Source organism: Sorex fumeus, unplaced genomic scaffold, assembly GCF_029834395.1.
Source record: "Sorex fumeus unplaced genomic scaffold, SorFum_2.1 ptg000008l, whole genome shotgun sequence".
NCBI classification, from domain to species: domain Eukaryota; kingdom Metazoa; phylum Chordata; class Mammalia; order Eulipotyphla; family Soricidae; genus Sorex; species Sorex fumeus.
In genome coordinates, this window is record NW_026606065.1 from 4,474,313 (window position 1) to 4,546,401 (window position 72,089).

Below are 72,089 nucleotides of genomic sequence, written 5' to 3' on the forward strand. Positions count from 1 at the left end.
AGTCATGTCTGTCGTGGAGGCAAGGGGAGGGTGGGAAAAGGGGGTATACGGGGGATATTACCTTATGGAAATCTGTAAACAACAGAGGTGCCCTAGAATAGATGACTGGTTAAAGAAATTTTGGTACATCTACATAATGGAATACTATGCAGCTGTCAGGAGAGATGAAGTCATGAACTTTGCTCATAAATGGATAGACATAGAAAGTATCATGCTAAGTCAAATGAGTCAGAAAGAGAGGGACAGACATAGAAAAACTGCACTCATTTGTGGAGTTTCAAACAACATAACATGAGACTGACACCTAAGGATAGTAGATACATGGGACAGATAAATTGCTCCATAGCGGGAAGCCTGCCTCAGGAGAAAAGGGGAGAAGGCAGCTGGAATAGAGAAGAAATCACTAAGAAAATGATGGCCGGAGGAATCGGTCGGGATGGGGTATGTGTGCAGGAAGTAGATAAAGGACCAAACATGATAACCTCTCAGGGTCCGTATTGCAAACCATAATGCCCAAAAGTAGAGGGAAATTATGCAGAATCATGTCTGCCATAGAGGCAGGGGAAGGGTGGGAAATTGGGGGTATATTGGGGATATTGTGGTGGGGAATGTGCACTGGTGGAGGGAAGGGTGTTTGATCATTGCGTAATTGTAACCCAAACATGAAAGCTTGTGACTATCTTACGGTGATTCGATAAAACTTAAAAAAATCCAATCACATAAAACTAATCATGAAACAGCTGTGAGGATATTATGACAAAAATGTCAGATAGAGAAAGCCAAATACTATGTATGGTCTCACTTGCATGTGGATCCTAAATATCTTGAACTCAAAGAAAACTACTTGAAGATTGAAGATTCCCCTCTGACAATGGGAAAAAGTGGTCAAATATTATAAGATAAATAAGCCCTGAAGATGCATTGCAAAACATCAGGCATACAGTGTAATCAATTAAGTACAATTGAATATTGCTAAAGGAATGTATTTTAAAGACTTATCAGAATAAAAATGTAACTAAGTGTGAAGATCAGTTTCTAAGGAATTATTGTGGTAAATATTTTGCAATATACATAAAATCAAATCATTTTATGCAAAATACACAGAATTATTTAAACTGTATCTTTAAAAACATTCAAGCTTATTTTATCAATTTAAAGTTGTAAGGTAAAGGTAAAGGTAAAGGCCCTCCTGTTGTTCATCGATTTGCTCGAGCGGGCCTAGTAACGTCTCCATTGGAGACTTTGTTGTTACTGTGTCTGGCATATCGAATACACCACGGGGAGCTTGCCAGGCTCTGCCTGCGGGCGAGATACTCTCGGTAGCTTGCCGGGCTCTCCGAGAGGGGCGGAGGAATCGAACTCGGGTCGGCCATGTTGGCTGCGTGCAAGGCAAACGCCCTACCACTGTGCTATCGCTCCAGTTGTAATATATTTTTTAAAAAAACATATATTTTAAAAAGATACATTGGGAATGATGAAAACGTAAAACTTCTAAAAATGCAGGGGCTGGAGAGATAGTTTAGTATGTAGAATGCTTGTTTGGCACGTGACTGACTCTGGCTCAGTACCAGGTACCCCATAGAAACTGCCAGAAGTGATCCTGAGTGATCACTTCTCTGCTCCAGGAATGATCCCTGAGTGGTCACTGTGCCCAAACCCAGTCATTTCCCCACTCCCCCATCCTTCCATCCCCCCCTCAAAAAAAAAAGAAGACTATTTTCTCATAGAAGTCATAAATCTGAAATCAGTTTTGCTAGGCTATGTCTGGGTCTCGACAAGGCTGCGTTTCCTCTTAAATTTACAGGGATGGCTCCATTCCTGAGAGATCAGGTTCTGGTGGTTATCAACATTCCTTATCTTGTGGCTGCATGATTCCAACCTCCAGGGTCGTTGTTCTGTGGGAAATCTTTTTGCTTCATTGTACGAAGATAGCATTGATTGCTTTATAAAAGGTTTTACTTGGATCACTTACAATATCTTAAAATACTTAATAATCACATCCACAAATCTCTCTAAACATGAACAGATTTTAGTCATTGGTACATGGATATCTTTGGGGACAGGTTTTCAGTATACCACAGGCATTTCATTCTCCCAACTATGCTGATTATTTCTGAACTGCTACTCTCTCTTCATCACATAACTGACTAAAATAAAGCCTTACAGTTTAATAATCTTACATGCACATGTTACCTATTAAATATTACAAAATGAGGGGTTTTTTTCCTTCAAAATTTCAATTATATATAGACTTTGGAATCTGGATGATAACTGCCTGTTTTCCAAATTGGGCTCCTGGAGTCATAGTGATAGTATAACAGGCAAGGCATTTTCCTTGTATTTGGCAAACCTGGGTGTAAGCCCCCAAATTCCATATGGTCCCTGGAGCACTTCCAGGGGTAGTTCCTGAGTGCAAAACCAGGAGAAAGCCCTGAGCCGGGCTGCACGTGGCCTCCCCACCCCAAAATCAGGCTCCTTCCTAAGTATATGTGTGATTTAGAGAGATTTGTTTAAGCTCTCTTTGCCACGTTTTCCTAATTTACAAATAAAAATTATTTTTGAGATTTTAATTACGTATGAAATTAATGCTACTTTAATTAATGCTATTTCCACTACCCAGCCATCACCACACTCCAGGACGCTTTCTGGACCCGCGCGGCAGCTCCAGCCAAGACCCACGCACAACTGAAGACCCACAGAACAAGATAAGCAGAACTCTCTGAGACCTTGGACTCCAGGTTCCCAGGATCGGCGGACCCAGGGACAGAGCTTCTCTGCTTGCTCCCACCACCACAGGTGACAAAGGGATTCCAATCAGGAGCCCCACCCTACCCTGCCCTGTCTGCTTCCATCAACCACCCAGGGATCGAATTGTGCACAGGAGACCCACCCTACCCAGATAAATACCCCACTGGCAGACTTCCACTCTCGAAACTACTTCCACTACCCAGCCGTCGCAACACTCCAGGACGCTTTCCGGACACATCATAAGACACTAAATACCCATCTTCTGGAATTGTTGTACCATATTTGATAGGGTTCAAAAATGGTAACACCTACAAGGGTGATTAGAGGTCACCCCAAAAGCCTCTATCCCTCTCGGAAAGACTGGTAAGCTACCGAGAGTATTCCGCCCGCACGGAAGAGCCTGGCAAGCTATCCGCGGTGTATTTGATATGCCAAAACCAGTAACTACAACTGGTCTCATTCACCTGACCCTGAAGGCTTCACCGACATGGCAGCACTGAGAAGGATGAGAAAGGAGAGGCCGACAAAATCTCAAGGAGGACCTTGGCTGCCACAACGAAGAAAGACAAAAATGATCGTCTGTACTTTCAATGCACGTACGCTAGCATCAGATGCATCCATCGAGGACCTGATGGTACAAGCGCAAATGATCAAGTACGACATCATTGGTCTGACGGAGACAAGAAGGCACGAATCTCACCATGCCGTTTTCGACACTGGAGAAGAATTGTTCCTCGGAACATGCGATAAAAGAGGTGTTGGAGGCGTCGGTGTCCTTGTCAACACAAACTTGGCCAAGAGCATTGATTCATTCGAATGCCTAAAAACCCAAATCAGACGTTTACATTTGAATAGATGTGGCTCACTGCCTGCAGTTTCTATCTTCGTTGTCTACGCACCAACATTTCATTATGATGAAAGAGAAATCGAGAAGTTCTACATGTAGCTAGAGAAGTTCTATAAAGAAGAACACACCTTCTACAAGATCATTGTGGGTGATTTTAATGCCAAGATAGGACCGAGAAGATCAGCTGAAGAACTTCACATCGGGACCCATGGCCTAGAATGGAACGAACAGGGTGAGAGACTGTCTGAGTTCATCATGTCGACCAAGACCATTCATGGTAACTCACAGTTCCAGAAGGCAGAATCTAAACGATGGACATGGGAGTCTCCCGGTGGACGATTCCACAACGAAATAGACCACATCATATTCAATCGACGGTTTTGCCTGACTGATGTCGCTGTTGTCCCAAAATTTCGAACGGGATCGGACCACCGTCTCCGTCGTGCAAAATTCTACTTCACAGAGCGGGGAGAAAGGGCTGCAAAGTTCAAAAAGAGAACTCGCAGAATGACCACCAACTGGGAACTCTTTGGTACTATTGCGGCAACATGGGAAGATGCCATTGTTGACAACATTGACGAGGAATGCGATCGACTGGTTTAGCACCTCCATGAATGTGCGAGGAACGCCAAGAGAGAGATAGCCACAAAAAGTCGCCTATCTTCGAAAACTCTTGAGTTAATTCGCCAGAGTGGTTTGGCGCATGCCTCAGGCAACTGCAAGCTAACGTCCGAGCTTGCAAAGCAGTGCAGAGATGCGATCAAGGAAGACCTCAAAGAGAGAAGAGCAGAAGTACTGGTAGATGCAGCAGAAGCCGGGAAAAGTATTCGTAACGCCCGCCTGTCCTTCGCCAACTATAAGACCAAGATGACTGCCCTCCGACGTCCTGATGGATCCATCACATCCTCCAGAACGGCAATGGAGAAGATTATCCATGACTTCTACTCAAATCTCTTCGATAGCCATGTCCACTTGCCAACATACCAAATTCCACAGGATGTGTATGTCATTCCCAACGTTCTCCCTTCTGAAATCCGACATGCCATTTCGTCGGTAAAGAAACAAACAGCACCCGGCCCAGACAAGGTCAGACCTGAACACCTGAAGAACCTGCCATCAGTACTCATCAATACACTGGCTCGGCTCTTCACTCGCTACCTGTCTGAATGCAAGGTTCCGTCCCAATGGAAAACCAGCAGGACCGTACTACTGTTAAAGAAGGGAGACATCCATTACATTGGCAACTATCGCCCTATCTGCCTATTATCTGTCATCTACAAGTTGTTCACTCGAGTCATCCTAAATAGGATTGGCAGAACACTAGATGAAGGACAACCATGCAAGCAAGTCGGGTTCCGCAAAGGATTCAGCACCATCGACCATATCCACACGATAACCAAGCTCATTGAGGTTTCTCGGGAGTTCAAGATGCCGCTCTGTTTAACGTTCATTGATTTAAAGAAGGCTTTTGATTCTGTTGAGACGGAAGCGGTCATTGAAGCCCTAGCCAATCAGGGCATTCAAGCCCAATACATCAGGATCCTCCATGAGCTGTATTGCGGATTCACTACCAGGATCTCACCATTCTACAAAGAAGTGATCGTTGATGTCAAGAGAGGGGTGCGGCAGGGTGATACCATTTCACCAAAACTCTTCAGTGCCACCCTCGAGAACATCATGCGGCGACTGGAATGGGAAGGAATGGGAGTGAAGATAGATGGTCGGCAACTACACCACCTCCGCTTTGCTGATCACATTGTTTTAATAACACCAAACATCAGCCAAGCGGCACAAATGCTGGCCGACTTTGACCGTGAGTGTGGAAAGGTAGGACTACAGCTGAATCTTACGAAGACAATGTTTATGAGAAACAGCCTCGTTCCTGACGCCCCATTCGCTTCTGCTGGGAGAGGTACCATGTGATATGGAGATCCAGCTGGGGTCTGCTGATGCAAGTCAAGTTCCTTAACATCTCCACTGTGGCGGGCTAGTGTTTCTGCTGTGAAACATTGGTTTCTCTCTGCTATTCCAGTTGAAAAATATTTATTAATTTAAATTTAACCACACTGATTATTTTTATGTTAACCATCATATGGCATATTTTATGTTAATTATCATATGGTATATTTTGTTTTAGTTAATTCACATTATAGATTATTATTTCAAATTTTTTTGTTTTTATATTTTGGTTATCTATTATACTTATATTTTATCAGTAAACATTAAATTAGTTTCACTGCATTTTTTTTAATGTAGGAGTATTGCTATTTATTCAGTCATTTATTTGGCTGATTGAATTAGGCATGAACTCCATCTTACATTTTTTTTTCCTTTTTTATAATTTTATTTATTGAATCACCATGAGAGCAGTTACAAAGCTTTCGGGTTTAAGTCTCGGTCATACAATGAAACACCAGTTCCCTTCACCAGTGCCCATTTTCCACCCCCAAAAACCCCAGTATACACCCATCCACACCCTCCCCCTACCTGTGGGGCAGAGGATTTCCACATTACTCTCTCTCTACTTTGATCATATTCAATATTTTGACACCAGACCCACCATTAATATTTGGGATTTTCCCCAACACTTAGATCTGCCAAGAAGGCAACAGTATATAGTTTGTTTTCTATTTCTGGTTATGAATAACATATGATGTTGCATGGCCACAGTAATGACCATGAGATTTTGGAATTCTGAAATTTTAACAATTAAATTTGGAGGGATTTCTGCCAAAACATGCTGGGTTCCGAGATTTGTTTCTGAGTCTCTTGGATCATAGCCGTTAAACAGCTTGATCAGGAGCTAGAGAGGCTGTTTGTGGGCAGCAACTCAGGATCTCGTTGGGGCAGGGAGGAAAGGGCCGGCTCCATCCCATCCTGCAAGGTGCCATGTGTCTCATCACTGTGGGCCCAATTCTGACTGTTCAATGGCCTCTGGAGAATGGTGGCCATCGAGGCATCAAGGGGGAGCAGGTGGAGGGACAACACCCTTTCCCCACTGGGGTGGTCTGGCACCGGTAACCCATTGAACCCATTGCTGGGACTGGATGCATCTCTGCCCAAAAAACTCTGGTTTCTGATATTTGTCTCTGAGTCTCTGAGATCATGGCCACTAAGTAGTTCAATCAGGAACGAAAGAGGTCTTGCCTTCAATCATATAGCTGAGTTGGAGGTGGTTTTTCGGTGTGTCTCCCACATACCTAACTTTCGGCTGTTTACTTTCTTGGTAAACTTTGCCCCATGTTGTTCGGGTCTGGTCAAAGGCACAGCAGCAATTTGGGGGTATCTGGAAGTCTGAAGGCACCATCAGGCTGCTGATGAACTCGCCTCACAGGTACAGACTGACCTGCTGGCGGCACCATACCCCTGATCACTCTATAATTTTTAATAACAGAGCAGTATTTTATTTCACTTCAAAGATGATGTATTTTTTTTTTGCTATATATAATGTTTATCTATTCCAACTCAGTTTCTGAGAACTGCGTTTTTATTTAAAAAAGAAATTGGCTCATGTGTTCTTTGTTGGTCATTGCAAAAATTATGTTTTGAAAAATTTGGGCTCTGAACCTTTTTTTTTCTACTATTAGCTATTGACCTTATTTGTTATAATAGCCAATGAACTAGCAATATTTAAACTGAGAAAACTTTATCCCTTCTGGAAGATATCTATTCACGATTATAGATGGTTTTTTTCTTTCACCAGGTGTTTTTAGCTGAGGTACTGGGTGTTTCTCTTGACCATGTAGCTTAGAATTCAATCAAGAATCAAGCAAAATTTACATTTATATATAGTTTTTAAGGTTTTACCTCTTTGATGTTTTTCTGCTTTTTCCCGTCCCACAAATGAACCTCAAATTTGGCACACACACTTCCCAAACTGCTTTATGGAAACACACAAAGTACAATGGAAATGCAAATTTTTACCATAGGAAATATTTTCTCTTTTGAAGTATTTTACCCTAATTTCTGTCTACTTTTGCACTGGTTTCCTGATGTCTCCCACATGCACTATGCTTTCCATCTTCTCTGGCATATAGAACTCTTTTGTATGTTCCTTATTTTGCAGGGAGGAGGCCAAACTGATGGCACTCAGAGTTTTCCCCTGGATTTAAGGTAAGGGATCACTTCCTCAGGTATTTGGAGGCCTATATGCAGTGTTGACGACATAATAGCACTGTTACGTATTCTCTGCAAGACAAGTGCCTAACAACTATATTATCTCAACTTCTATCATACACACCTTGAACTGAAAATGCTGAAAATGATTGCTTCTTTATATTGCTGACATCAGAATTACAGGTCAGTTCAAGCTATTGCTCAGAAGTAAACATTTTATATTGTATCTGATTAATTATTACATTTTAGTTCCCTTTCAGTAGTTATTTTTAAACATTTTACTTTTTTTAATATAAATTTTTTATATGTCGTAATTCTCAGCTTCTTTGCACAATCATAATTAAAAGACACAACTATGTGCACTTTAACTAGCTACATTTTGTGTTTCAGTAAAATATAAAACCGTTGAATAGCATGTAGCTAAAGAAGACATTGTGTAATTGGTAATTATAAACCCGACTTCATAGAAATCATTTAAATATGAACTCATTTTTATAGGCATTATGCAATCTGAGTTTCTTAATAAGAGTATTTAAAACCAGGACAAAGCTTCGCTGAAGGTTACTCTTCAGAAGTGGAATAAACTTGAATTGACTCAACACAGATTGTTTCTGAAAGGGTGCTGTAGTAGAAGCCCAAAATGTTCAGAGGAAGTTTATTCTTCCAAGACCCATTTCATGGTTCACTGGATAAATTGCATTTCTTTGTTCCATTATTTAAACAAACCAAAAAAATAAAAACCCTGTAGAAAATTAATTGTCCTTTGAGAATATTGAAAACCCCTTTAAAAATAGGAAAAGAGGGAAAGAAGGTTAAGGAAAAAGAAGATGAAAAGCCTTGCATTTTCAAACTTCTTAGCGTTTACCAGCAATTTAAATTAAATTTCACTTTCTATTTTTCTATTTTATGTTTCTAATATTTTATTGATAAGATTTTACCCTAATGTTAGAAAAAGTTATTCAATTTGGAAAGCAGTTCCTTTTTTGCTTTGTGATAACTTTTAAGAATTGATGATTATTGCAATACTTTAAGTTCTGTGACAGAATTGCGTTATCAAGGTGTGTAAAATAGAATGTCATTCACTTATTCTTCTGCTGATTGTTTCATTAAAATGTTAATATAGGTAGGAAAAAAGTAAATTAAAGGAATGAGAGAAAGAATGGGAGTTTTGCACAATTCTTGGTGGGCAGAAGAGAAGAGGGAGTATTTCAGCTACACCCAAATGGTGCTCAAGGCTTACTCCTGGCACTGTCCCCAAGTATCATTCCTGGCAATGCTTGGAAGCTCAAACATAAAGCCTGAGATAAAAATGGAGTCACCTGAATGCAGCTAGTGCTCTATTCACTATACTAAATTAAAGTTTTCCCATTTCCCACTACTCCACACTGGATTTGAAGTGATTTTAGTTAGCGTTTTAATTTTTTGGTTTGGGGCCATACCCAGCGGTGCTCAAGGCTTACTCCTGGATCAGTGCCCACCCAGGGATCACTTCTGGTATGGCTAGGCGGGCTACATGTGGTCCCAGGGACTGAATCTAAAAGGAGAATCAGGGTGGAGAATGATGTGGTGAGCTGGAGATCACGATCACGTTCACAATCATCCTGTTGTTCGTCGATTTCCTCGAGCAGGCACCAGTAACATCTCCTTCTTCCTAGCCCTGAGATTTTAAAAGAGCCATTTCGTGCATACATCTTTATAAGAGTTAATACATCTTGAGCTACTGTTCCTTTAACCAATGACTATTCTCTATTCCTGTCTATGGCTTTCCCAGTTAATTGTTTCCTATCAGTAATTTATATGATTATTTTTTTCATCACTTAACTCAGTGTATATTTAGTCTGTGAATTTAGGGGTGCTTCCTGCAATCAGGAAATATGTGGATTTTGTTTCCTGAGTCATCCAGCTTTTTGAGGGGAGAGTTTAGTCCAATGACATTCAGAAGGTTATTGTTATAATGGGCTGTATTATCATTTTCCTTTATGGTATTTGTTTGGTTTTAATTTTTGGTTATTTGCTTTTTTATGGGGTCTTTAAATAATTTTTGTAAGGTTGATTTAGTTATAAGTGTCACCACCTGTGGTATCTGAAAAGGGTTTTACTCCTTTTGCATGAAGCATTGACTTGAGGCCCTCCTCTAGAAGGCTCAGTGATTTAGTTGAGCTGGACATGTTGGTCAAAAATTGCCTAAAATTTTAAAATAAATAAATAAAATTTTAAAAATTATTTTCTGCATGATATGATAAAATATAGAGCAATTGCAATGTATCAATAAAATAGGTGAATTTTCTGAAGAAAAAATAGAATCTACTTGAAAGCAGAAAAGGGAAGAAGAATAGGGAAAGAGTTGGAAGATGTGGCTAGGAAAAATGACCAGAGAGATGCATTGTTGCTAATTCCAAGGTGAAGGATAAAAGCCAAAAAACAAGCTGTGTTGTTTAACTCTAGAGTTGGAAAAAGCAGGGATGCGTATTTTCCTCTGAACATTTATAAAAGATCATACCCCTACCATGATTTTGTTTACAAGCTCTGTGTCATACTTTGAAATTGGGAAAGCATTTTTTAAAGCATCTAAATTTGTACATTAACAAGAATAAAACTAATTTAAATACGTTGCAAATATTTCTTCAAGATCTTCTCCAAAATTTGTGAAAGTATTTATCTAGGGTGACTACGAATGTTACAAGAGTAACAGGAGGCTGTCACTACACTAATGACAGTTTGAGGGAGTAAAGGTAAAGGTAAAGGCCCTCCCGTTGATCGTCGATTTGCTCGAGCGGGCCCAGTAACGTCTCCATTGGAGACTTTGTTGTTACTGTGTCTGGCATATCGAATACTCTCGGTAGCTTGCCGGGCTCTCCAAGAGGGGCGGAGGAATCGAACTCGGGTCGGCCATGTTGGCCGCTTGTAAGGCGAACGCCCTACCCGCTGTGCTATCGCTCCAACCCCAAAATACTTTAATTGATATAAACATTAAACTAATGGTAAAATAGAGTTTTAGTTTAAATCTGTTTACAAGATGAACACACCACAATGATATCCCCACCTTAATTCTTGGATTTGGGATGAAATAACTACTTCACAAATGGAAAAATAACTTCCAAATGGTTCACTGGCTCATGTACTAAGGGCTAATATGGTAGGAACACCAAATATAAATCCCAAAATTTGCTTTTCCCTTTAAAATCTACACAGTCACAATACCACATTTCTGAGTATATATTACAGAGTACTTTATCCATCAATGAATGATATGAAAGCTAAATGAGTGATGCATAATTACATAGACTTATTAAAATTTACCATTTGATTAATGCAAAAGTTGGATAGGTCTTCGACTATAGTTATTATTACATAAGAATTATTTAAAGAGTATATTTCCTCTCAATCTCTGTCTTTACTGAAACAAATCAACAGAACCAGTAGTATATGGTGTGGAGTAGAACAACGGGCAATGGAGCAGGAAAAACCTTACCTTGCAAAACCACAATGACGTGAAGTCTCGCAAGGGGAGTAACTGGAAAGAGATAGCAAGACAGAGAGCCTGCATCTGTGTCCAGGCTTGAGCCTCACTGGATCCCTCTAGTCACTTAAACCCGAAACAAAGAATCCTTCACATACACCTTAATCAAGTCATTCTAACCGCGGTATACAGCCAGGAAGGGGACTGGACAAAGCAGAGACAATAGTGGTAAGCTCTATGTGACTGGGCCTCCTGTAAGTCAAGACTCTCTATAAGAATGTGTATATTTGGCAATAAAGTGATCACTGAATCAGTTCCTGAAGGGGTTTCTTCGCATGCCCACCCTGCTTCACTCCACGAACAGGTCCCTGCCCAGACCCGGTGCGCAACTTGTTTGGGCGTTTTGTACTGTAAATAAGTTTTCCATGTGACCCTTACAACCCAACACAGTGGCTACAGCAGATAAAGTTGTATCAGTGAAGCCTCTAATGCAGCTCTAATAGGAAGATAGGGGCAAACCTCGGACGTTTTAGAGAAAAATTAGCCTTTATTTGGAGGAATAGCTACTGATTACTGCTAAGCTTTGTAGTAATTGAAAATAGAACTATAAATTTGTTTGTCTTAAGTCATATTAATTACATTTATTTTTTACTAAAGGGAATCTTCATAAAAACAAGCACAATAAAAAATTTGAAAATCCATGTCAACTATTAAGATGTTTATATTTTCTACATTTTTACTTGAAATTCTCATCATAGTGTGAAAGTATTTCAATGTACCAGTAAAATAAACCAAAATGTAGTATATGATCTTGTATAAGATAATTTATAATTGATTGTATAGAGTGGAAAACAAAATCAGTGTGCCCTGCTAGTCACCAATAAATGTGTGCAATTTAATATATATGGAAAGTCATATGTAATAGAGAATCTATTTGAATATGAAGGAAATTTATCAGTTTTAAAAAAACAAGTTCTGATAAAATAATTGTATAAGCTGAAAAATATATCCTCAAGTCCCAACATCTACTCAAATTCTTCAAGTCTTCTAAAAACAGGGAGGAAAGCTACTTTTATGAAATTCAGTTATTACTATTATCACATAATTATTAACACCATGATCACTTTCTTTGTATGATAATTACTCTTAGTTTAGGTTTAGTTTTTAGATTTAGGTTTTAGGCTTAGAAAATTTCAAACTCTTAAACCTAAAGTTACTGTGTTCATTCCAGCATTGTTTACTATAACCAAGCTCTGGAAACAACCGAAGTTCACAGTAACACATGAGTAGATATGAATGTGGCACGCACACAAAACAAAATAAAATATCAGCTATCAAAAGAGATAAAATCATGACTTTTTCTAAAATATACATGAAAGTTAAGTGTCTTTCAACAAATGAAGTTTGTTAGAAGGAGAAAGACAAACATCAGTTTATCTCACTCACAGGTAGGAAAAAAAGGAAACCATGCCCAAGGAAAAAGAACCCTTAAAGACTAAAGATGGAACTGAACTTATCAAAACACTGGAAGGCAGAGAGGAAGAAAACCGGTCCTGTAGAGACTGTTGGAGGATATTTGCACCTTTGATGGATTTGCTGTGCTTCTATTTTTCAGCTGAAACATATCGCCAGTGGCACTGGCACTTTCTTTTAACATGACCACAATAGCTGCAACCCTGGTTCAAATCTCAGGCACCATCTACATGTAGTACAGCCAAGAGTGACCTCTGAGCACAGAGTCAGGAGTAAGCCCTGAACAAAACCTAGTGTGGCCCAAAACCCAAACAAATAATGTTTTCTGTAATAATTCATTCTTGGTACAATTTAATTTTACATTGACTAATTTTACAGTGGCAAAAATATTTTTTCAAGACTATTAATTGTATTTAAATAATATATAAATAACTAAATCACTTGATCACTTGATATCCCGTTACTCATCGATTTGCTCGAGCAGGTGCCGGTAATGTCTCCATTCATCCCTGTTGCATGCTAGCATAGCCCAATGGCATCTGCTCATTCTAAGAACACGAAGAGCCTCAAACCGATCGTTCATGGTCTTGATGAAGAAGTCTGACCATCTGGTAGGTGGGCAGCCACACAATCTCTTGATGTCCCGTGGAATCCAGTCGGTAATGGCTCTAGTCCAGCGGTCATCACCAAATCTCATTGTGTGTCCAGCGCATCTGATTTTTGATGCCTTGACAAATGAGACAGCGTCCCTGATTCTTGATTGTCGATGGAGGTCAGAACTCCAGATTCTTTCTCTCATTTGAGTGAAGCGTGATACTCCAAGCATAGCTCTTTTGATTCCTCTTTGGGAGACACAAATAGCGTTCTCATCCTGTTTTCATAGGGTCCAGGTCTCTGAGGCATATGTTAATGCAGGAAGAACAGTGGAATCGAAGAGATGTGCTTGGAGCTGGAGGGTCTTCGTCCTCTTAGTTATTTCTTCGATGCTCTTGAAGGTGTTCCAAGATGCTCTCTTCCTCTTGCACAACTCAGGTGCCAGGTCATTCATCATGTTGACTTCTCGACCAAGGTACACATAACTGTTGCATTCGGAGATGGTCGTTCCATTGAGAGTGAATGGAATGTCAGGAACAAGACTGTTTCTCATGAACATTGGCTTCGTGAGATTCAGCTGCAGTCCAACCTTTCCATACTCATAGTTGAAGTTGGCCAGCATTTGTGCTGCTTGGCTAATGTTTGGTGTTATTAGAACGATGTCATCAGCAAAGAAGTGGTATAGTTGCCGACCATCTATCTTCACTCCCAATCCTTCCCATTCCAGTCATGGCATGACGTTCTCGAGGGTGGCACTAAAGAGTTTAACTAAATGATAAGTTAATTTTTGAATTATATAGATACAGTAGATTGTGAGAAACTGTAATGGGGTGTAGAGTTCATTATTGCTATAAGTACATGACTAAGGAAATGGAAGTAGCTATTGGTAATGAGGAGAAGCTAGTAAGGGTAATTCTAAGAGTAAACTTAATATGAAGTTAAGGTAAGGGACAGTAAAAACAGTGATGACACAGACTGCAAGATACCTATGGGAAATAACTTTTTGACATTCTTTTCCTGAAACACCCAGCTTCCAGAGCCCCTACTTTTTATAAGTTGTCCCCTCTGCTCAATTATACTATCAAATTCAGGTCTGAAAATTCCCATAAGTTTCTCCGGATGAAAATTATTGCTTCCCTGCCAGTTTTAAGTAGTGCCACCAAATCTCGGAGCTGAAAGTCTCTTCAGCTATCAATTACATGATTTTCCAAGGTGTAGATGAGAATGCAGAAAGAAATTAATTAGCATATTCAAAACTAATTATTGCCAACTCTTTTTTTTATTGTTGTCAACTCTTATGAAAACTACCCCACCTTACTAATGTGCCCTGCCTATAGCTTGCGCCTTGGTTTGTTCTGCACCTGGATTTATCAAGAGACTGATAGAGGAACTATATTCAGAAAGGTAATGCCTATAGAGAAAGTGCTTGTGTAACAGTAATCAGCATGCAGCTAACATGTAGTACTGTAGCACTGTCCTCCCATTGGTCACCGATTTGCTCGAGCGGGCACCAGTACCGTCTCCATTGTGAGACTTGTTGTTACTGTTTTTTGGCATATTGAATACATCACAGGGAGCTTGCCTGGCTTTGCCATGTGGGTGGGATACTCTCGGTAGCTTGCAGAGATCTCTGAGAGGGGTGGAGGAATTGAACCTGCGTCGGCCAGGGTTGGCTGCATGCAGGGCAAACACCCTACCCACTGTGCTATTGCTCCAGCCCACAGAGAGGGATGGAGGAATAAATTCCAAACTTAGAAATATATAGTTAATTATTTCTTCTTCTGTATGAGAATCTGAACTCTGATTAACTTTCTAGTTCATTTCTTCTAGAAATCAGAAAAGATACATCACCTATGTTACAGGCAAACTATGTTATGGGAGAAGAAAATCTGGTTAGTTACATTTAAATTGGGAAGAACTATAAATGGATTATAAATGCCTGATGGAGATTCATGGATTTAGGTTTCCCTGAGAGCTTGCCAGGCTTTCTGAGAGTGACAGAGGAATCGAAGCCGGGTTGGTCACATGCAAGGTAAATGTCCTACCCACTGTGCTATCACTCCAGCTAACATATTAATTGGGGGACTAATATGGAGCATCAACCAGCTACGAAATTGATATAAAACATTGGAAAACTGTCTTTATTTATAAATTATGCTTTTGAAAAAACTATAATGGTGGCAAAAAATTGTTTAATAATGTTTAAGGGCCTTCCACAGGCCCTTGACAAGACTCCCTAAATCATTCTTTAACAAAACCAGCTGGAGAACAGTGATCAATTTCCATCAATTTTCACTCCGTATCTACAAAGAGCCCCAGACAGAGAACAATTCTCTGGATGACAATTGTTGTTTCCCTGCAACAGGGAAGCAACAATTGTTGTTTGAGTTGTAAGTGTCAGCACAAAACTGTCTTAATTCTTAAGTACAGGGGTCCTTGAGTAATGTTTGAAGTATTTGTATATAAAATTCCAGATGTTTATGAGCATTCTAAGGAGATGGTTCTAGGTCTGTCCCTGATATCCCAATCTCGATTTTAAACTATGCAAAAAGACACTCATGCTGTCCCTTTTCTATCCTCAACTCCGTGTATGATGACCCAGTCCTGTCCCATTGCTGTTCACTTGCCTCCATGTATGAAGAACAGGTTCTGTCTTACTCTGGCTCTGCATTCAGGGATCAATCCTGGCAGATCAGGACACCATATGGAATGCTGCAGGATCAAACCCAGGTCAGCTGCCTGCAAGGCAAGTACACTTATTTGGTCTTCCTTATAAGACCATCTTATCCTATGCAGGATTTAAAAATCGATATATGTGGTCAGAACCCTGTAATCTATGTCTCTTTTCTGGTGCTTGCTGCTCTGTCATTAGGGCTTTGGGCTACCGTGGCTAGTGGCTTTTCATCTCTTTCTCTTTCCTATGTTCTTACTCTTCTACTTTCTTGCGATCTGCCCAGGCACAAGAGGAGGACTCAAAGATGCAGGCACAAGGCCAGAGAAAAAGAATTGCTGTCCCATATTTCCCTATGAGTGATGCTATCTCTCACCACAACCAATTTCCGTTATCTTCTTTGACTGGCAACCTCTGAGTGTAGGTCATGTTTAAAAGGATCAATTAAATTAACTTTCCCTCTAGGGAAGTTCCTGTTCTCCCTTGGACATGTCGCTCCCTCTCTCTTTTCCTCCCTTTATTTCCCAAATACACTTGCTTTACTTTAAAAATATAGGTCTAGAGATAGTACAGTGGGCAAGGTATGTGCCTTGTATGCAGCTGACCTGGGTTTGATCCCTCAGCACTCCACATGGTGTCCAAAGCTGCCAGGACTGATCCCTGAGTGCAGAACCAGGAGTAAGTCCTGAACACTGCTAGGTACCATCCCAGATCCCAGTCATATCTTTCTTTCTTTCTATCTATCTATCTATCTATCTATCTATCTATCTATCTATCTATCTTTATAGCTATAAATAAATGTAAATATAGGTATAGATAATATGTGTATGTCTATATATGCAAGTATGTATTAAATGGCAATCTACCGGTGATGTATTCAATATGCCAAACACAGTAACAACAAGTCTCAAAATGGAGACGTTACTGGGCCCCCTCGAGCAAAATCGATGAACAATGGGAGGACAGTGAAAGAGTGATACACTTAGCAAAATCGTCACCATGCAACTTCCATTAAAAAAAAAATAGGTAAGAACAGAATATTCACAGTTTAGCTTAAATTATAGCCAACAACAAAAATGTTTTTATATAAACTTAAATGAGGATTAGATGTAATGGAAGCATAGTGATCTCTGGGTTTCCCAGAATTATTTGGCCTTTCTTATTAGGCGAAATTCAAGTTAAATTTCATGTATTACATAGGTAGCCTCTTCTATGCGTCGTACAAAGAGGTTGCGTGCTGCCAGAGAACCACAGGTAAAAGGCCTAATTTAAGGGAGGGATGATTTAGTCATCTGTGCCCAGATACTTTCTGTACTTGCCCAGTTTGCACACCTACTATATCACTACACAGCTCACTCAGTAAGACTTTGTGGCCAGTGGTATTTACAGATACCACTTTACTCAGAATTCACCAAGGTGTTCATTGAAAGAGGGCTCTGTATAAATCCAAAATTAGTAGCAAATGAATAGTTTCTTTCAACTCACACACCCCATATCTCAAACTTAACATATCTTTTCGCAAAAATATAAAATACCTAGGTCATATCAGAATACATCAAAAGTATGACCACCCAGAATTTAAAATCTTATTTCTAATACATACATACTTTTCTCCCACAATGCAGTGCAGGGAACACCACTTGGCTTAATTTTCTTCTGAGTTTGAAAGGGTTATAAGAAAGGATCTGTAATATTTTATATAAAGATTGCATGTAAAATGTCTAACAAAAATTTCAATACACAGGAGACACTCAGAAAATTATAGGAAATTATTTTTGCTTTTATCACTCAGAATTTTATTGCAGTATTGTCTTAGGCTCTCAAATAATTTTGGTCTCCGTTAATATAATCTACATATCATCAATTTGAATGAGTCACAAATATGAAAATAATAATAAAACAGCTTCTTATTTTATTGCCTTCCTACTAGGAGGTAAACATTGCTAAATTACTGGAATTAAATCAGTGTTCACAGTTACCACAATTTTTTGCTTTGTAATTTGAAAAAAGATAGATGAGCTCAGATATTAAAAAATAAAAACAAAGCATACTGTGGAAATTTGACATCAAGTTATTCAGATTTACAGATTTATTTAATCTACTTTTTAAAATTGGAAATACGTCAATAATAAACCCTATTTCTTGCCTTTAGTAAGTCATAGTTTAGTCAGGAGAAAAGAATGTTAGAAAGAAGTCTGTGTGTGTTTGTGTGTGTGCGTGTGTGTGTGTAGTTGTGTATGAGAGAGAGAGAAAGAGAGAGAAAGAAAGTGAGAGGGAAAAGTTACTAAGCTTCCAGGTTTTTCCCACAGTGATTCAATAAATAAATATAAGAAATAAAATAAATAAAATCATGAAAAAAAAAGTAAGGTGGAGTTCATGCCCAATTCAATCAGTTAATCAGTGGCTGAATAAATAGCAGTACTTCTACATTAAAAAAGAAAAAAAGAAAGTGAGAGGGGTGAGGAAAAGAAATAAAAACAAAGTAGTTGTCCAAGTTTTTGGTGAAAACTGTTAAAGTAGAAAATATTTCTTTTCAGGCACAAATTCCACATATAATCTTAGCTAGTACACTATTTTTGCCTTAAATTGCCTTTCCTTATACCAAAATACTATAGAGATCTCCAAATAATCTACATTCATCCAAATTCAGCAATTTTTGTTTTATAAATGTTAAATTTATTCTTATCTGAGAAATCCAAGAAAAATTGAGGTAAATAATTGAAAATAATCCCCACACCATTCTTGGTTAACTACGTATAGATTTATTAAACAGTTTCTATATTAGCAGTTTAGTAGCCTGTGTCCTGCACAACGAAAGGTAAATTTGTTCACTGTCCTTTCAGCAGTTGGGTGTAAGGGTGTCCTTTCATTCTAATATATTTACTCTAATCGAACCTTTCTTGACTTAGGATCTTGGCCCTCTTTGCCTGAACTTCTGGGACACTAGTAGTTCTCAACATAACTAAAGAACCTCAGAGTTTTGTCTTTTCTTGCACCATGTTTATGTTACTGACCCAATGGCTACTAATCAAAAATATTCACCCATTTTACCTAACCTTAGATGCTGTAGAGGAGTTTTTAGTCTCTTGCCAACCCTCTAACAAGTCTATTTGTCTTTTTCTCAAAAAGAAAGACTCTTTTAGGCTTTCTTTTTTCCAGAAAAATCCTAAGAAAGTATTTTAAAACCTGATCCCAGGAATCTGTTCTCAGTGGTCTTTTACACCACTTCAAAAATTTCTACAGACTATCAAAAGAATTTCTTACCTTAAATTATATTTTACAACCAGATGTTAATTAAATACTTTGCTGCCACTAAAGATGGTCTACAAACTCTAAAATACAGAAGTTTCTATATATATATATATTAATGTCATTTGTAAGTGGGCTGAAAACTATAAAAAAATTTTCAGAAAAATATTAGAATAATACATTAAAAACATAAAGATGCTTTCTACTTTTAAAAAATGATTCAAATTAAATGGCACTAAGTTTATTTTATGTTCAGTTATTCAAGATACAATTAAATCCATTCTACTCCTTAGAATAGAGAAAGCAAAAATAGTGACACGAAGCATTAAAACTCTAAATGACACATTCCTCATTTTGTTTGACTTTACAACATAATTACAGAAAGAACAAAACTACATTTTCATCACTCTCCTCAAAATCTTCTGTTAATAACTTTCCAATCAAATAAACATCTTCAGAAACATCTTTTTTTCTAATTGAATGAGATACACTTACAAAACTTTCATGATCAAGTTTCAGTCATAAAATGTTCCAACACCTATCCCTTCACCTTGTACATTTCCCACCACCAATATCCCCTATATCCTTCCATCCCTCCTGCCACAACCCCAGCCCCACTCCATCCCACCTGCCTCTACTTACTTTTAACAATCAGTTCCTGTCCAGCATGATCATTTCCTGTTATTATTGTCATCTGTGTCCCTTCTCTATTCTTTTTTACTTACACTCTACCCCTCACACACTTGTGGTTGATTCCAACCATTGACCAGTCCTCCTAGACCCCATTTTCCCTGGTTATGGCTAAATCTTCTAATATATATATATATATACACATTTATATGCATATATGTATAGATGTGTGTATACCACAAATGAATGCAGTAATTCTTTCTTTCATTTCACTCAGCATGAAACTTTCCAAGTTCATCTATTTATAGGCAAATTTCATGACCTTATTCTTCCTAACAACTGAGTAGTAGATGTGCCATAGTTTCTTTATCCATTCATCTATTTTCAGGCACTCAGTTTTTTCCAGATTCTGGCTATTGAGAACAGTGCTATAATGAACAAACAATTGCAGATGTCATTTCTGTTGTGTTTTTTTGCATCTCCAGGGTATATTCCGAGAAGTTGTATTGCTGTGTAATATGGAAGCCCAATTCCTAGTTTTTTGAGGAATGCCCATATTGTTTTCCAAAATGGCTGGACCAGTCAGCATTCCAACCAACAATGAATGGGAGTCCCTTTCTCAAGTATCTGAAACATACCTTTTCATTACATTTGTTAATTTCTTTTAGTCATTTTAACTTTGTTCAACTATGTCAATTTCTCATTGTCTTTTTCTGTTATTTGATCAGCTCTCCAATAGAGTGTTATAAAATCAGCATTTTAATTGTAACTGACTTCATTTTTTTTTGCATTGTGATACTTATCATAAACATATGATATCTAAAAATAAGTTATTGTCAATAGGGCTAGTTTTATGGTTTTCAACCAGAGAATTTATTTTATAGAGTTCATTTGTGAAGATGTTTCTACTAAGATTCTCTTGTGCAACTTATTAAAAAATTGAACTATTGTGAGATAAAAGCCATTCATGATAATGTTTCAGTCATACAATGTTCAAGGATCCCTCCTTAACTAGAGTCCACTTCTGTCCACCCATGTCCCCAAGTTCTACTTCACACCCTCCTATCCTAAGTCTGCTTCTATGACAAATGCTTTTATTTTTATTTTTCCCTTTTAGGCACAAAGTTTTAAAATACTACTACTGAAAATTTATTCACTTAATGACTTAACTTCCCGTTAGTCGTCGATTTGCTCGAGCGGGCGCCAGTAATGTCTCCATTTGTCCCTGTCGTGTGCTAGTGTAGCCCAATGGCATCTGTTTGCTCTGGGAACATGAAGAGCCTCAGACCGATCATTCATGATCTTCATGAAGAAGTCTGACCATCTGGTAGGTGGGCGGCCACGTGGTTTTTGACATCCTGTGGAATCCAGTCAGTAACAGCTCTAGTCCAAGGGTCGTCTTTAAATCTCATTACGTGACCAGCCCATCTGATTTTTGACACCTTGGCAAATGAGACAGCGTTCCTGATTCTTGATCTTCGACGGATGTCGGAACTCCAGAATTTTTTCTCTCATTTGAGTGAAACGTGATATTCCAAGCATAGCTCTTTCTATTCTTCTTTGGGAGACCTGAATGACGTTCTCATCCTGTTTGCGTAGGGCCCAGGTCTCTGAGGCATATGTTAATGCAGGAAGAACAGTGGAATCAAAGAGATGTGCCCGGAGCTGGAGGTTCTTCATTCTCTTAGCTATTTGTTCGACGTTCTTGAAGGCGTTTCAAGCCGCTCTCTTCCTCCTGCACAGCTCGGGTGCCAGGTCATTTGTCATGTTGACTTCTCGACCTAGGTACACATAGCTGTTGCATTCGGAGATGGTCGTTCCATTGAGAGCGAATGGGGCTTCAGGAACGAGGCTGTTTCTCATAAACATTGTCTTCGTAAGATTCAGCTGTAGTCCTACCTTTCCACACTCACGGTCAAAGTCAGCCAGCATTTGTGCCTCTTGGCTGATGTTTGGTGTTACTAAAATAATGTCATCAGCAAAGCGGAGGTGGTGTAGTTGCCGACCATCTATCTTCACTCCCATTCCTTCCCATTCCAGTCGTCGCATGATGTTCTCGAGGGTGGCACTGAAGAGTTTCGGTGAAATGGTATCACCCTGCCGCACCCCTCTCTTGACATCAACGATCACTTCTTTGTAGAATGGTGAGATCCTGGTAGTGAATCCGCAATACAGCTCACGGAGGATCCTGATGTATTGGGCTTGAATGCCCTGATTGGCTAGGGCTGCAATGACCGCTTCCGTCTCAACAGAATCAAAGGCCTTCTTTAAATCAATGAACGTTAAACAGAGCGGCATCTTGAACTTCCGAGAAACCTCAGTGAGCTTGGTTATCGTGTGGATATGGTCGATGGTGCTGAATCCTTTGCGGAACCCGGCTTGCTCGCATGCTTGTCCTTCGTCTAGTGTTCTGCCAATCCTATTCAGGATGACTCGAGTGAACAACTTGTAGATGACAGACAATAGGCAGATCGGGCGATAGTTGCCAATGTCATGGATGTCTCCCTTCTTGAACAGTAGTACGGTCCTGCTGGTTTTCCATTGGGACGGAACCTTGCATTCAGACAGGTAGTGAGTGAAGAGCCGAGCCAGTGTATTGATTAGTACTGATGGCAGGTTCTTCAGGTGTTCAGGTCTGACCTTGTCTGGGCCGGGTGCTGTTTGTTTCTTTACCGACTTAATGGCGTGTCGGATTTCAGAAGGGAGAACGTTAAACCAGTAACCACAACTGGTCTCATTCACCTGAAAATTTATTATACAAAACATTTTACCTGCTTTCAGCACCCAGTTCTTGTCCAGAGTGTGGTCATTTCTCACTATCATTGTTATAGTGGTCTTTTCTCTGACCTAACCATCTTTCTCCAATTTTGGCAAGCTTTCTACCAAGAACCAGTCCTCCTGGCTTATCATGTTTCTTTTTTCTCACAAATGTGTGTGAGACTAGTACAGCTTTTCTACTTTGTAGGATGCACTGTCTCTCACTGTCCTCCCTTTGTTCATCAATTTTGCTTGAGCAGGCACCAGTAACATCTCCATTGTGAAACTTGTTGTTACTGTTTTTGGCACGTCGAATATGCCACGGGTCACTTGCCAAGCTCTGCTGTGCTGATGGGATACTCTCCGTAGCTTGTCTGGCTCTCCAAGAGAGATGGAAGAATCGAACCTGGGTCGGCTGTGTGCAAGGCAAACACCCTACCCGCTGTGCTATCACTCCAAGCCCTCCCAATAAAATATTTTAAATATTTGAATATTTGAATTATATGTTTATACAAAGTTCTTAGTAATTTTCAGTCCAACATATATGTCACTTTAAAAATAAAAGTTGTTTTGTTGCTCAGATAAAGAAGCTTTGTTGTTAAGGTAGCTTGCCACCAGTGAGAAATTACAATCATGTCATTTAATGACACAATTCCTATCTAAGACAAGAAAATTATTAACAATGTAATTGTCTCTATAGTGGAGGTGCTCAGTTCAAACCAACTACCACTGGAGAGATAACGAGCATGGGTTTTGGCATGGGTTTTTTTTTTTTTAATTTTTATTAGTGAAACACCATGAGGTACAGTTGTAGATTTACAAATTTTTGTGCTTGGGTTTCAGTTATACATCCCTCCACCAGTGCCCGTTCTCCACCACCACTAATCCCAGTATCCCTCCCATCCCCATCCCCCCCATCCCACCCTGCCTCTGTGGCAGGGCATTCCCTCTTGTTCTCTCTCTCCTTTTGGGTGCTGTGGTTTGCAAAAGAGGAATTGAGTGGCAATCATGTTCGGTTTATAGTCTACTTTCAGCATGCATCTCTCATCCTGGGTGGATCTTCCCAACACGCTTTATTTGGTGCTCTCTTCTCTATCTGAGCTGCCTTTACCCCTAGAGTGTGCGGCTGGCCTCCAAGCCATGGAGTAAACCTCCTGGTATTTATCAGCCACAACTTCTGGGTCTATCCTGTATAAAAATATACTCATAATACCTTCAGGGCACAGTACCTGTTCAAAGACCTCCACTTAGAACAGGGAGAATTCTTACAGTATTAGAGTCCAAAACTCAGAATACTAGCTAAGGTTAGGATGTTATAAAAGTTTCAAAACTCATACCATTTTAGTGTTTCCTTAAAATAATAGCCTATTCCACAATATTCTAATGAAGGTGAAATAATGACACTCTGACGTCCATGTCTTAATTTTCTAGAGCCTAGAGTCTCCAAATGTCACAAAGCCCTGTTGACATTTTAATTTTAGACTACTGATGCCTGGCTCTCATCTTTTAAGAGGAAATTAATTTGTGCATTCATGTTGCTGTAAGCCACCAAGTCTTTGGTAATTTGCACAGTAGCAATTGGAAATTTAGTTGATATTCAAACTAATAATATCAATGAAATATTTTATAATGTGGATTCTAAGGAAATCCTAAAGAAATCTTTCAAAACAAAGGCCTGGGAGCTAGTATAGGCCTTAATGTGCCTGTCTTACATATAGCTAACCCCAGTTTAATCCATGTTACTACAGTTTAATCCATGTTACTATATAATTCCCCCGAAGCATCATCAGATGTTATCCTGAAGGTCCCAAGCACCCTCGGGTATGGCCCAGGAGCTCTGACCCCACAGATTCACTGTTGTGGCCCAGATAACCTCTAATCTGTAGGTCCCCAAAATACCTTGGACCCTCACCCTGAATACTGGTCCAGTTGGCCAAGAATCACAAGGGCTCCAGGCCTTTTGAGCACCACTTGAGCCTCTTCTTAATGGGGGAAAAAAACAAAAGAAATCTTTCGAATTGAGATAATGGCATGAACACTAGCCAAAGATTATTGGCAAAAAATGCATAATATTCTAAACACATATGGAGTAGGAATCATTTTCTTACTCTTTGTATGCATTTAAACAAGTGGAAAAAGCACAGATAGAGGTGATGTGGTATGTCTGAGTTCTCTTGCTCATGTCACAAGTTTCCTCTTGATGCATACTATTTCATTTCACTTTAAGCTTTCAATTATCATCTGTGTTAACTGTGTTGTTCCATTAGACTCTGTCATTTCCTTTTCTCCCTTCTTTACTCTCACACTTTCTTATTTCTATTACACACACACACACACACATACACACACATCAAAAGATAACTTGAAGTTGTAACATCTAAGTGCTGTAAAGGCAATTTTTCTAGCACAAATAAGAAATCAGGCTCACAACTATGAAGACTGGGGTAAGAGGGTGAGAGCAAAGGCTAACTTGGAATATAGATATTTATATTTTAACTTGAGGGTACATAAAATAAATGAGTCTCTCACATTAACCCTTCCAAAACAAAATTTGTTTCCGATAAAGAGACTTTTCTAAAACCAATCATAATAATGTTTAAAAAGTTCAAGTGTGACATCTTTGAAGACACGATTAGCTTCTACGTCATGGAGGATTTTGCCAACTTTTTCCTCAATGTACCTTATGGATTCCTGTCTGATGTTGAGGTCTTTAATCCACTTAGATCTTACTTTTGTACATGGAGTTAGGCAGAGATCTGAGCCCATTTTTTTGCATGTAGCCGTGCAGTTTTGCCAGCACAATTTGTTAAAGAGGCTTTCCCTGCTCCACTTCACTTTTCTTGTCCCCTTATCAAAGATTAGATGCTCACATGCTTGCTGGAGAGATGTCAGTATATTCAACCCTGTTCCATTGGTCTGCAGCTCTGCCTTTGTTCCAGTACCATGCCATTTTAATTATTACTGCCTTGTAGTAGAGTTTGAAGTTAGGGAGGTTGATTCCTCCCATTTTCTTTTTCCCAAGAATTGCTTTAGCTATTCGTGGGGGCTTATTGTTCCATATAAATTTCAGGAGTGTTTGCTCCACTTCTTTGAAGAATGTCATGGGTATCCTAATAGGGATTGCGTTGAATTTATACAGTGCTTTGGGAAGCATTGCCATTTTGACGATGTTAATTCTCCCGATCCATGAACAGGGGATATTTTTCCATTTCCTCGTATCCTCTTTTATTTCCTGAAGTAGTGTTTTGTAGTTTTCTTTGTACAGGTTCTTTACTTCCTAAGTTAAGCTGATTCCCAGGTACTTGATTTTCTGGGGCACAATTGTAAACGGGATTGTTTTCTTTATGTCACTTTCTTCTCTTTCACTATTTGCATATAGGAAAGCCATGGATTTTTGGGTATTGATTTTATAGCCCACCACTGTACTATACAAGCCTATTGTTTCTAGAAGTTTCTTGGTAGAGGTTTTAGGATTCTCTAAGTATAGTATCATATCATCTGTGAATAGTGAGAGCTTGATTTCTTCCTTTCCTACTAGGATGCCCCTAATATCTTTTTCTTGCCTAATCGCTATTGCAAGTACTTCCATTACTATATTGAACAGCAGTGGAGAGAGTAGGCATCCTTATCTCGTCCCTGATCTTAGAGGGAAGGCTCTCAGTTTTTCCCCATTGAGGACGATGCTTGCTGTAGGCTTGTGGTAGATGGCTCAACTATATTGGGGAAAGTCCCATCTATCCCCATTTTGGCTCGGGTTTTCATCATAAATGGGAGCTGGATCTTGTCAAATGCTTTCTCTGCATCTATTGATATGATCATATGATTTTTATCTTTTCTTTTGTTGATATTGTGAATTATGTTGATAGATTTCCGAGTGTTAAACAAGCCTTGAATCCCCAGGATGAATCCTACTTGGTCAAAGATGTCATTCTGCTGGCCAAGCAAGTGAAAACAGAGTTAGACAAATGGGACTATCTTAAACTAAGAAGCTTCTGCATCTTAATAGAAACAGTAACCAAAATACAAAGACAGTCTACAGAATGGAAAAGGATATTAGCCAAATACACATCCAATAAGGGGTAATGTCAAGGATATACAAAGTACTGGTTGAACTCCACAAAAAGAAAACATTCAACCCCATCAAAAAATGGGGAGATGAAATGAATAGAAAATTTCACAAAGAAGAAATCCAAATGGCTAAAAGGCACATGAGAAAACGCTCCACATCATTAATCATCAGGGAGTTGCAGATCAAAAACACAATGAGATATCATTTCACACCACAGAGACTGGACCATATCCACAAGAACAAAAGCAACTGGTGCTGGCATGGATGTAGTGAGAAGGGGACACTCCTTCACTGTTCATGGGGATGCTGACTGGTTCAGCCTTTTTGGAAAACAGTATGGACTATTCTCAAAAAATTAAAAATTGAGCTCCCATTTGATCCAACAATACCACTCCTGGGAATATACCCCAGAGAGGCAAAAAAGTGTAGTCGAAGTGACATCTGCAATTGTCTGTTCATTGCAGCACTCTTTACAATAGCCAGAATCTGGAAAAAAACTGAGTGCCCAAAAACAGATGACTGGTTAAAGAAACTTTGGTACATTTACACAATGGAGTACTATGTAGCTGTTAGAAAAGACGAAGTCACGAAATTTACATACAAGTGGTACTACATGGAAAGTATCATGTTAAGCGAAATGACTCAGAAAGAAAGGGATACACATAGAAAGATTGCATTCATCTGGGAAACATAAAGTAACAAAATAGGAGACTAACACACAAGAATGGCCAAGATTAGTACCACGAATTTTACTCCATGGTTTGGAGACCAACCATACATACTAGGGGAAAAGGGAGCTCAGATAGAGAAGGGAACACCAAATAAAGGTGTTGGGAGGATCCTCCCAGGATGGGAGAAGCATGCAGAAGATAGACTATAGACTAAACATGATTGTCACCCATTGCCTCTTTTGCAAACCACAACACCCAATAAGAGAGAGAGAGAGAGAACAGAGGGGATTGCCCTGCCACAGAGGCAAGGTGGGATGGGGGGAGGGATGGGGGTGGGAGGGATACTGGGATCCGTGGTAGTGGGAAATGGGCACTGGTGGAGGGATGGGTACTCAATCATTGTACAACGGAAACCCAAGCACAAAAACTTGTAAGTCTGCAACTGTACCTCATGATATCTCACTATTAAAAAAATTTTTTTAAAAAGTTCAAGTGTGAAAATCACAGGGACAGAATGATTATTTTGTTTATATGTAGCAGCCAGACTAAGATTAATATTTTTGATTTATATTATGCCCTGACACAGAGCTTCTAAAATCAGTACATTTTAGACCACAGAAGAAATCAGATACCTGTTATTTGTTAATTAGGTGGCATTTAGAAAACCTTTAGGTAACTTTAAGGATGTTAAACCAAATTGTGATACAAGTGTTGAATTTCAGTCTAACTTAACCTTCTGAGAAGGGAATGGGACTTCAGAATTTTCAATCATAACTAATGAGAGGCTGGAGAGATAATGTCGAGGAATTAAGGCAAATTCTTTGTAGGCAGCTAGCTAACCCTGGCACTGTATGTGACTCTGTGAGCAGTGTCAGGAGCAAGCCCCGAACACCAGAGATTTAGCCCCTCAAAATTGCAAATTATTTCATTCATCTTGCCGATATGAGGAAACATTTATGTAAACCCCCAAATTTGAGGAGTTATTTGAATTACATTGGAACCAAAGAATTTTTTTCTGTATCTGAGTTTTGTCATCTGTCATAACAAATAATCAAATGCAAAGGGGGAATTTACGGAAACCTCTGATTTGCAGCTAAATCATACAGAAGTTTTGGGCAACTTGAAATTTTAGTACTTGCCCTCGGTGGGATCCAAAGTGGGGTCTCATGAGCCTGAGATTTTAAGCTGTGTATCAGGTGCTGTCACTAGGTAGAAGTGTTGGAATTGAGTTGAGTTGTAGGAAACTCAGCTGAAGTGGCAGAATTGCTTCATGTGGGAAACAAACAAACAAAAGAAACAGAACACACATGTGGTATCAGGACAGTTGAGAGAGAAAAGATGAAAAAAACAAAAATAGGATTTCCACATACCAAATGCCTCTTTTTTATTTTTAATATTTATTGATGAATTAATCGACACTACCTCCATTACCCAGCCGCTTCCACACTCCAGGACGCTTTCCAGACCCGCGCGACACATCATAAGACAGTAAATACCCATCTTCCGGAATTGTCGTACCATATTTGATAGGGTTCAAATATGGTAACACCTACAAGGGTGATTAGAGGTCGCCCCAAAAGCCTCTTTACCTCTCAGAAAGACTGGCAAGCTACCGAGAGTATTCCGCCCGCACGGAAGAGCCTGGCAAGCTATCCATTGTGTATTCGATATGCCAAAACCTGTAACTACAACTGGTCTCATTCACCTGACCCTGAAGGCTTCACCGACATGGCAGCACTGAGAAGGATGAGAAAGGAGAGGCCGACAAAATCTGAAGGCCGAACTAGGCTGCCACAATGAAGGAAGACAAAAATGATCGCCTGTACTTTCAATGCACGTACGCTAACATCAGATGCATCCATCGAGGACCTGATGGTACAAGCGCGAATGATCAAGTACGACATCATGGGTCTGACCGAGACAAGAAGGCATGAATCTCACCATGCCGTTTTCGACACTGGAGAAGAAATTTTTCCTTGGAACATGCAATAAAAGAGGTGTTGGAGGCGTCGGTGTCCTTGTCAACACAAACTTGGCCATGAGCATTGATTCATTCGAATGCCTAACAACCCGAATCGGAAGTTTACATTTGAATAGATATGGCTCACTGCCTGCAGTTTCTATCTTTGTTGTCTATGCACCAACATCTCATTATGATGAAAGAGAAATCGAGAAGTTCTACATGGAGCTGGAGAAGTTCTATAAAGAAGACCACACATTCTACAAGATCATCGTGGGTGATTTTAATGCCAAGATAGGACCGAGAAGATCAGCTGAAGAACTTCACATCGGGACCCATGGCCTAGAATGGAACGAACAGGGTGAGAGACTGTCTGAGTTCATCATGTCGACCAAGACCATCCATGGTAACTCACAGTTCCAGAAGGCAGAATCTAAACGTTGGACATGGGAGTCTCCCGGTGGACGATTCCACAACGAAATAGACCACATCATATTCAATCGAAGGTTTTGCCTGATCGATGTCGCTGTTGTCCCAAAATTTCGAACGGGATCGGACCACCGTCTCCTTCGTGCAAAATTCTACTTCACAGAGTGGGGAGAAAGGGCTGCAAAGTTCAAAAAGAGAACTCCCAGAACGACCATCAAGTGGGAACTCTTTGGCACTATTGAGGCAACATGGGAAGATGCCATTGTTGACAACATTGACGAGGAATACGATCGACTGGTTCAGCACCTCCATGAATGTGCGAGGAACGCCAAGAGAGAGATAGCCACAAAAAAACGCCTGTCTTCAGAATCTCTTGAGCTAATTCACCAGCGTAGCTTGGCACATGCCTCAGGCAACCACAAGCTAACATCCAAGCTCGCAAAGCAGTGTAGAGATGCGATCAAGGAAGACCTCAAAGAGAGAAGAGCAGAAGTGCTGCTAGACACGGCAGAAGCTGGGAAAAGTATTTGTAATGCCCGCCTGTCCTTCGCCAACTACAAGACCAAGATGACTGCCCTCCAACGTCCTGATGGATCCATCACATCCTCCAGAATGGCAATGGAGAAGATTATCCATGACTTCTACTCAAATCTCTTCGATAGTCATACCCACTTGCCGACATACCAAAATCCCCAGGATGGATATGTCATTCCCAATGTTCTCCCTTCCGAAATCTGACACGCCATTTCCTCGGTAAAGAAACAAACAGCACCTGGCCCAGACAAGGTCAGACCTGAACACCTGAAGAACCTGCCATCAGTACTCACCAATACACTGGCTCGGCTCTTCACTCGCTACCTGTCTGAATGCAAGGTTCCGTCCCAATGGAAAACCAGCAGGACCGTACTACTGTTCAAGAAGGGAGACATCCATGACATTGGCAACTATCGCCCGAACTGCCTATTGTCTGTCATCTACAAGTTGTTCACTCGAGTCATCCTAAATAGGATTGGCAGAACACTAGAAGAAGGACAACCATGCGAGCAAGCCGGGTTCCGCAAAGGATTCAGCACCATCGACCATATCCACACGATAACCAAGCTCATTGAGGTTTCTCAGGAGTTCAAGATGCCGCTCTGTTTAATGTTCATTGATTTAAAGAAGGCCTTTTTATACTGTTCAGACAGAAGCGCTCATTGAAGCCCTAGCCAATCAGGGCATTCAAGCCCAATACATCAGGATCCTCCGTGAGCTGTATTGCGGATTCACTACCAGGATCTCACCATTCTACAAAGAAGTGATCGTTGATGTCAAGAGAGGGGTGCAGCAGGGTGATACCATTTCACCGAAACTCTTCAGTGCCACCCTCGAGAACATCATGCGACAACTGGAATGGGAAGGAATGGGAGTGAAGATAGATGGTCAGCAATTACACCACCTCCGCTTTGCTGATGACATTGTTTTAATAACACCACACATCAGCCAAGCAGCACAAATGCTGGCCGACTTTGACCGTGAGTGTGGAAAGGTAGGACTACAGCTGAATCTTACGAAGACAATGTTTATGAGAAACAGCCTCGTTCCTGATGCCCCATTCGCTCTCAACGGAACGACCATCTCTGAATGCAACAGCTATGTGTGCCTAGGTCGAGAAATCAACATGTCCTGGCACCCGAGCTGCGCAGGAGGAAGAGAGCACCTTGGAACGCCTTCAAGAACGTCGAAGAAATAGCTAAGAGGACGAAGAACCTCCGGCTCTAGGCACATGTCTTTGATTCCACTGTTCTTCCTGCATTAACATATGCCTCAGAGACCTGGGCCCTACGCAAACAGGATGAGAACGCCATTCAGGTCTCCCAAAGAAGAATAGAAAGAGCTATGCTTGGAATATCACGTTTCACTCAAATGAGAGAACGAATCCGGAGTTCTGACATCCGTCGACGATCAAGGATCAGGGACACTGTCTCATTTGCCAAGGTGTCGAAAATCAGATGGGCTGGTCACGTAATGAGATTTAAAGACGACCGCTGGACTAGAGCTGTTACTGACTGGATTCCACGGGATGTCAAAAACCGCGTGGCCGCCCACCTACCAGATGGTCAGACTTCTTCGTGAAGATCATGAACGATCGGTTTGAGGCTCTTCATGTTCCCAGAGCGAATAGATGCCATTGGGCTACACTAGCACGTGACAGGGACAAATGGAGATGTTACTGGTGCCCGCTTGAGCAAATCGACGACTAACGGGAAGTTAAGTGATTAAGTGTGATTGATTAATTGTGATATACAGTGATGCTAATAATTGAGTTTGATGCATAAAATTTTGCAACAAAACTCCCCACTTCTGTCTGCTCTCCTCCACCAATGTCCCTAATATCCCTTCCACCTCCTTACTAAGCTCAGTTCTGTAGACTGTCAATTTAGTTTATTTTGTTTTTTTGCCTTTGGCCATTTCTTATTCCCTTACTGTGTATCTTCATATAGAATATTGGAGAAAGATCATTTAGTGTCTGTCCTTCTGACTGACTTCCGTTAGTCCAAAACCTCAAGTTCATGATTCATGATTTTAACTTTTTTGCAGGGGTCAGGGAATGGCACACCCAGTGTTGCTAAGGGTTTATACCTGGGCCTGAACTAAGATATCACTCTTGGAGGGCTCAGGAGACCATATAGGGTGACAGGGATCAAACTCGGGCCAGTCACATGCAAGGCAAACACCTTATCCATTGTACTATCTCTCTACCCCCTCCCCCAAATTTATTTTTTCTTATAGCTGTCATGTATTTATACCACAATTTCTTTATGTAGTCATCTGTGCTTACTGGAGCCTCCTTATCTGGAATCTTCATTTAGAAAGCTCAACTCAACGTTAATCCCTTAGATTATGTACTTAGATTTAAAACATTTAGGCATAATGTAACCATGATGAAAGCCAACAAATGAAAATGAGTATTTATATTTGTGTTTGTATTCTTCTTATATCCCTTAATTTTATTAAAGATAGTTTTAACAATGCTATTTGAGAAAATGAAATGTCAACTGATAATTATTATCATAAGTATACTTTAAGATATTTATGTTATCAGATGTTCTGTTTTTAGTGAAAGTCAAACAAAGTATGAGAAAATAGTAGCTAATTAACATGTAATAGATGATTTCTGAATAAGTTTTTGAAATTATTCAAAATAAAATCAATTACTCCAGACATTTTATATGGCAAAATATCAAGTATATTACATATGATAAAGAAATTAATGCACAGTTCTGTATGCTGTTGTTTTGAAATAATATTTTTATTTACAAAATATTAAGATAAGTAAAAATTGATTATAAATTTTCAACTTTGTAGCCTATTATTCTAAGTGTAGGACAAAGCATATAAGACATATCTTTAGCACTGGTTGATAGGAGTGCAAATGTTTATATATTTTATAGGCATAATGTTGCTATATCTGTGCACAACACAATGTTCATGTATGCATCCAACATTTTCAAGTATCTTTTTAAATGTACAAGCATATGTAAGCAGATGGATAGCCACACATGCAGCCATGCATATGTACACATCAATTTTGTTCCTATCTCTTTGCTTTATTGAATATTTTCTGTAAAACTCATTTATTTTCACCCATTGAAAGATATAATGGTTAATTTTATGTAACTACTTGACTATGCTACAATACCTAAATTTGGGGCTAGTACCAGTTTCTGTGAAGGTATCTTTTAAAGATATTACTGTCCTCCCATTGTTCATCGATTTGCTTGAGCGGGCCCAGTAATGTCTCCATTGTGAGACTTCTTGTTATTGTGTTTGGCATATTGAATACTCTCGGTAGTTTGCCAGGCTCTCCAAAAGGGCGGAGGAATTGAACCTGGCTTGGCCAGGCTGGCTGCGTGCAAGGCAAACGCCCTACCGCTGTGCTATCACTCCAGCCCTCATAATCCTAAGTAAATGACAAATTGCCACTCAGAATGGTGGAATTCATCCAACAAAACACAGGCTTTTGTTAAAAAACTAAATACCCAGATAGAAGGAATTTTGCTTCCATACTTGCTTCAGACTTGACTTGAAGCATCAGCTTTATTCTAGTTCTCCAAGGATTTCAGTCCTATCTGCAAATTTTGTTAATCACATGTTGAAAAAAATCCTTAAAATAAATATTTCTCATATTTTCTTTTTTTCTTATTTTTTCTCATGTATATATGCATATACATCTATCTTTATTATGTTTCTTGAGAGAAATTTTACTGACCACTAGTGAATCATACTGTCATAGTATTTGGAGGTTTTGTACCATTTATTGAGCATTTTTAGATTTCTTTAAGATCTTACTAATGATATAATGGAAGAAAAGCAACAAGCTTGAAATATTTATTCTGTTGCTTAATCACCTCTATACTTTATCCCAATTCTGGTATCTTGAGATTCAATCTATACATTTCAGGAAGCTTAAAAATTTTTTAATGGTTCTATTTTGTAGAGTACTCCTCTTGTTCATCGATTTGCTCGAGCGGGCCCAGTAACATCTCCATTTTGAGATTTGTTGTTACTGTGTTTGGCATATTGAATATACTCTTGGTAATTTGCTGGGCTCTCTGAGATGGGCAGATGAATCGAACCTGGTTCGGCCAGCCTGAGTGCGTGCTTTATTTGCATTGGACTTCTAATTTTATAGAGTATTCCTTGATATTGCAAATATCATTATGAGATTGCAATGTTATTATATGCTGTCCCTTTCACTGTCTTGCAATACATTTTATTATTGTAGTATGTAAATTGAGATTAAAAGTAACTTAAGAACATCGACCTAAATTTTCCTTAGCAAAGTTTTTCAGTCGTTTACAATATGTATTTTTATATTTATAATTATCTAAAAAGCATGAAATGGAAAGGGCAGTGATAATACAAAAGACTTGCTTAAACTTTATACTTATTATAAGTAGAAGAAAAATCTTTTCCATTACAAAAGTAACTTCCATTTTCATGCTGAAGTTTATTCCTTCTTCCAGTGTTTGCCTGAATTTTGCTAACTGATATGAATAGGCTCCAAAGAAGCATTTCTACTACCTCCTGGGACATTTGTCCCTGTGCTACCTTTAGAATTTTGATTCATTTGTTTGTTTTTTCATTCCTGAAGCAAGGAATGATGTTTATTCTTGTCAGGTCTGAGTTTGCTTCTGGCCATGTAAACCCTAATCCAATATCAGGCATAACCACTTCCAGCAGTTACTTAACAAAACAAAACTTGCTTTTTCATTAAAATCTATTCTAATCACAGTTTTAAAAATATTCTGGCTGACTCTGATATGCTTACTTCAAAACAAGATTATTTTGGTAACATATTGACTAAAAGTTGAATTTATTAATAAAATGATTTCCTGGAAAACATCTGTGAAATATGTAATGCTTATGCAGTTTAGACAACCAAAAAGAATAAGCTAAGACTGGTCCAACTTTTAAAAGACTTTCTGAAAAGTTCTTGTCTCTTAATAAAATTTCTTTCTTCCTCACCCATTTGCTAAAATATATTACTATAAACAATGAAATTTCAGGGACTACTTCACAGTAAATGCAAATGCTGCAATTTGAGGAAATAAATAGTGTACGTTAGTCTTTCTCCAATCAGTCTACAGTATCAACTGCAACATTATTGAATAGGAAAGACTAAGCAAAAGAAAAAAAAGACAAGAGGTTTAAGTATAAAATTTAGCATTAGAAATGAGCATTTTAACATGATAATAGGAAGTATATAACATGAAGTAAATAATATATGTATTTCCTTTTTCTTACGAAAATGACTAGAAGAATTAGGTAGCACTGTAGCACTGACCTCCCGTTGTTCATAGATTTTCTCCAGCAGGCCCAGTAACATCTCCATCATGAGACTTGTTGTTACTGTGTTTGGCATATTGAATATGTCACGGGTAGCTTGCCAGGCTTTGCTGCGCTGGCGAGGTACTCTCGGTAGCTTGCCGGGCTCTCCAAGAGGGGCGAAGGAATCGAACCCGGCTCAGCTGGGCCAGCTGTGCACAAGGGAAACACCCTACTGCTGTGCTATCGCTCCAGCCCAAGATTTAGGCATACTGATTATTTTTATTTTATGGATGTTGCAAGTAAGAACCAAGAAGTACAAGTTGCTCAGAGATCAGTTGGGTTTTTTGTTTTGTTTTGTTTTGTTTTGTTTCGTTTAGCTTTTTTGCCTCATGCCTGGCTATACACCTCTGAATTACTCCTGGTGGTGCTCAGGAAACCATACAGGGATGCCATATTGATCCTGGGTCAGTCACATGCAAGGCAATCCCCACTATACTATCTCTCTGGCCCCTAGAGATCTGTTGTTATGAAGGCTCAAAGCCCGGATTTGATGCTTACAATCTTTTTTCAGAGCCTCACTTTGGAGACGACTTACGAAATTCACAAATCACAAATCACAAATCATCCTGTTATTCGTCGATTGCCTCGAGCAGGCCCCAGTAACGTCTCCTTCAGCCTAGCCCTGAGATTATATTCAAGGCTCTATAGGAGAATGAGACCCATCATTGTTACTGGTATTTGGCATATTGGGTAAGGCACGGGGAGTTTGCCAGACTCTTCCAGTTTGTCCAAAGTAGGAATGAGATAATAAGATGTCATAATAAGATGTCGGTTCCAGGAGCTGGTTTTTATAGTCTCTGAGTCTTGGCCGTTGATGGGATTACACGGCGCCAGGGGGCCAGTTGGTGGGTGTGATCCCCGCCTACTGGAATTTGGAGGATCTGGGTGTAGGATGCTTGGCCCCAATCCGAGTAGGCTTGGAGATCTCGGCCCCGGAACTCAGTGTACAAATATAAAGAAAAAAAGGTAAAGACATTATTTTTAAATTTAAATTCAAGTGTATAGTTATTGCTTCTTATATTTTATTTGTATTTTTTGTGGAGGATTAGTGTAAGCCATGACCAACTATTCTTAGGACGTCTTTCTGGCACTCCTGGCTGTGGTAGGGGGACCGTATGCATACTGGGGATGGGACAGGGGTCTGTCATATGAAAGTCAAGTACTCACATACTATCTCTTTGATCTAATAGTTACTCATTTTCTTAAGAAACTATTAGACTCAGGGACAGAACTATAGATGGTAAGGTACTTGCTTTGCATGCAGATGGTCGAAGTTTGAACCCCAGCACTCAACATGGTCTCTCAATTCGTGCCAGGTGTAATCCCTCAGCACAGAGCCTGGAGTAAGTCCTGAGCACTCTTGGGTGTGCCCCCAAACCCAAACAAACAAAAAGTAAATATAAAACAAAATATTAACTTCTGCTGTCAAGTCACAAATAGTATTGGTTCTATTTATCGATTATATTATGAAGCCCAGCAAGCTACTGAGAGTATCCCGCCCGCACGGCAAAGCCTGGCAAGCTACCAGTGGCATATTCGATATGTCAAAAACAGTAACAACAAGTCTCACAATGGAGACGTTACTGGTGCCCGCTTGAGCAAATCAATGAGCGATGGGAGGACAGTAATACCGTGCTATTATGAATGTTTAGCGCTACACTGTGTGATGATGGTGCAATTAATTATACTCTGTTTGAAGGCCACCTGCTTAGCAGCTGGAATAACTTTCACTGAAAAAAGAAGTTGTTTTTTAAGATTCAAGACAGACAAAACAAGGTGGGGGCAGCAATAATAAAGTGGGTTTCATCTTTCAATAAGATGAAGAACTTGAAAAGGATATGTGGGTGGTTAATGACAAGAGTCCGGTTAAGTCAGAGCTTTCTCTCAAGTGTGCTCCAATACAAACCTTTGTTTCAGCTGTGTGGCCTCACTAATGTCCCTTACAAAACAAAATATAGTCTTTTTTCATTCTTCAACTTTCTATCTTATTGTTGATTAATTCATCTTCAGAATCTATAATACTTTATTTTGTAACTGAAATGATAGTTTGTTTTGTTATGCTCTATCTCCATAACAAAATCCCTCGGCTAAAGTGCAAAATAATAACCCCATTCTATTTCACAAAATCACAAAATTCCATTTAAAATTCTATTTATAAAATAGAATAATAAAATTCTATTTATCAAATATAAAAGTATATGCTAAAGTAAACTGCTAGAATGACGTGTTGTTCATTGGAAATAAACTTTATATGTAGTAAATGGAAACTAGCTTGTCATGGTTTTATATTAATAACTTTTACTATGCATTCCATGCTTAACTATCTGAAAGCATTCATAACATAGCATTCTTCACTAAGATTCAAAAATGTCAATTTTTAAAAGAAATACTTTTAGAGGTATTCTAGTGAAGTGATTAAACATCTGAGCCTCATGTGTTATAATTTTTTTAAAAGCTATTTCTCTTAAAGGACTGAATTGCATACTTCATTAGTTGATATGAGAAGCATCTTCACCCAAATAAAAAACATGAAAATCATGAAAAGGAATATTTAAAGTCAAAATGAAATTCATACTTCTCTGTGTATCGTCTGCAAATTTGAGGGGTATTTTGTGTATTTTTTTGTGTTTAGTGATCTAGATTTTCATGAGAAGTTAATCTTGCTAAGAAATTGACCATTCACTCTTCCTCAATGACTCAACTGGAGCATAAAATCTGAAGCACATAATTGTTCCATAAATACTTATTAAATAAGGGAACAATTCCTTTTTTTCTTCAAAATCTTTACTTGAATTTAGTGGTGAAGTATGCAAATTTAACCCAAATAGAAAATGAGTTTATAGAATCAATAGGATCTTAGACGTAAAAGGAAGCACAAGAGGCTTCATTCATGTTCCCAAGAAAATGTTGGCTTATTGGAGAAAACAACATACTAAGATAACCTGAATTAATTTCTCAAATTGTTCTCGTCTTGTTATGCATTTTATGATATTTTAAAACTCAAAGTTTCCTGCCCTTTTCTATTGGGATGACTCCATTCAATCTGCTCACCAGATGCCTCTCAAACTAACCCTTGTCAAAGTTCTGTGTAGAAGTTTCATCTACTGTATAAAACTCCTTTCTGTTCCTTTCTTTGTACTTACATTTGAAAAATAAGCATTTCCCAATTGAAGAAATATTATTGATCAATACAAATATGACCAGGCACATAATATAAAGATATATTCAAGTAGCAGGTAGCAATTTTCTCGAGCTTTAAAAGCCCAGTAGTTAATATACTTCAAAGTATACTTACTATCTTTAAATTTTCAGCCTACTTGAGAAAAATAGGGTTTTTTTCTCCAAAAACATAACAATAAAGCTTTATTTGACTTTATAATACTTTTCGTGGCCATCTAGCTCAAATATAAATTTTGAAGACCATATCAATATCTATATTCATTGAGATATTATTTCCAATTGCTAAGATATTGAAATAACCCAACAATTAATGAGCAAATAAAGAAATTATGGTAGACATATGCAATATAATACTATTCAGCTATGAGAAAATATGAAATTTTGCAGTTTTCTGCAACTTGGAAAGAGTTGGAAGTAGTCATGTTAAGTGAAATGAGTCTATAAACAAAACCCCACCAGATTATCTCACTCAATTACCAAGGATGAATAAACAATGCGAGAAATGTAACAATCCACAATGGAAACAACCTCAAGATACAGTCAAAGGTCATTCGAACTGTGATTCAAGAGTGCTGGGTGGACAGTAGTATTTTACCATTATTATTGCTGAAAGTATAACTAATTAAAATAAATTAAAGATAATATGATTTAAGGATATTAGATAGCGTATTGAGAAAACACAACACTGGCAGTTTATTTCACCAGTAGTTACTTTACTAGTAGTTTTGTTCCTATAGATTTTTATGACTCTATGATGCAAATGCAAAAGGGCTGGAGCGATAGCACAGTGGTAGGGCGTTTGCCTTGCATGCAGCCAACATGGCCGACCCGATTCTCCCGCCCCTCTCAGAGAGACCGGCAAGCTACTAGGAGTATCTAGCCTGCACGGCAACACCTGGCAAGGTACCCGTGATGTATTCGATCACGGTAACAAGTGTCACAATGGAGATGTTACTGGGCCCGCTCGAGCAAATCAATGAACAACGGGAGGGCCGTGATCGTGAGGCATATCTCTATGATGCAAATATTGAGAATGTACACTTGCAAATATGTTAATTATTATTAAGCGACCTTTAATAGGATGCTTACCACAGTAGCTGCAAGGAAATGAGGTGGGGGAAGGAACCACTGGACAATAGTAGAAAAAAGTGGGCATTTGGTGGACGATGCGGTGCTGGAATCCTTTGTGCATGAAATCTTATCATTAACAGTATTATAGGGCCTGAGCGATAGCACAGCAGGTAGGGTGTTTGCCTTGCACGCAGCCGACCTGGGTTCGATCCCCAGCATCCCATATGGTCCCCCAAACACCGCAAGGAGTGATTCCTGAGTTCAGAGCCAGGAATGACCCCTGAGCATCGCTGGGTGTGACCCCAAAAGCAAATAAATAAATAAATAAATAAAATCCATGAGGTTAAATTTGATTTGTTTAAAAAAAACACTACTGTAAACCATGGTGCATAAAATAAAATAAAATAACTTTAAAAGGGCTAACTAAACACTTGACATCTGGAACTAAAACAGAGATCCAAGATATCAAAAAGGGAAGAGGATGAGAATTCATTTATTGTGTGAAGATAAACTCATAAAATCTATACCAAATACATTTTTAGCTATCTTTCTTCAAGTTCCAGAAGTATTGAATTTATATCAGTTACTAGAGTGTTTTCTATTCTTCTCGGTGTGTATTTTTTTGTAAGTAGGAGTTATGTATTTTTTTTATATCCTTGGCTCCTATTTACTGCTTTGCCAAAAAGCAATTTTTCTCTTTGCTTAATTTTGGTTTCTGTTGTTTGATTTTTGGGGAGGGCACACCTGTCTGGGCTCTGGGTTTACTCCCTGTGGGATTCAGAGAACCATATATAGTGCCAGGGATTGAACCACGGTTGACTGCACCCAAGACAAGTGTCTTTGCCTACTGTATTGGTCCAGCTGCACAAATAATAATTTTGAATTTTTTTCTGAAGAGTCATTAGTTTTGGCAAACACAGTTTGGTTATCCTTATAATAAGAGTGCCAACAATGTAAATTCTAATTGTATAAATGCTAATATTCTAAAACAAATCAGCTATACTATGTAGAAATCTCCATTTTCTTAGTTTTATAGGTGTAGATAAAAATAAAAAATAAAAATAAAAGCATGGCAGTTTTGTTTATGCTCAGATTCTGACCCATGATGTTCCAAAACTTCATCAACCTTTATAAACCACTAATTTCTGGTTTTATTTAATATGTCCAAATCAGATTTAGCAGAACTCAGACTCATTCCAGCACATCAGGCACAAAAAGATTCTTTGATCTTTTTGCCACTTTTAAGAAACATCTGCATCTTTGCAAAGACCTCGTTGGATAAGCCAAAAGTTTGAGAAGGGATACAGCCACATGCAAGAAGATACAAGAGGCTAACATCAAGGGCATGTAAACACTGAGTAATTTCCAAGAGTTGAACTCAGAGACGACCCATTCTATCATTCTATTGAACAAGACAGACGGCTATCACCATCAAAGAAGGTCAGAATGGTAAAATCACTTGTAGGGTTATCCAAACATTCACTTCACAAATGAGAAAACTCAAAGCCAGAAAAGACTCAAACTTGTCATTTCCTTTTTTGCTCTTTTTAAGAAGAAAATTAGACCTTTCTCGGTCAAGCAGCTCTGCTGTTTCATTCAATCTGTCAGGAATAGAAGACTATCCTGAATGAAAATCCAACAGGTATCTCCACACGTTGTATGGAAATGGCGACTGATCTGTCTCTCCCCCGTATGGTTAAATCTAAACCTTTGTAAGAGTTTCTTTCCCCTTTGTGCGTTGCATCCTTTCACGTGTTCGAACTAAACTTAATTTTTTTTAATCTAGTAAATGTGGAAATGTGCCATTTAAAATAATATATAAACATTTCTGGAAAACATTGTAAATGACAAGATGAAGCTTCTGAACTAGCTCAAGTGTGATGTGTGACAGGCTGCAATAACTGCGTCAAAGACCAGGAAGCGTTAACCTTCACCTCCCATTTCTGGTGGCTCTCTGAGGTTTATTTTCCCAGGCAGGTGGAAATGGACCACCGAAAACAAAAAACTAAGTGGCTGATGAGAGACAGCAGAAGTTTTCAATCATAGCCTCGTCCAGGTTTCTAGCACATGTTGCAGATTGAGTGTTCTGTGAAGCCCAAAAGGCATGAACTGAGCAGGAGATTGAGCCAAAACGCCGCATGGCTTATTGAAAACATTTCTAGGTCTTGGAAACTGATCCGAGGAGGAATTCCTATCATTTCTGGAAAAGCCAGACAAACCAATATGTTCTGAGAGCCCCATGGCATTCCCTCTCCCTTGGTTTAGCAAGACAAGGAACCAGTTCAGCAGTACATATGTGGAGAAGTTAGGTTAAGAAATGAAATGATAAAATACAAGGTCAAAAGACCAATCCATACCATTCTGCATCTTCATACATCTATATACTCATTTACACTTTTAAGGATTCAATATAGTACAGACTAGGAAGCAAGATGTCTAGACTCTTACCTGTGCTCCCCATCTCAAAGAGGGCCACAATAAGTGATGTCTGAATCTTATCCAAATTTTAAATTATATATTTTTTATTTTATTGCATTTTATTATATGCATTGAAAATATGTTTAAGTACCAAAAATTGCTCGCTTTTACAATGTATGATTAAATAAGTTCTGACATATGTATATATCCATAAAACCACAAACACAATCAAAGGCAGAACGTTTCCAAGAAGTTCTAAGCAGTCATTACTTTATAATCAATCTTATTTCTGCCACAAATCAGTTGACCACTAATCTGTTTCTCTACTTATGCATATGGAATCATGCACCAGGTAGTCTTATATGACTGACTTTATTCATTCAGCATATTATTTGAGCTTCATCTGTGTGGTTGCATGCATCACAAATTTCTTACTTATAACTTTTTTCCTTAATTCATACATCTATTTTGAACGTCTGGACTATTTCTATTTTGATATTATTAAAAATATAGTGTGTAGGCAGCAATGTCCAGCTCTTATGTGTTTCTCCTGGGAATATATTTTAGCCCCTTGGATGGCCAGATCCTCCATATTCCAGTAGGCAGGGGTCACACCCACCAACTGGACCCCTGGCGCTGTGTAATCCCATCAATGGCCAAGACCCAGAGACTATAAAACCCAGCTCCTGGAAGAGAACAGTGCAGAGTCTCCTGCCCTCGTGCATGGCTGTCCTCACCGGGGCCCCTTGGAGGGGAGCAGGTTGAGTTTCCCTCCCCACCCCGACCAGGGCTCCAGCAGCTGAAGACCTCCAGAACCAGCCACCACCATGCTGAGACCACTCTCTGCACACATGAATGTACCGGCAGAGGAACAAAGGCAAGCGGGTCCCAAGGCTAAGATCTTCAAGCCTACTCGGATCGGGACTGAGCATCCTCCACCCAGATCCTCCAAATTCCAGTAGGCGGGGGTCACACCCACCAACTGGCCCCCTGGCACCGTGTAATCCCATCAACTGCCAAGACTCAGAGACTATAAAACCCAGCTCCCAGAATCATGACATCTTATTATCTCATTCCTACTTTGGGCAAACTGGCAGGCTACCAAATGTAACCTGCCCACATGGCAGAGTCTGGCAAACTCCCCGTGGCGTACCCAATATGCTAAATACCAGTAACAACAATGGGTCTCATTCTTCTAATCCTGAAAGAGCCTTGAATATGGCACTTTTTAAAAAATCTCAGGGCCAGGACGAAGGAGACATTACTAGGGCCTGCTCAAGGAAATTGACGAACAACAGGATGCTTGTGGTCATGGTCGTGGATGGTTCACTACCTCATCATGGCGAGGGGGTGGCAACAGTGCCAACCAGTGAAGAGTGAATCAACATGCCACTCATATGATAGAGCCTGGCAAGCTACCCATGGCATATTAGATATGCCAAAAACAGTAACAAAATGGGCCTCATTCCCCTGAACCTGAAAGAGTCCCCAATATGGTAGTGTTGAGAAGGATGAGAAAGGAGAGGCTGCTAAAAACTCAGGGTCGAACTAGGCTGTCAAAACGAAGAAGAACTAAAATGACTGTCTGCATTTTAATGCATGTATGATGGCATCGGAAGCATCCATCGAGGACCTGATGATGCAAGCGTGAAAGATCAAGTATGACATCACTGGTCTGACCAACATGAGAACGCATCAATCACATCACGCCATTTTCAACACTGGAGAAGACTTGTTCCTCAGAACATGCAACAAAAGAGGCATCGGTGGTGTCTGTATCCTTGTCAACATCAACATGGCCATGAGCATTGATTCATTCGAAGGCCTAACAACTCGAATCGGATGCTTATGTTTGAGTAGATGTGGCTCACTGGCGGCAGTTTCTATCTTCGTCGTCTGTGCACCAACATCTAACTGAGACGAAGAAGAAATTGAGAAGTTCTACATGGAGCTGGAGAAGTTCTACAAAGAGAACCACACCTTCTACAACGTGATTGTCAGTGATTTTAATGCCAATATAGGACTGAGAAGATTGCCCAAAGAACTCCACATCAGGACCCAGAGTTCGTTCTAGATTGGAACGAACAGGGTGAGAGACTGTCTGAGTTCATCATGTCGACCAAGACCATCCATGGTAACCCTCAGTTCCAGAAGACCGAATCTAAACGTTGGACATGGGAGTCTCCTGGTGGACAGTTCCACAATGAAATTGACCACATCATATTCAATCAATGGTTTTGCCTGACCAAGGTCACTATTGTCCCAAAATTCCAAATGGGATCAGTCTTCTTTGTGTGAAATTCTACTTCAAAGAGCAGGGAGAAAGGGATGCAAAGTTTAAGAGAACTCCAAGAAAGACCACCAACTGGGAGCTCTTTGGCACTATTGTGGCAATATGGGAAGATGCCATTGTTGACAACATCAACGAGGAATACAATCAACTGGTTCAACACCTCCAAGATTGTGCAAGGAGAGCCGAGAGAGAGAAAGCCACAAACAGATGCCTGTCTTCGGAAACACTCGAGATCGTTTGCCAATGTGGTTTGGCGTGAGCCTCAGGCAATCACAAGCAAATGTCTGAGTTCGCAAAGCTATGCAGAGAAGTGATAAAGGAAGACCTCAAAGAGAGAAGAGCAGCAGTGTTGATCGTTGTGACAGAACCCAGGAAAAGTATTCACAGTGCTCTCCTGTACAGTCCTGCCAACTGTAACACCAAGATCACTGCCCTCCGAGGTCCTGATAGATCTATCACATCTTCCAGAAGGACAATGAAAACGTTATCCATGAGTTCTACTCAGATCTCTTTGATAGCTATGTCCACCTGCCCACATACCAAATTCTGTAGGATGGATATGTCATTCCCACCATTCTCCCTTCCGAAATCCAACATGCCATTTCATCAGTAAAGAAGCAAACAGCATTCTCTGGTGCACTTAATATAATTTCTTTATTTTTGTGAAAATTTGGTGAAAAGGATATATTTTGGCATTTTTTAAGATTTTTTTTCTCATTTTGTTGTTGAGTTTCAAGATTTAGGCAGTTTTGTCATAAATATTTTTATTAGATACATATATTGCAAGTATTTATTCTTCATCTTTGGCATTTTTTGTTCTGTTTTCTTAACTATAACTTTGAAGTGATTTTTTTCAATCCTGCACATTTGTAAATTAAAATTCCTAAGTAATGAATAATTGTTCCTTATGCCCTAAATATTTTTATTTGTGTTCAGTATGTTTGTGGATTATTTATTTCTATGAATATAAACAATACTATCATTATTTAATTTGTTGTCAAACTATTAGACATTAGTGTTCTTTCATGTTTTTTTTCTGTCTTTTTGATATGGTTCCTTCCTTTTATTGATACTTTTCTTATTTTTCAGCACCAAAAATGCAGCTGTGGTTACCTTATATTTTTTCCCAGGGCTACAAATCTAGCACATTTCTTGATTCCATTTGTTGAAGAATGATATTGAGAATCCACAGTATGGATATTGTACACACTAATGGCACATGGAATGTCATATTTTTTATTTCTTCTTTGTGGACACAACCACATATAAATGTACCTAATATAATCATACACAGCAAAGTTAAGAAGGTAAAGGCCCTCCCGTTGTTCGTCGATTTGCTCGAGCGGGCCCAGTAACGTCTCCATTGGAGACTTTGTTGTTACTGTGTCTGGCATATCGAACATGTCACGGGGAGCTTGCCAGGCTCTGCCGAGCGGGTGAGATACTCTCGGTAGCTTGCCGGGGTCTCCGAGAGGGGCGGAGGAATCGAACTCAGGTCAGCCATGTTGACTGCGTGCAAGGCAAACGCCCTACTGCTGTGCTATCGCTCCACACAGGAAAGTTAATTTACTAATATATCCTGCTATCTCTGAACATTTATAATTCCATTTCAATATTTTCCTCTTTCTCCATTCCATCCATCTTTATTTCATAGGTCTCATTTTCATTCACCTCACAAGTCAATGTTTCAATTTTTGTTTAAAAATTTGGTGTATATTTTACAGAAATTTAGAGAAGTATTCTTTGTTCATACTGAAACATGCTTTCATCTATTATGCATTTCTTAAGTTTCTTAAAATGTTTTTTTCTTTATTAAAAGTCCTTTTGGCTTGAAAAAATGTTTTATTTGAAGTTAGATATGCTGGCGATTTTTAGTTGTGGATCTTTATTTGTTTCTGTTTTTGGTTTGTTAACTCAAACTTCTTTTATTTTCTTTATATTGTTGGACTAGAATGCTTTTTCCTTTCTTCATTTTAAATATTTGTTCTTTGGACTTCTCATCTTTATTCTATTTAATGTGAAAACTACAGTCTCTAAAATCATTTTTCCCTTTCAGTATTCACTCTTTTAGGACTTAAAATCGATTTACTATTGCTAAGCATTTTATACACATTTACTACACATCTATTTGCATTTATTTTATTTACATTTATTTACAGAGTTCATTAAACTTCTTGAAACTGTACAATTTGGAAATTTATTAAATTTTGCACATTTCACCCTTACTGTTATTTATTGCAATATCAATGTTTTAGCAAAGAGTTATAAGTATTAGAGCTAAATTCAAAGTTATGCCCATTAGAACTAAACTTAAAAATTTACCTATAATACATAGAGTCTCCTGCCCCCGTGCCTGACTGTCCTCACCGGGGCCCCTTGTAGGGGTGAGGGTTGAGTTTCTCCGCCCCCCGCCCCCCGCCCCTAGCAGAGCCCCAGCAGTTGAGGACCTCCAGAGCCAGCCATGGCCATGCTGGAACCACTCTTCACATGTCCAGACGGACTTCATGCATGAAAGAACTGGCAGAGGAACCCAGGCATGTGGGTCCCGGGGCTGAGGTCTCCAAGCCTACTCGGATTGGGACTGGGACTTCTCCAACCAGACCCTGCATCTTCCAGTAGGTAGGCATCATACCCATCAGCTGCTGCCAGCACCAGGTTGGTCCCATCAAGGGACAAGACACAGAGACTATAAAACCCAGCTCCTGGAAATGCACGGCTGCATTTGCGGCAATGCAACATCTTATTTTTTTTTTCCTTTGGAGAACCTGGCAGGCTACCAAAAGTATCCTGCCCGCACGGCAGAGTCTGGCAAACTTCCCGTGTCGTACTCAATATGCCAAATACCAGCAACAATGATGGGTCTCATTCTCCTAATCCTGAAAGAGCATTGAAATGGCTCTTTTAAAATCTGAGGGCTAGGACGAAGGAGACGTTACTGGTGCCTGCTCGAGGAAATCGACGAACAACAGGATGCCTGTGATAATACATATCAGTTTAGGTTTTTCAGTTTTAAGTGCAGCCACTTGGGGTTTGTCATAAGTGATGATACATGATTCTGGGATAGAGGATCTACATGGAGTCCATATATATAGATTAACTCCACATCTCTGTATTTCTCCTCAGAACTTCTCCACTTTCTAGACTCTGGTTTCTATGGTCTGTCTTATGATTCTCTGACTGTCTTTTCCTATTTGGTACTTATCGCTTGACTAGCCTCAAGATGTAGTCCCTTACAAAAAGATAATTTAGACCACGACAGGCCTTTCTTCTGAATTCTAACTCATTTCCAATATATGTGTGCTTCTTCATTTTTTTTCAAGCTATGCAGCACATAGTGTTTTTTCTAGAGTATAGTCAATTATCTACTGAAAAAGTCAATTACGAGCTGATCTATTCTACTATAGTCAAACGTCTCTCAAATTCTTTTTATATTAACAATTTTATATGTCCTTTAGACAAAAGCTGGATATTCTATTATTCTTTATTGTCACTCACTTTTCAAAAATATTTTTAATATAAGCCAGTTACTGTTCAGTTATGGAATTCTTTCTTAGAATACCCTTTTCGGGTATCTGTAAAGGAAAAAACATAAGCATTTACCTAGTAATATGAAAACATTGTTTTCTTTTTAAATCTTACTCTTGCATAATATTGCTATGAATAAGTCAACAAATCATGTGCTAGGAAACCCCTAATTTTACTCCTAATTGGATATGTACTTGCTTATTCTTTCACATTCTTAAGTGTAATACACACAATATGTACATTTTATTTGTTAATTAACTTTAGTTAATAGTTTCACTATAGTACTATTTAATCCACTGGTTATATAAACTTCATGTAATCATTGTAAAATTGTATCTAATAAATTTAACTTTGAAATCCTTAAATTATTTTTCTACGTGAAACACAAAAAGGAACATATAACATCTGGATTTGTAGTTTTTGGGTTTTTTAAATTTTTCTAAACATCTTAATATTATATAATTGTTACTTTGAAATATAGTCATAGTTTATTTTAGGTGGAGAAAATGCATATTTTTGTATTCGATGACTGATAATTATCAAAAATACAGTTTAATTTTCTCAATCTATAAATGTGTTATATGCATCAAAATATGACTAGAAAAATAAAACTTTCATATTAGAGGGATACTTTACTTACAAAAGAGAGAAAATCACTTTAAAATACTAGGGTGAAACTATAATCAAGAATACCTGACAGATGCTATATTGATTTAACTTCATTATCCTGTTATAGAATATTTCAAATAAATTAGTTTCAACTGAATCACAATATCATTTTAAGACAAACATTGATAAATTAATAATTCATGTTTTAAAAATTCATGAAATTAGGCTAACATCACTTTTTAATGGTCCACAATATTTGTTATAGATTTATTTTCAGATGTTTGTGTCCAGATTAGGGCTACTTTCTGTTCAGGACCTACTCTTATCTCTGTGCTCAAGGGCATTCCCTGTGTGTGCAGAGGATTATGTGAAGTGCTGGGAATCTAACTGTACTTCATAGTTGTTTAAACTGAGGATACTACTGAAACATATTACAAAGTATTTGATTATATTGTACTGGCAGAAGAAAATACCTTTACTGTGCTTAAATGGAGATTTGAAATATTAACATTGTTCAATGTCTACTGATGAAAAATAGCTAAAGTCATTCAGAGTAATGCCAAATCCAAGTTTATAGTATTCTTTGAAACAAAATATTTACTTGCAAACATAGAGATAAAATGATATCTCATCTGCATAACTAGACACTTTTTCCTAACAAATGGATGACAAATCTACAGATGTGACTGGTCTGGTTCATTTGTTTGTATTCATCTGATATCACTATCAACTAAAGAACCAGGATGATGTTGATTTTTGTGAATGCATGGTATGAGTAAGAATGGTGTTGAAATACTCAGTACTCAATCAGGACTTTTAAAAAATTTTGTCAGCTTTTGTATACAAGAAAAGAACTATGTTGACTTTTGCAAAGATAGTTCAAAAGTAATGTTAGTTTGGTTTGCTGATAAATCAGAAAAAATCAAGATAGTGACAAGTCCATTGGACGAGTAATCATTGTAGTTTTTCATTACAGAACACTTAAAAGAAAAAAGAAATCCAAGTTTACTAAGATTCTTTGCTTGCTCACTTGACACTCCCAAAGAACCAGAATATGATGCCTACTTTATCCCCATAACACTATTATTCCAGACATATTATATAACAAATTTATGGGTTTTTTTAGAACAACAAAAATTTTAATATATTGCAAGGTCTGGAGGCTAGAATTTCAAGGTCAAGGTATAGCAGGACAGTGTTCCTTCTGAATCCTATAAGGAAATCCTTGTCTGCCTACTATTAGATTCCGCTTTTGACCATCAATACATGATATCATAGCTGTAGTTACTCCAATGTGTAACTCTGTGAACGAGAGATTTTCTGCTTATGTTCCTGTGTTTGTATATTGTATTTGGATTTTTTCCTATAAACATTTGTTATGTTGATGAATGGACTGGAGCGATAGCCCAACGGGTAGGGCGCTTGCCTTGCACGCGGCTGACCTGGCCGACCCGAGTTCAATTCCTTCATCCCTCTCAGAGAGCCTGGCAAGCTACCGAGAGTATCTCGCCCACACAGCAAAGCCTGGCAAGCTATCAGTGGTGTATTCGATATGTCAAACACAGTAACGACAAGTCTCAAATGTTACCGAACCCGCTCAAGCAAATCGAAGAACAACGGGAGTGACAGTGACAGTAATGTTGATGAATTAAGATCCATCTTCATGGTCTACCTCATTGTCATTTAATATATCTTCAAAGACTATTTTTTTAATGAAACACCATGAGCTACAATTGTAGACTTACAAACTTTTGGGGTTGGGTTTCAGTTATACAATGATAGAGTATCCATCCCTCGACCAGTGCCCATTCTCCACCACCAATGATCCCAGAAGCCCTCCCACCTCCTCAATCCATTTGACCTCACCCCACCCCACCTTTGTGGCAGGGCAATCCTTTTTTCTCTCTCTTTAGCGTGTTGTGGTTTGCAATAGAAGTACTGAGTGGCCATCGTGTTCAGCCTATAGTCTATTTTCAGCATGCATCTCGCATCCCGAGCAAATCCTCCAAACATTCTTTACTTAGTGTTCCCTTCTCTATCTGAGCTGCACTTTCCCCCAGCATGTGCTGCCAGCTTCCAAGCCATGGAGCAGACCTCCTGGTACTTACCTCAACTATTCTTGGATGTTCAATTCCCATTCTATTACTTTATATTCCCCAGATAAGTGCAGTATTTCTATGTCTGTCTCCTCTTTCTGGCTCATTTCACTTAGCATGATACTTTCCATGTAGAATCACTTGTATGTATATTTCATGACTTCATCTTTTCTAATACCTGCACAGTATTCTATTGTGTAGACTTACCAAAGTTCCTTTAACCAGTCATCTGTTCTCGAATACTCAGTTATTTTCCAGATTCTGGCTACTGTAAAGAGTGCTGCAATGAACAAACAAGTGCAGATGTCACTTTGACTATACTTTTTTGCCTCTTTGGGATATATTCCCAGGAGTGGTATTGCTGGGTCAAATGGGAGCTCAATTTCTAATTTTTTGAGAATTGTCCATACTATTTTCCAAAAGGGTAGAACCAGTAGTCATTTCCACCAGCAGTGAAGGAGAGTCCCTTTCTAGCCACATCCACGCCAGCACCAGTTTCTTTTGTTCTTTTGGATGTGGGCCAGTCTCTGTGGTGTGAGTTGATATCTCATTGTTGTTTTGATCTGCATCTCCCTAATGATTAATGATGTAGAGCGTTTTCTCATGTGCCTTTTTGCCATTTGAATTTCTTCTTTGAAAAATTTTGTTTCATTTTATCGCCCCATTTTTTGATGGGTTGGATGTTTTCTTCTTGTGGCGTTCAACCAGTACTCTGTATATCCTTGATATCAACCCCTTTCCGGATGTGTATTGGGTGAATATCCTTTACCATTCTGTAGACTGTCTTTGTATTTTGGTCACTGTTTCTTTTTAGGTGCAGTAGCTTCTTAGTTTAAGATAGTCCCATTTGTCTATCTCTGTTTTCACTTGGCCAGTGGTGTGTCATCTTTGAAGATACCATTAGCTTCAATGTCGTGGAGGGTTTTGTCAACCTTGTATTCAATGTAATTTATGGATTCTGGTCTGATATAGAGGTCTTTAATCCATTTTATCTTACTTTTGTAGATGGTGTTAGGTAGAGATCTGAGCCCATTTTTTGCATGTAACTTTCCAGTTTTGCCAGCACAATTTGTTAAAGAGGCTTTCCTTGTTCCACTTCATATGTCTTGCTCCCTTATCAAAGATTAGATGATCATATATTTGAGGGGCAGAAGACCAGTTTATTCAACCCTGATTCATTGTTCTGTGGCTCTGCCTTTGTTCCAGTACCATGCTGTTTTAATTATTACTGCTTTGTAGTAGAGTTTGAGGTTGGAAAGATATATTTTCTTTTTCCCAAGAATTGCTTAAGCTATTTGTGGGGGCTTATTTTTTCATATGAGTTTCAGGAGTGTTTCCTCCATTTCTTTGAAGAATGTCATGGGTATCCTTATAGAAATCATATTAAATTTGTACAGTGCTTTGGGGAATATTGTCATTTTGTCCTCCCGTTGTTCATCGATTTGCTCTAGCGGGCCCAGTAATGTCTCTATTTTGAGACTTGTTGTTACTGTGTTTGGCATATTGAATACATCACACGTCGCTTGCCAGGCTTTGCTGTGCAGGCAAGACACTCTCAGTAGCTTGCTAGGGTCTCTGAGAGGGGCAGAGGAATTGAACAACGGCTGAACGGGGCTGGCTGTGAGCGAGGCAAACGCCCAATTGCTGTGCTATCACTACAGCCTGCAATGGTGTCTAATAAACCCTAATAAAGGAAGCAATACTAATAAAATTCTTATAATTCTTTTATTAATCCTAATAAAAGAAAGTTCTCAACAAAACTTTCAACATTAGGGCTGGTGGAAAGGCTCATAGGATTGGAATTTCTTTTTTTCCCTGTTTAAGGCTGGAGACCCTCTCTGGTTCCCAATACTGCACATAGTGGCCAAAGATAAAAAAAATTACTTCCAACTTCCTATAAGATAATATAATGGGTAAAGAACCTAGCTTGATCCCCAGTATCCCTATATGTTCTCCCAAGCACTTTCAGGAGTGATCCCTGAGTGCAAAACTACGAGGAAACTGAGTATTGCCAGGTGTGGTTTAAAAGAACAACAACAAACCACAGAAAACTATTCCTATTTATTAAAAGGTATTCCACTGACGTTTTCCAGGTGTTTCCCTGAATGCTACATTTATAATAGCTTTGTGTATATGTCGTCCTCTAAATTGGGCAGATCGATTTATGCCTTATTTCTATTCTAGACTGGAAGTTTCTAAACAGCATAGATCAGGAATAAAATAAAAGAAAGATAATGTGTATGTATGGGACATAATTCTCTTAAAACTGCCAAGGTAGGAATAATTCTCTAAGTAAAACATATTTAGGCATGAAAGCACCAAATTTATGCCAAGACCAGAATAAAATAGGTGGTGGTAAAGACTGAAACTCAATCCCCAGTACCCTATATGTTCTTTCAAGCACCTGTTGGAGTGATCGCTGAGTGCAAAACCATGAGTAAACTCTGAGTATTGCCATGTGTGGTTGAAAAGAACAAGAGATCAGAGATCTATAAATATATTTACATATCCTGTACCTTAAAAGTTCTACAAGTATTATAAAATATCATGACCTGTAAGGATCAAGACTGAACATGTGTATCTTCAGCTTCTTCAAATAATGATGCTAGTTTGGATCACAGTGGAAAGTGCTTATTTAGATGAATGATAATACCTTCCTAGGGTACCAATAATTTTGTCCTCACATTGGTCACTATGGCTTCACTAGTTGATATAGTTGATAAAATTTTCCTCATACTTGTTTGTCATCAGAGAGCCTGGCAAGCTACCTAGAGTATCTCGCCTGCACGGCAGAGCCTGACAAGCTCCCCGTGACGTATTCGATATGCCAGACACAGTAACAACAAAGTCTCCAATGGAGACGTTACTGGGCCCGCTCGAGCAAATCGATGAACAACGGGAGGACAGTGACAGTGGCAGTTATAAATACAATTAACTTAATCAAATAAAATGCTCAAGAAAGTTGAATGTGCTTATATTTGTTAAATCCTATATAATTTTCCAAGCTACTTAATTTATTTTTATTTTAAGGAAAGGGACTCTGGTATTCTGAGAAGAAAAGTAATTTTTCCTAGAGACTTGTTATGTGTCATTGATGGAGCTAGTAATAAAACCTAGTTTTCTGAATCTCAATTTAGTGCTCAGTTGAAATTGCATTCTTCACTCAATGGAAGCTAAATGAGAAAACCGAAGATAGACTGATTCCATAGGCGATATAGTGCCAGACTAATGTCATCCATTTTACTCCTTCCAAGGCAATCATATTTCAATTAGTATGTACTGAATGACCAATGAAGGTCATTTTTATGCTTAGTGCAGGTTTTGAAGATTGTGAATTATCCTTTCTGTGCAGTATTAGTAATGTCCATTTTATAAGAGGTTTCCTTCTTTATTAAATTTTTATTTTTTATTGAATCCCAGTGAGACACATAGTTATAATGTTCATTATTGGGTTTCTGTTATATAATATTTCAATACCCATCCATTCACCAGTGTACATTTCTCACCACCATTGTCACCAGTTTCCCTCCCCACATACACACACCTACCTTGGTGTATTTATTAAATTAAAAGGACAATGACCTTTAATATCCACTAAATAAGTTTATGGAGACTTAGTCATTCAAACCATCAGCAATAATGGCTAGTACTATAATAAAGAGAAGGGGACTCTTAAAAATTCCCTACCACCTGTCAAGTAATAATGATGATGAGTTAGCATAGAAAATTCCAGAGAAAATATAAATATGATTTCACTAACTTATAATAATTATAATCCATTATAATTTTGCTATTTATAATCCCTTGGATAGTCAATTCATGTAATTAATAGAACCAAATTTTAGCACTTTAGACTCTATTTTTCAAATCAAATTTTAGAATAAGGTTTGAGAATATTGAGAATAAGAAATAATTCTAAAATTCCTTGATTCAAGCCTAATGCTAAACATTAAGTCAAACTTAAAAGAATTCATTTATTATCACTGATATTTTGTGTATGATTCAAAATAGCATATTAATTTAATAAAGCATTTGTAAGTTATAGTTTATATTTTAGATAGGCTTTATTGTCATAAAAATAAACACAAAAATATTTTATATTATTTCAGAGAATCCTAACCATTTTACTTGTTTGCTTTATTTTTAGGACACTAGAAGAAGTGCAGAGGGCTAACTCCTGGATTTGTGCTGATGCATCCCTCCTGGCAGATTGGAGGGACTATGTGGGATACAGTTAAACCCGAGTTGAGCATATACAGGGCAAGCACCTTACCAAAAGTACTGTCTCTCAATCCCTGAATCCTAACCACTTTGGAAAAGTTTGCATGTTTTTTATTTTATTGATTTAGTTTCTATTGGAGCTCTCCCAAATGGTGCTTGAGTGTCCTGCTCAGTACTCAGGGACCATGTGTCTCAGAGCTCAAACTCAGAGCCTCACAAAAATTCAAGATATGTATTCACTACTTTGAGTTATTCCCTATCCCTTTATCTTATTTTAATAGACATAGTATTTATCTACTAGAATAAAATATCGAATATGAATAACTATATAAAATTGAATTAAGATAAAACAGATTTATCTCAGTCTATTACTTTTCTTTCGTTAAATATTCATAAATAAAACCATTATAGTTGCTGTCAAATAAAAATGAGTAGTACTAGCATAAAATTATTGAAATATTTAATGGTAATTAAAAAGCTTTTATGCAATAGAATCATAAATTATAAGAATAGAGATAAATCATGCATATAAAATATTGAAACTGATAATTCTAAAAGATAACAGTCAGTAGAACATTTATAATGTATCTAATAATTCCAAGATTAAAATAAGTTAGATGCTTGTACAAAGTTTGAAATATATTATACTGGGTATTTATGTAATGTTACTCAATCCTGGATTCTTGTGAGACTAAACTGCAGATTTTCTTTTTTTTTTTTTACCCTTTAGGACCTTTATTTATTTATGCAGAAAAACCTGGCTGGCAATGTCCTTCTCCCAGCATGTGGCACAGAAAGAAATATGTGTGAGGAGTCGAGGTCACATACAGAGGACTTGCTTTTTTTTTTTTTCTCCCAGAAGTACTTTTTTTTTTCCTGTAGTTTTTTTTTTATTTTATTTATTTTTTATTAGTGAAACACCATGAGGTACAGTTGTAGATTTACAAATTTTTGTGCTTGGATTTCGGTCATACCATGATCAAATACCCATCCCTCCACCAGTGCCCATTTTCCACCACCATGGAAAATATCCCTCCCCCTCATCCCCCCCATCCCACCCTGCCACTGTGGCAGGGCATTCCCTTTTGTTCTCTCTCTCCTTTTGGGTGTTGTGGTCTGCAAAAGAGGCATTGAGTGGCAAACATGTTCAGTCCATAGTCTGCTTTCAACCTGCATCTCCCCTCCTGGGAGGATCCTCCAAACACCCTCCATTTGGTGCTCCGTTCTCTATCTGAACTGTCCTTTCCCCTAGAATACCCGGCTGGCCTCTAAACTATGGAGTAATCCTCCTGGTGTTGATCTCAGCTATTCTTGTGTATTAATCTCATATTTTTAAACTGCAGATTTTCAAGAAATTACTATTACAGAACTGCCTTTGATATTGTAATTTACATATATAATATTTATATTGATGTTACATGGGTCTACAAGAATATAAATATTTCTAAGTTTTGTGGGTATGTTCTCACCACCTTAAATCCATCACCAAAGTGTCAAAGCAAGGTCAAGCTTACATAGACAAATTGCTTCAAAAGATTCTGTTGGACTTCCAGTATCTGAGAACTGCAAACCATCTAATAAAATGATCATAAAATCTTAACTTGATTTTCTTATCTCATGATATCGCTACAGTGGAGTATACAATTTTGTTTTTCAGTTCCAGGTGGCTAGATAAAAGAAGTAGGAGAAAGACTGTTAAACCTGCCTTATATGATTGAAAAAGCAAATGCACAAATTATAAATAATGTGATTAAAAATGTGGTATCACATTTATTTTTAAGACAATGGCACTATTTTTATGTCTGATACTTGGTAGATAAGATATTATGAACACTGTGTGTAAGTACATATTTCATGAGTACTTGATGAATCAATTTTATAGTATAAAATATATGATCAATAATAAAAGAAATATACCAGGAGTGGGATGTGTTAAGAGCCTAAACTGCATGCAAAAGGCCCTTTTTTCATTTTTTGGTCACTGTCACTGTCACTGTCACTGTCCTCCCATTGTTCATGGATTTGCTCAAGCGGGCCCAGTAACATTGTGAGACTTATTACTGTGTTTGGCATATCGAATACATCATGGGTAGCTTGCCAGGCTTTGCCGTGTGGGCAAGATACTCTAGGTAGCTTTCCAGGCTCTCTGAGAGGGGCAGAAAAATCGAACTCGGGCTGGCTGTGTCGGCCGCATGCAAGGCAAATGCCCTACCCGCTGTGCTATCGCTCCATTTTGTGGTATTCAAGAAAAAAAATTTCTGAAGTTTGAGGAAGAAGAGATTATTTGGCTTTATATACAGCACGGGCTGGAGCGATAACACAGTAGGTAGGACATTTGTCTTGCACGCAGCCGACCCAGGTTTGATTCCTTTGTCCCTCTTGGATAGCCCAGCAAGCTACCAAGAGTATCCCACCAGCACAGCAAAGCCTGGAAAACTAATCTCACAATGGAGACTTTACTGGTGCCCGCTCAAGCAAATAGATGAACAATGGGATGACAGTGCAGTGCGGTGCTATATATAGCATATATGGAAGAGTTTTTATTAAATTACTGGAAAATAAATAAGCAGCGAAATCTACTATGTCATTTGTATTCTTCATAGTAGATACAAGTAGGTTTATGAAACAAACAATTTAGACTAGAAATATATATTCACATTTTACTTTTATGAAATGTAAATTTATACTGACATTTTACTTTTAAAAACTGAAGTATAAATATAGAAATAGCCTCACCCTCAATGATAATGAGAATAAAGGTGATATCCTGAGATACTTTTTTCAATCCTAGAACCAAGTTTTGTCCATTAAAAATTGCTGGTTTTGAATGGACGTAGAGAAATGTAAAATTTTATGAATTAAAACTGGTTTTCAAGAAAAATGGTGCAATGACTACAAAAAATGATGTGACTATTATGGGAATCATTTCATGAGTCCTTGTCTAAAAAATATACAAGATTATATTTAAAATATTAAGCAATGAACATGATACAGAAACCATCTAATTGAATAGGAAATAAGAACCAAGCAGGCCTTCTGACTTTGCCCTGGAAGTTTCACTTCAGTCTCACATGGGCACAGTTTAAGATAAGAGGAAGTGAAAAATCTTGATCAAGGAAGACATTTAAATTTTTGTAAAAAGAATATTGGGAAAAGTTGGACTCAGGAAAGCCGGGATTTCATAAACTTCTAGGATGACAATAACACTTTATAAATCTTCCTAATTGTAGGAACAATAAGCAAAATAAGTGTCGGTGTCTGAGGTATCTCCATCACCACTTACTGAGGAGAGTGCTTCAACTTTTAATTGGCCCTCATTTTGAGACAAAATACCACAACAACTTGGGTCTAGAGAAAGAATGTTGGGTAAGGCATTTTCCTTCCATATGACTCACATCAGTTTAACCTCTTCCAGGTTTGATCTGCTGAGTTTGATCCACCATCAAAAATATTTAAAAAACAGTAAAAGATATAAAATTTAAAATGTGGAACATAGTATAGAGTAGGGTGCTTGCTTTGCAAATGCAGTCAATCTGAATTCAATCCCCAGCACCCAATATGATCCCTGAGTTCCACCAGGAGTGATATCTGAGCACAGAGTCAGGACTAAACTCTGAGTATACCTGGGTATGGCAAAAAAAAGAAGAGGAAGAATTAAAATGTTAAGAGAAAGTTTTCATTTGAAAGAGAAATGGAACATTTTAATAAGCATAATTGCTTATCCTCAGATCAATTATAATTCATAAAAATATTGCAAATATGGTTACTAATTATAATCTTCAACAAGGTATGAAGATTTGGAAGCAGTTATAGGGGATTGCTAGTTGTTTCATGAAGTATTCAAGGAGTCTTTAAGAACAATTCATGACTCTCAATTAATACCTTGCATTACTCATTCGGTTAATATTTTGAGAGCACTTATTAAGATGTAAAAACTTTGTGCTTTAGAGTGAAAATAGATATGAATTTCTGCCCTCTATCAAAGAGTGAAACAAAAGAAAAGAAATCTTTGAAGCCTTATAAGAATCGTGTGATTAGCACAGCGGGTAGGGCGTTCGCCTTACAAGCGGCCAACATGGCCGACCCGAGTTCGATTCCTCCACCCCTCTCGGAGAGCCCGGCAAGCTACCGAGAGTATTCGATATGCCAGACACAGTAACATTTTTATTAAATATGATATTATTTTGGATAAATTTGAGCAATATGGATTTGACAAAAACATATATTTGACAGGCTGATATTCCAAATACAGAAATGATAAAAATGGGTAGTGCAGAGAAATAGTACATCAGGTAGAGTACTTGCCTTTGCATGCAACGGACCTAGGTTCAATCTCTGACATCCTATATTGTTCCCCGAGCACTGACAGGAGTGATTTCTGAGTGAGAGAGAGAAGTAAGCCCTGAGTACCACCAAGTGTGGCCCAATAAACAAATAAACAGAAAAAATGTATAGAGGTCAAACAAGATAGTGTTTATGGGGACTCCACACATGCTTGTTTGTTACATTCTTTTCTGTAATACAATTTTGTAGATTTTTTTATAACAATAGAAGATAAGAGGGGCCAGAATAATAGTACAGTGGGTAGGACATTTGCCTTCAGGCTTGCAACCTGGGTTCAATCCCCAGCACCCCACATGGTCCCCTGATGCACTGTCAGGAGTAAATCCTAAGTATAGAGCTAAAAGGAACCCCTGAGAATCGCCAGGTGTATGCCAAAGAAGCAAAATAAATAAATAAAAATTAAAGCAAATGCATTAAAAAAAGAAGAATATTACAATTTAAATCTAAAGGGAACATTTTGTTGTTGTTATATGTTTCTCCCTTAATCAATTAGCTTCAGAATAATAAGAATGAAATAGTACCTTCAATCAAAACTGAGTTGATGAGGTGACTTGAAAATTTCCTAAAGACGAAGGAAACTGGAGGCTGGTAACTGAGAAGCTAGCCATATAATCTGACAAAATCGGGCACACTCAGGGTGCTAGGACTGTAGACTGCTATGTAATTTGATGGCTAAAATTTTCTTTACTTTCTCTTTACTTTCTTCCCCAACCTCAAAGAAGAGAGTCAATAAAAGGTTGAATGCAATCACTAATGACCGGTGATTTAATCATTTATGGCGAGTAATGATGCTTCCATGAAAAACAAAAATGAATCACTCAAAAAACCTTTAGTTAGTAATCAGGTAATTCATCTAAAAAGGTGATGTAACTTTCTATCTCTTCCCATAAACCTTTCCCCACGTATTTCCTACACCTAGATGCTCCTGAGTTATAACCTTTTCATCATTTTGATTTTGTTTTCTATTTTTGGTTTGGGGGCCATACTTGGTAGTTCTCAAGGTCCTAATTCTGCTTCTGTGCTCAAGGATCACTCCTGGTGGAGCTCTGAGGACCGTATGGGGTACCAGGAATTGAACTCCAGTAAGCTTTATGCAAATCAAAGGGCTTACCCGCCATAAAATTTCTCCACCTTACGACATCTAGCAGTTTTGTATCATTTAGAGTTTACCAAGAATTATATGGGAAATAGTTGATTGATTTTCTTCCCCTCGCTCATGACAATCACGATGTTTTCATAAAGATGGTTAAAAATAGATTTCATGTCTTCTAATGACTTGTGAGTGATTGCGAAGAATGAAAATACAAAAAAATCACAGCAAACACTTTACATTCCTTCATGTTATTCTCAAAATTTATTCAATGTATTTGTCATAATTTTCAGTGTTCAAAAATGAGCATGTGCCCATGATTACGGAGGAAGAGAAACAGGTAAAGCATGTGTGTTATTTATTGCTTTGGAGGTGTTTTCCCTGCTATTTATTCAAGTTTGTTAACTCCTGAAGGTCAAGGACAAAGTCAGCTATGTTGACCAATAGAAGACTCAATTGATATTACCGAATTAATAGATGAGTAATTTAGTGAGTAAATATAATAAGCAATGCAACAGATTCATACTAAATTCTTCATTCATTGAAAGGAAGAGACAAATGCAGTATGACAGTGTGTCTTTTTAATTTAAGGTAAGGGTAAAGGCCCTCCGGTTGTTCATCGATTTGCTCGAGCGGGCCCCGTAACGTCTCCATTGGAGACTTTGTTGTTACTGTGTTTGGCATATCAAATACATCACGGGGAGCTTGCCAGGCTCTGCCTTGAGGGCGAGATACTCTCGGTAGCATGCCAGGCTCTCCGAGAGAGGTGGAGGAATCGAACTCGGGTCGGCCCCATTGGCTGCGTGCAAGGCAAACGCCCTACCGCTGTGCTATCGCTCCAGCTCCTCAATATTAATTGAGCACTTACTCTCTTCTGAACAATAATAATGTGAAGAGTACCCAAAAAATCATCATGGTCTTTGTTAACTGCTACTCTTGAAAGAACATCTAGCTGTAGAACCATCTCTGTGGGATAAATGACAGTAAAAAATGAAGAAACCTCACTTTCCCAGTTAGATTAGGACACGGGCATGATAGGGTTTGGATTTGGATTTTTGATACTCTATTAGTGAATGCCATGCCGAAGGCAAAATGCTTCAGTGGCTTGTTCAACAAGCAAGAAAGATCTTACTCAAGATGATTGCAATACTGGATAGAGGTTTTTTTTTTTTTTTTTTTTTTTTTTTTTTGGTGAAAGGGATTTTAGACTCTGGAATGAACTCATGGAAAAATACTGGAGGACACTGGTAGAAAAGAAATTAGTCAGTGAGGTTAGGCTACTTGTGTTTGATTCTCGCTGTTTATTGAATTTAGAATCTTCCCCTCCCACAGTCGGGTTTTAGCACCTCTTTTTCTCAATTTGCTCCCATTTCTCCTGAAAGATTTTTCTTGCTCATAAAACTGTCAAAAGATAGGAAAAGAATTATATCTCAGGGAGATGAGAAAAATTATATTTAAAAGGCTTTTTAAAGTAAAATGTTCAAATAAAAATGGAAATCAGAAAACTAGAGACTATAATTAAGTTATCTGACATATAGTCTAAGCTGGAGAGAATGTAAAGACCATAATTGTCAGCCCAAAGAATACTCAAAGAATTTGTCAATTATTGGCTGTATTATAGTGCACAGAAATTCACTACAAATTTTCGTAGATGGTATTTGGAATACTGATTTAGTAAATTCTCGTGCGAATCTTTGACTTTATTAACATGCATGTCTAACACTGTAGCACTGTAGTACTGTCCTCCCATTGTTCATCAATTTGCTTGAGTGGGCCCAGTAACGTCTCCATTGCGAGACTTGCTGTTACTGTGTTTAGCATATCAAATATGTCACCTTCACAGGGAGCTTGCCAGTCTTTGCCATGCAGGCAAGATACTCTCGGTAGTTTGCTGGGCTCTCGAGAGGGGTGGAGGAATCAAACCTGGGTCGGCTGGGTTAACCACGTGCAAGGCAAATGCCCTACTGCTGTGCTATCACAAGTAAAATAAATTTATTCTGGAAAATATCTCAATTTGCAAAAAATTTTTAGTTTCCATAAAGTAGTACTCAAGCTTCTGTCAAATTTTTAATTTAATGTTTCCTATTCAGTGAAAACTTTAAACAAATTTCTTTAAACAAATTTTCTTGAACAAGAAATTAAAAATTGAAACTGTTCCATGAAAATTCTGCTATGCAATAATATCATCTATCCAATAAAAATCTTTTATGATCACATATCCCACTTTCTTATTCTAAACTTCATGGTTGTTTTCAGCACTATATAAAATCAATTGAAATCTTGAGACTTGCTTCTTTTAAAATGTATCATTAGAAAAATGCAGCTCCTTAGACAACTTTGATAACTTATACACTAATGATAAGAGCATAGTGATTTATATTTGCTCAAAATAGAAAAATTTATTGAAAGAAGTATTTTGCTGCAATTAAAACAAACTTTCTAAGCTTTCAAGCTAAAATGAGTCAGTGATTTCTGTAATAATCCACTTTATTCTTTATTTACACTTTACTTCCTTTTTAATTCTTAGGAGGTTCTAAGTTTATATGATTAAGAATTTAAATTCTAGAAATGCACTAAGCTCAGAGATAAAAAACAATTTTCCCTTCATTTTTTAATTAAAGAACTGTGATTTACAAAGTTATTAATTTTGTGTTTTAGGTATATAATATTTCAGTATCAGTCCCACCACCAAGGCAACTTTTTTCAACCAGTTTTCTCATATTCCCTCCCCCACGCAACCCCTACCCCCATCTCTGCCTGTAAACTTGTCAGACACAGGTTTAATGGTAGCAGCCTAGATCTCATGTTTTTAGTTTTAGTGAGTCTGTGTTTTGGCTTACAGCTATACCACTCACCCATACCACCAGTATAAGTGAAGCCATGATACCTGTTCATCCATCACTTCTTGTTCTCTTCTTCCCCTCCTTAATTTCTTTCCTTCTCTCCTTCTCCTCTCTAAACACTGGGGTCACGGGTGATTGAGCAATCCCCTTTTACTATCGTTAGATTTTCTCATTCAGTATTTAATATGCCACAGATAAGTGAGATCATCCTGTGTTACAAACAATTTTTCCAATATTTGTGATTATTTAATTCATTCTCAGTAAAGCCAAAAGAATAAAGTGAGAAATGGCCTTTAAAAGTGATATCTGCTTTATTTGTACTATTTTTAGTGACACATGAAAAAATATTTTTGTTAATGTTAAATTCTAGGTTTAGAAATTTTACTTATTTTGTTAAAATAACAAAAAAATTGTTTTAGGTCACTGTTTATAATATTCATATATTTTTCACAAAAAAATATGAGTCACTGGCAGAATTTTACAAGAAAAAGTCTCCAACTCCATCAAAAAGTGAGGAAAATAAATGAACAGAAACTTCCTCAAAAAATAAATACAAATGGCCAAAAAGCACATGAAAAAATGCTAACATCACTAATTATCAAGGAGATATAAAGCAAAGCAACGAGATCATCTTATACCACAGTACCTGGTAACATCCAAAATAATAAGAACACCTAGTGCTGGCGTGGATGCCAGAAGAAAGGAACTCTTATTCATTGTTAGTATGAATACAAACTGGTCCAGCGTTTTGGGAAAAAATATATGTATTTTCATTTTAAATCTATGCTTTAATTTCTTTCATTGATTTGAAATCTGAAAATACAAGTAGAATAATCAAGGGATAAATAAAATTAAAACAAATTATAAAGTAATTAGTAATAGACAAATACTCAATTCAATTTTTATTCTGATAGAATTTGCTTCATTCTCCTTATCATGAGTTTTTATTTTTAAACTTGCTCAGGAAAAAGAAAAAAATATGTCTGGACTCATTTCTGTTTTGAAATATAACGGAAAATAGTCAGAGTATAGCCTATAATGGGAGAAAGTCTTTGTAAAAAGTCAAATATAAATAAACCCACACCAAACAAATAGAAAATTCTATCTGGATGGCTTGATAACTTGTCGTAACAAAGAAGAATAACTTTCAAGACAATTTCAGCCACAAATTAGTCTTTACATGATACTCTTCTCTAAAATACTGATATCTTGTGGTAATACCATTTCATTGATAGAATTTAAATTCTATATATAAAATATTTCTGGGCTACCAGTGTCTCAAATTCTAAACTGCTAAAACTCAATGCAGTCTCTTAGAATGAAGAAAAACTTCAAACTGGGTTTTAAATAAACACTTAGAGAAAAGAATAAAGATGTGGAAAACCTATCTGAAAAAAAAATAAAGTTCATTTCAAAGACAAGGATTATGTATGATATAGCAAAACACGGTCACGGTCACGGTCCTCCCGTTGTTCATCGATTTGCTCGAGTGGACCCAGTAATGTCTCCATCATGAGACTTGTTGTTACTGTGTTTGGCATATTGAATATGTCACGGGGAGCTTGCCAGGCTCTGCCGTGCAGGCGAGACACTCTCGGTAGCTTGCTGGGCTCTCCGAGAGGGGCGGAGGAACCGAACTTGGGTCGGCCACGTTAGCTGCGTGCAAGGCAAATGCCTTACCCGCTGTGCTATCGCTCCAGCCCATAGCAAAACAAGATTAAGTTATTAAGATTTGCTTTAAAATGAGCATATTCAACATTTTTGTTAGCATCTTGTTGAAGTAACTTGGTTCATTGCGGTTTCCATATTGTTTTATATATGTAATGGTACTTCATCAACCCCCACCAATAGAATGTCAGCAACTCTCCATCACTGCCACAAGATTCCTCCGCTTATCCACACACTGTGTACTGTTCTGTTGTCCATATATCAGGTTTGTTCTCACTGGAGACGATCTAATGGATCTAATCCCTTGCCATTTTTTGCTGCACATAGGAGAGAGATCATTTGATAATTACTTTTTCCCCGCTTTGATTCATTTCACTTAGCTATCCAGGTTGCAACAAACTACATGATTTTATCTTTTCTCATAGCTAAGCAGTATTCCATTCTGCATACCACAATTTTGTTTTATATTCCCTATATGGTTAGATAATTTGGCTTCTATAGTTTGACACTTGTGAATAATGCTATGATAAAGTTGGAGTGCAGATTACTTTTTTTAGTATTCTTGGGATAGATGGCCAGAAGAGGAAATCATTGAGTCATATGGTAGTTAAGACTTTATGTTCTGATGACTTTCCACTATGAGGGTTGAGTCAGATAGCATTCCCAATAACTGTAAATGAGAATCCATTTTCATTAAATTCCCTTCAACACAGGTTGGTTTTGTTTTTTTATGTAGCCATTTTTACTGGTATAAGATATTTTATTGGCATTTTGATTTGCATTACTCTAGTAGTCAGTGAGGATGAACACTTTTCATATACCTATGTATTTTCTGTGCTGTCCCTGAAAGTGTTTTATCAGCTCATTCCCCACAGTATTTTTTTGACATTGAGTATTGTTAGAGTTTTACATATGACCTCTTTGATGCATGATGTGCAGATATTATCTTCCATTAAGCAGGGTATATTTTATCTTTGGTAATTAGTTTGTATTGCAGAAATATTTGAATTTGAAATAGTCTTGTATGTTTAATTTTCTCATTTGTTTCCTTTTTAGTGTGTTTGTCTCATTGAATATTCTCTGAGGTCAATATAATGGGACCTTCTGAATGTTTTTCAAGATGTATTTCAAAGATACAGGTCCAATATAAGGGAGTTAATTAATTTGCAATTAACCTTTATGTATGGTGTAAAACAAAGGTCTAGTTGAATTTGTTTGCAGGATACTTTGACTTACCTTGTTTGCAGTTTTCCCAGTGCCTATAATTGAACAGACATCCTTTCTTTACTTCGTGTACTTGGCTGAATTATGTAGGCTAAGCCTTTAAGTAGGTTCTACATCTAAGAGTTTACACTGGGTTCTCAATTCACTTACACTGATCTCTTTGTTTGCCTGTATTCCCGTGTCTTGCAGTTTTGTTTTTGATGGCTTTTTAACACAGTTTAAAGTCAGGTAACGTAATGCCTTCTGTCTCCTCTTATTCATGATTTCTTAGATTATTCTGAGAGTTTGTGGTTTGTCATATATAGTCCTGGTTTCAGTTCCTTAAATTTAAGTTCCTTTAATTCTCATATTGCTGAGTAGTTTTAAAAATCAGAAGTGAAAATTAAAAGGGCTAAAATGATAATACAGTAACTGGGGTGCTTGCCTTGCTTATGGCTGACCTGGATTTAATCTCTAGCATTGCATATGGTCCTGCAGCACCTCCAGGAGTGATTTCTGATTGAAAAGTCAGGAGTAATCCCTGAGCACAGCCAGATGTATCTCCCCCCAAAAGAGGGAGAGATAAGTGATACTGGATTTTGTTAATCTTTTAAATCTTATTCAAGTAAATGGTCATAAGATTTCTAAAATCTTTTCTTTCATTAATTCAATGCATCACATTATTTGAAGTGTATATATTGAACTATTCTTACCTCTGTGGTATAAGTCATACTTGATTATGGTAGGTAGAAGACTTCTTTACTGTATTATATTTGATTCACTAAGATTTTATTGTGGACATTTGCTTCTATATTCATTGAGGATATTGGTCTATAATTTTATTTATTGGTTATATCTCGGTCTGCTTTGGTGTTAAAGGAACTTTGTATTCTAGAAACTCTCCATGAATATTCTTGATTCATCTACCTTCTGGTAAAGTTTGTCAAGAATGGGGAGTAGGTCTTCCTTAATAATTTGAAGAAACTCATTAGTAAACCCTTTTGACCCTGGGATTTTGTTGTTAGGGAGAATTTCTATTGCTATCTAAAGTTCCTTGACATTAATTTATCTATACAGTTTATACGGTAGTAAAATACTACTTTCTGAGTTTTTGAACACTGTATGACTCTCTAAATTTGTACAACTCTTCTAAATTCTCTATTTTAGTGGAATGAATCTGTTGATAATAATCTCATACAATATTTTGTGTTTCTGAGATATCTGTCATAACTTCTTCCCTTTTGTTTCTGATAAGATTCATAAGTTAACAGGTTTCTTTTTCTTTGCTAGTTTAGCCAAGGATTTATCAATCTTAATCTTATTTTTTTTTTGGCTTTTTGTGTCATACCCAGCGATGCTCAGGGGTTACTCCTGGCTCATGCACTCAGGAATCACTCCTGGCGGTGCTCGGGGGACCATATGGGATGCTGGGAATCAAACCTGTGTCGGTCATGTTGGCTGCGTGCAAGGCAAATGCCCTACCCGCTGTGCTATCGCTCCAGCCCCAATCTTATTCTTTTTAAAGAGAAGATCTTGCTTTCATTTCTCTTCTGTATTTTATTTAATATTTTGATGTTGTTTTATGCTAATTTTTTACTGTGTGTTTCTTTCTACTTCATCTTGGCTACCTATGTTCTTCTTTTTCTAATTTCTTGAGGTGTGATGTTAGACTGTTTGTGCCTGTTCTCATTACCTGATAAACACCTATGTTGTAATGAACTTCCCTCTTAAATTTTTGACTGCATTTTCTAGGTTGTAGCTTGATCTTCATTCTCATTTGCTTTCCAAAAATTTTTATTTCATCTTCCATTTCCTCTTTGATGCAGTAGTTGTTTAGTAATGTGATATTCAGCTTCCAAGTGCATTTTCCAGACTTTCTGTTTGTGGTTTATTTCCATTTTAAAGAATTGTGGCTTAAAAGAATATTTTATATGATTACAATTTTGTTGATTCTGTTTAGACATTCATGTGTCATAGAATGTGATCTACCGCAGAGAATGAATCTGTGAACTGTAAAAGAATGTGTAGTAATTTAGGCTTGTCTTTCAATGCTGTGTTCTCTCTTGAGCACGTATCTTGTTTGTTTGTCTCTACGTACCCTAGTTTGCTTTTTCCACTCTGAAAAATACACATTTTGGGGGAAACATGTTGTAACACATGGAGCAGGTTAGTTTTCCAACAGGACAACCTTCTCTCAGGCAATATTTCTGAAGTTAATAGAAATATCTGTTATAATTTATATGTGGTTTCTGCTATTCCTTGTGATTTGGCTCCATTCTAATAGTGGGAATTGAGAGGGAAGATCAGGAACATTTGTAGCCCGGGTATGAAAATGACCCAAGTCTCATCAATTTGGAACCAAAAGGATCCCAGATGCAAAACTTGGTGGATTACACAAGATAAATTGATTTTCATTTCACTCTGGAAATTGTTATAGTAAGTTCAAGGTGCCAACACAGTTGGTTTCTTACAAGGATTCTCTATTATAGGCTTGCAGGTAGCTCCTTCATGTACTTTTGGATGCTATTCCTTTTAAGATCAAGAGTCTTGAATTATGGCCCCATCATTATCACTTCATTTTACGTTAATATATCTTTAAAGACTCTGCTTCTAAATATAGTCACATTTGCAGGTGTGAGGCTTAATGACTGAGTTTGTGAGTGACGTGATTCAATCCATCACTGGCCCTTAGTAGGAAATGGTGATATTAGATACTGGATATATAGCTCTGACTTTCTCGGTTACCTAGTTCAGTGTTGCATAGTACTACTCCATACAATAAGTAAAAGTAAAGTAAAGGCCCTCCCGGTGATCATCGATTTGCTCGAGCGGGCCCAGTAACGTCTCCATTGGAGACTTTGTTGTTACTGTGTCTGGCATATCGAATACGTCACGGGGAGCTTGCCAGGCTCTGCTGTGCAGGCGAGATACTCTTGGTAGCTTGCCAGGCTCTCCGAGAGGGGCGGAGGAATCGAACTTGGGTCAGCCATTTTGGCTGCATGCAAGGCAAACGCCCTACCACTGTGCTATCGCTCCAGCCCCTGCTAGAACCTCCAAACAAGCTCTCACTCCATACAATATCTGATTGAAATGTATCACTAACTTCATCTATAAAATGGTGTTTCATATGTATGTTTATTCTTGTTTTTATTTATACTTTAGAGCAATTACCAAAGTATTCAGTAAATCACTGCATTAACTAAAGACTATATGTAAAGAAAATACGTTGCTCCATTTCAAACTAGTTTATTGCTTATAAATTAGGTACGAATGGTCTGGTACTTTTATAATCTATGAGTGGTTATAAACGAGTATTATTTTATTAGCAATTAAACCCAAGTGCTTAGGAGGGAGGTGGAAAATTTTCAAAATATAACTAATATGGAAATAAATAGGAAGAAAGGGGTGACATATGGAGTCAGGAACAGGTCTTTGGGGTAAAATGCAAAGGGAGTGATGAATGCCCCAACTTCTCTGAATGCCTAATCAGATATAGAAGGATACAGAAGGTGCCATCCAGAGGACACTGAGTAGGCAATTGCAGAGTAAACTTCCCTAAAAGATGTAAACTACTGACTTTAGTCCTTTCTGTAATTAAGGGCTGGGATAGAACCAAGGAATGGGATACAGATGGTCTTCCTCTAGAAAGCTCAACACACCTACATTGATTCAGGTCATCACCTTCTGATTCAGGTCATCACCTTTTGTCACCCTTTTATGCTACTATAATTGCAATTCTCAGGATGATGCTGGTAAAAGAAGAATCTCCAGTCTGAAGATAATTGGACATCTGGACTATAAATTTTATTGTGTGTTAACAGTTCTGTTCTGGGTGGAACAGTTTTGTAGGAAATAGGAAAGATTAGCATTTTCTTTTTGCATTGGCTTTTGTGCTGGAAATGGGACGGGTTGGGTCTTTTCCACACCCAAGTGTTGTTACCTCCTTTAGCAGGACATAGCTTCTTCTCCCAAGGTATCTCCTTTCTGTACCTGCCAACTACATACATATTATTCCTGTCTTATCCATATTTCTTTTCTTTATTTCTGTTCCCTTTATTTCACAGCAATTTTTTGCTGAATATCATATAGAGAAACAGAAGCTGAAAAGTTGGTGCCAGAAAAGAGAAACACAGTTCCACTTGTGGTATGCTGAAGACAATTCACAGCTTGCTGGAGCAAAGACTTATACCAGAATACTGAGCTAAACTTAAGTATTAACAATTTGTCTCCACTTTTTGAGTCAACTTCCTTTTTGATTAGCTGACTCATTTCCCATGTCCTCTATTCCATTCCAAGAATTGCTTTTGTCAGAACTATGAAGCAAGGAGCTGAATTAATTTACAAGGGAAGAGGATAAGTCAAGTTTTCTAATTCTGATGGAAATGGAGGTCAGAAGTATCAAGGATGTAAAGTAGGTGGTATGTCAGATAATAAGAGAAAGTCACATGTAAAACAAAGACCAGGAAATGACTTGATGTGTAATAGTTTTCAGAGCAATTTTCTTATTAAAAAATATGCTCTTTACTAGTGACAGGAAGTGCTCCCGCTTGATACTTTTGATTGTTAGAATCTAGGATACACATTTCATTGGTCTCTGTTCCTAAATTAGGTGGTTTGAAACTTGGAGAGTGGAAAGGTCATTAGATTGAGTTGGCCTGACATAACACTCCATGAACCAGTTTCAATTGTCAAGTAAAAGTAGTAGTTTGAAATCCAAAAATCTGTAATTCAGTAGAATGAATGAATTGATATCTTTAGAAATGCTTAATTTATCCGCTTGGCCTAGAAAAATGTGTAATCTCTATAAAACCAAAACTGAGTTTTGAGAGAAAAGCATGATTTTTAAGCCTGACTTGGATATTTGAAAGATAACTCCTATTTTATAAAATCTGAAAATTTTAATAAAAATATCCAGTTATTACCCCTTACTTTCAATCTGTGAGAATCCTTTTTAGTTCAAAACCAAAACTTTAACAAAGGAAAATTTTAAAAACCTTAAGATTTGTTTAGCGTAATATAGGGATAATTATATTACCTCTGTACTTACTTACTTCTAGGGTATTCCTGACTACATTTAGCTATAATGATTTGCTTTTATGTATCAACTTATATGAGGATTGATTTCAAAATTCTGGTTTAAAAGAGTTTCTCAATAGAAATAAAAAATTATTTTTGATTACATGAACCATTAAGGATCTTTGGAAATGATTTTTCATGTGTGATCTTTCAAATGTATAATTGAGCTTTTTTCTTGAGGTTTTATGTTGTTGCTAACCCAAGATGGAGACAATGATGAGATGAGTGGCCCTGATAAGTCCAGTATTCCCTCATTTTGTCTGGTAGGTTGATAGCTAATGGTATACGTGTACATGAGATCAGGAGAGTATGAGAAGACAGGGAGAAATGAGAGAGGATGACAAATCTTTCTATCATTTAAGCCAAATGTTGGGTAGAGAGATGTCAAAACAAATTTGAAGTGCGGATAAAAATATTCCCGGTTTAATGTCCAACAACGGCCAGGATCCAGAGATTATCACACTCAGCTCCTGGGAGAGAACAAGGCAGAGTCTCCTACCCTATGCCTGACTGTCTCCACCAGGGCCCAACAGCTGAAGACCACCGGGGCCCAGCCAAGGCCATGCTGGGACCACTCTCCACACACTTGGATGAGTCTCACGCATAAAAGAACTGGCAGAGGAACCCAGGTGTGTGGGACTCGGGGCTGAGATCTCCAAGCCTGCACGGTTTGGGACTGGACCTGCCAGTAACTAGACAGTTACACCCACCAACTGCTGTGTAACTCCAACAACGGCCAGGATCCAGAGATTATCACACTCAGCTCCCGGAAGCGCGCGGCCGTGCAACATCTTATCATCTCATTCCTACTTTGGACAAACTGGCAGGCTACCAAATGTAACCTGCCCACATGGCAGAATCTGGCAAACTCCCTGTGGTATACCCAATATGCCAAATACCAGTA